This window comes from Condylostylus longicornis, unplaced genomic scaffold (assembly GCF_029603195.1).
Source record: "Condylostylus longicornis isolate FDR11 unplaced genomic scaffold, ASM2960319v2 ptg000030l, whole genome shotgun sequence".
In the NCBI taxonomy this organism is placed as follows: domain Eukaryota; kingdom Metazoa; phylum Arthropoda; class Insecta; order Diptera; family Dolichopodidae; genus Condylostylus; species Condylostylus longicornis.
In genome coordinates this window covers 3,253,013-3,325,101 of record NW_026577999.1, presented here as the reverse complement: position 1 = coordinate 3,325,101, position 72,089 = coordinate 3,253,013, and positions in this window count along the sequence as shown.

Sequence of the window (72,089 nt, the reverse complement as noted above, 5' to 3'; positions counted from 1 at the left end):
TTTGTAGTTATAGCTCTTTTATATTGTAGAAGTAATTGCTAATTATAGACGTAATATTGCCATGACAGGAACAAAATCAAAAACTGTGGGATTAAAATGGTGGGACAAATTTCCATTAATTTTTTTTTTTCAATTTTCTCTTTAATTTTTTTTTTTGCATGACGACGACAATTTTAGGTCACTGTACAAATTGCATGAAATTTTGTATGTTTGTAAAATATGAAAAATTCATAATTTGCGCTTTTTAATCACCCGGCAGGATGAAAAAAGTAGTCAGAAATTGGAAAGCTTCAACCGCTTTTTTTTTCATATTTGGACTATGCAAAATAATTTTGCATCATGGCAAAAAAATTAAAATCGAAAAAAAAAAAAAATTAAATTTTTAAGTTTTTTGCAATTTGTGAACAAAAAACGTGTAAGAAAAATGGCAAAGAAAAAAAATATGAAAAGGAAATTGAATTTTTTTTTAATAATATAGTGGTGGGGGGATTTAAAAGAATCTATGTTTTGATTACTGATTCAACGTTTCTGTCCTAAAAAATTCAGCTATTTTTTCAGGTAATTGTTATGGTTTGAAAACTACATATGTGACTTTAAATGTCCTTAAATGAAATTTACAAGCTCCCAATAAACAAGCACCTACATTTTCTGCGAAAATTTTAAAGAAAAACCTCACAGCGGGGTAGGAGATCCTTGAAGCAGAGAAACATTTTCACTTAAGAAATTTATTGAATTCAATCCTAAAATTTTGAAAATTTTATTTTTCGTAGGAGAAAGAGCTGCTTTCCGAAACAGGAAGGAGCCAGGATCATCTCGTGACTGACAAAGGATTCAGGGTTGTTTATGAATAATATAGGCAGGAGATATATGAAAAGATTATCTCATACGGACCTCATACGGCAAAAAAAAATTACGGAGTATAAATTTTTGTACATTTTGAATCACTAAACGTCTCTTGCAGTATTATGATTACTTTGCACGAAGATAGATATTTTAATACAGCTGCAGCTGCATGAAGTATATAGAACATGTATCCGTAAAAGAAGGAGTATGCTTGGTAAATATGCACTTGCGACGATAGAGCATCGACCAATCATATTTGACTAATTGCTTGAGTTTATTATAATGAGAAAGGCAAAAAGCTTTGTAGGAGTAGCTTTGCACCCAGATGAGAATACAGAATATTCTAAAATCCCTATTTTAGAGCCATAACCAATAATTCTGATGAATATTTTAAAGATTTCTTCGCTGATGCTAGGAAACGTTCTGAATATATAAAAGAAATTTATGTGTACAAACAATTGAGTAACTGGTACAAAATCAAAGTGAATATATATCTGTACTTCCTTTGCTTTTTCTACAATTAACAAAAATATTTGCTATTCAATATTGCAGGAAAAAATAGCACTAAAAGGTGATGAATTTTACTCGTGGTAAAGCTTTGAATTTTACTCGTGGAAACCGCTTTGAATTACATAATTTGTATATAAATGAAACACACAAAGATTGTTCCTAGAATTTAATTTTCCTGAAATCGAAATACTAACCTTTTTTTGCTACCTTTAAACAAATTGAAATACAATATTTCTTGTAGTAGATAATTTTCAAGTGAAGGTGTTTTTAATTTTTTGTTGTTAAAAATCGACTGATATTGGGTGAAAAGAGCAAAAATTTCGATAAACCAATACTCTCCTTGAATAATTTTTCTCCAATTACCCAATTTTCTGGAAAAAAATAAAATGAAATCTTTCTAATTTAAAAGTTATATAAAAAAAAATTGTATTTAAAAATTCATTTAATGTTCTTGTTAACCAATGTAGGAGTTTTTTTCTTATAACGCAAAAAAAGAACAAATTAAAAATTATTAGAAATTTTCCGACCGCACTAAATATCAAAAGGGAGATGATGTGACGATAAAAAATTTCGCATAACAAGTTTTTTTACAGTTCGACTGTCAATTTTCTCCATGAAAGAGAAGCATAAATGTTACTTTTAAAGTATGCGTATCTGCCCGCCTGCGTGTCTATTTGCCTGTTATTCTGCTTGCTTACGCCTGTATGTCAAGTTCGGCTGCACCGACATCCACAAAAACTTGTATTTAAGATTCTAATATTATTTTCGAAATGGGGCGGTTGGGTTTTATGAATTTCTGGGGTTTGTTAAGTCTCAGGTGCAGAATTATTTTGAAAAACTTTCTATATGGTGTTGAAAATTGACAAATATGATACCTAAAATTATTTTAATATGCTATGGAGACGAAATCAATTCAAAAAAAAATTATGCAATTCAATTGTAGTACAAACTTAAAAGCTATGCGCTGATATGCACAATTTCGCCTATTAAAATTTTATAAACTAAATTGCATATATTTTTTGTACTATTAAACAATATTTTAATGTTATTTATCTATACATGTGTATGTGTCTTGCGATGAAAATTCAAGTAATATAGAAAGATAAATTATAAGCAACTTGTTTTACATCTGTTGCTATAAAAAACCGTTATTATTTTCTCTGCGGTTTAAGCACTATTTCATTTTTGTTTTGTTTTCTGTTTATGGTTTTCAAATGAAATTTCAATCAACGAGGCCACCAGTTTCACAAATACAACCAAAAATAATTTCTTTAATTTTATTTTTATCGTTTTTTATGTTTTTCTAAGATTTATTACTCTATTTTATTTTTATGCTCTCCTCTTCTCATTTTGTTTATTAAAAAATCTCTTTCATATATGTATGTATGTATGTAGAAAAAGTGGTGAAAGCAAAAATAAATGAAAGAAAATGTTAAAAAAAAAACTTTAAGAAACAGCAGAGACCAACAGCTCTCCACGACAGACCATTCTTCTCATTTTAATTTTTATTCAATATTGGCTTGGCATACTGGCATATTTTTTTTTCTCCACATTTTCTTCAATTGTGTGTATTGTTTTCCCATTCACTAACATAATTTTTTCTCAATTCTCCTTTTAGTTTTATTATTCTTGCATTCTCAATAATAACGTAAAATTTTTATCTCAGTTTTTACTGCTTTCTGTAACATATGCTACTATGCTACTGTTGCCTTTTTTTTTTGTGTCGGTAACAAAAATTATTTTTTGTTAACCCATTTAATTTTTATTGCATGAAATTTTTGCAGCACTATTTGATTTTTTGTTTGTTTCTGCAATTTGAGATGAAACTAGAGTAAAGCATTAAAACCATAGAAATCAGAATAAATTTGATGTATTAACAAAAAAAAAAGAAAAGAATTTTCTTTTTTGAAGAACTAAAATAATATTGTGTGCAAGTATGTACAGAAAGTAAGTCAGAAATTAAAAAAATTAGTTCGAGATCAGAAAAAAAATTAAAATTTTCAATATAGTTATGTCTTTGGAGTACAATTATAATAATATGCTAGTAGTTCGAGTGTAGTCGCATCTGTTTTTAAAAATTTTATTGATTTTTCCTGCAATAACATGAACCAGAATTTTTACATTATGTATTTTTCGAAATTTATAACATAATATCTTAGTTGATTTTATTTTCTCTGTATGCAAATATTGAAACAGAGCATATGTTAGGTTACTAATAGGCAGAACTGCGCCTCTCATGCAATCACCCAGCCCTAGCCTAATAATGGTCCATCAGCAAGTATTTCATATCGTCTGTTAATTTGTCGTCCCAGAATCCACAAAAGACAACGCAATACTGAGTTCACTTCTGCTTAATACCAACAAAAAGCACGGATTTTTGTTTTGTTCCTCTTCGGCCATATAGTCTTTATTATTCCGCAAGTATCTGATTACCATCCTAAAACAAGGAAGCCATTAAAATCCATTCAGTACGAAAAGACAAATTTGCGACAAATTTCTAAACTGTGGGGCATCACCCAACACCTTTAACCTAGTCTTGTTAGAGTGCTAGCTATTGTTCGCCATTCAAGATAGAACTAATTGTCCCATTCATAGCATATTTTGCCGCTCCGATTGGGTATCGGGCTCTGCCGATTTTGTGTAAAATAATAAGTTTTTTTTTAAATTGAAAAAGTTTCTTTATTTGATCGAATTCAATAAACCTAAACCTAATCATTTTTGTAAAAGAAACTGAATTCAACTGATACACTATGAATTTTCTTCATATTGAGCATAGCTCATACTTTTAAAGAAGAAAATGGTTAATAAAGCAGAGATTTATTTTAAAAATTATATGTATGATTCAATTAAAATTATTAAATTATATTACTTGGATCAATTTTATGATTATTAAGAAATTAGATTGAAAAATTACGAAATTAATGACTACAATTATGCATTACCTATATATTTATAAAAAAATTTAATGTAGTTGCTATACAAACAATTCGAAAAAACCTATAATTTCACTTTTTTCTGAAAAAAATTTTTTTTTTTTTTTTGAAAATCTAGTCTGAAAATTTTCTTCACCAAAAAATTTCTTCACCATTATACCCACTTATATTATTGAATACATACAATGTTTGTATGAGTGAAAACGTACGGAAAAAATTTTGTTACAAAAAAAATTTCTTCTATAATTATGTATGTATAAAATTTTCCTGTACCGTACAGGTTAATAACTTTTATTTTAGAAGAAAAATTTTTTTCAAGGAAAACAAAAAATAAAAAAAATCTGATGTGGTCAGCACATAACCGACCGCAATGTGTATTGTCTAGTTAAGTCAAAGTGTTACAGAATATTATAAAAATGTCTGTTAAATACTTCTTTCCAATTTTTAGGACATTAGTAAGCTTATAGTTAACATACCTAGAAAAATGTAAATTTGGCTCTTAGTAGAGTTTCGCTTTGTGCTATCCGAATTCCCTGAAATGCTCGCCAGTTAGTTTCGGTAGCAACCAGAACTCAAATATCAAATTTCAAGAAACTCCATTAATTCGTTCCGTAGATATGGTGAAAAATGTAAAATCGGCCCGCAGATCAGTTTTCGAGCCCTGATCTTTCCAAAAAATGTACATGTTCATTGTTTTAATACGAGGAACTCAAATATTAAATTTCAATGAAATCGGTTGATTAATTCTCTTTATATACACAAAAATGTATATTTGGCCCGTAGTAAACGTCCAGTTGCCGATGCCTGATTTGTTCCAAAAGTCAGGAGGTTTCATCGCCGGTAGAGCAAAACTTATATATGAAATTTCAAGTAAATCGGTTGAATATGTTCTTCAATATGCTCAAAAATGTAAAACAGGCCCGCTAAAAAGTGCAGTTCCCGAGGCCTGATATATACCAAAAGTTGATCGATCCGTGCCATGGTGGAAATAAACTTACATATAAAATTTCATCAAAATCGGTTCAGCCGAACTTGAGATACACGCGTGCACACACAGACCGACAGACTTACAGACCGACAGACCGACAGACCGACAGACCGACAGGTTGCTAAAAATAGTTTATTTACACTTCCCTACTATGGAGAAGTACGTTCCCACCGAAAACTCGATATGCAAAATTTGTTGCCATCACATAACCTACCTATTGTTTACACAATACGGTCGGTAAAAAGCAATCATTCCAACACCATACCGAATCTGTACCAATATTACCAATATTGAATACTTTTATTCATAAAAGTGTAAAAAAAGAAAACAAAAACAGAAAAACAGTTTTCAACTAAATTTATACAAACATTACTTAAATTTTAATTTAATTTAAGAAAAAAAAAAAAAAAACAACAAAACAAAAAAAATAAACTCATCATAAAAAATTTTAAAGGACTTTTCAAACTATTAGGTGAAAAATAATGAACTAATTGAGTTTTTCGTTCGAAACCAACTTTTTAATAAAACACCATTAATATTGTTAAAGTAAACACATACACTCATACACATACATACGTAATAAATAAAATAGAAAGTATAAAAATAAAAAAAAACAACAAAAATCAATCATTTTTGCCCTTCAAAAGTTACAAACAATTATAATGTATTAAAAACTTTGACCTTTTTTTTTTGTACCTTTCCCTTGTACAAGAAACAAAAAAGTTTTCATTAAAACAATTTCCAAGGATTCATTCAATTCTTTTGTTCTCTTTTATGTAATTTAAAAACAAGAAGAAGAAAAAGAACAAAAACAAAAATAAAAAGTAAAGGTAAAAATTTTTTTTTCTGACCTACAACACAAAAATATTGAAGATTTTCAAAAGGTATGAAAGGTATATCGTAAGGTATGAATTACGACATTTATTATGACTTTTATTTCCTTTTTTATTTTTGGCAATTTTTTGTGTTCCTTTTCTTGTTTTTTTAAAGAAAATGTACACGCGTTATTAAAAAAGTTTTTATTTTTTCTTCTGTTCTTATTCTTTTTTCCTTTTAATTTTTGTTTTATAATAAGAGATAAAAGTAAAACAAAGAGCACACACATTGCTATAAAAAATATGTAAGAGCAGCATGAATTTTCTACTTTTATCTTACATTTTTTTTGGAAATCTTTTTTTTTTGGGAAATTTTGGTCATCACTTTTCCACTATTTTTATATAAATAAATATTAGATAATGTTTGTGTGTGTGTACTAACGGGCATGTCATAAAAATTTTTAAATTTTACGCCCTCAATATAAACGGTTTTCTCTCTCTTTTGATTTTTTTTTTTCAAATGAATTTATTTTTAAAAGTTGAATTACGATGAAAATTCTGAAAACTGAAATTTTCAACAAATGGAGAAAAAAAACAAAGAAAAAGCAAGTGGAAAATTTTTCTATTTATTTATTAGTTTTTTTTTTCTTTCTCATTTCTTTTTAGAATTTTACATTTTTCCGAAGATAATTTCCCGTCATTTTGAAATTTTTTTTTTTTTAAATCATCAGTAAATCTTTTTTACTTTTTTAGCATACATAAGAAAATTGAAGCACATTTTAAATTGAAGTAGAGTTCAAAAATGAGGTTTTTAGCAAAAAAAAATGATAACCATGACGGGTGATGATTATCGTAAAGGAAAATAATTTTTGAAAAAAAAAAAAATACAAACAAACATTTCTTAAATTCTAATGCTCTTCAAGAGTTCTTCTTCCTTTTCTGTGTTCTCCATATACAAATGTATTTTTCCTTTTTTAACTTTTAAAATATTAAGGATAAAAAATAAAAAATGAAAATTATTCTGAAATTTTTATGGAATATTAAGTAAAGTATAGAGCTACATTTGTTCAATAAAACAACTATATATAGATAAATGAATTACGTATGTATGTGTGTGTGTGTTTAGTGTGCATAAAAACACATTTCTGAAGAAAATTTTTACATAAAATTTACTTTGAATAATAAAAATAAAACCAAAGAGCTATATGTTACGAGTAAGTATTTAAAAATTCATTCATTCATAATCAACTCATAATTTATTTATAAAATTCTCACTGCATTTGGGTTTTATCACAATTTTCTCAATAATTTATTAATAGAGCATATTTTCATTTCATTCCTAAAATAAATCCTATTGAGCATCATTATTGCTTAAAAATTATTCTAAATTTTTGAATTTTTTAATTTTAATGTTTAAAAGAAACTTAATGTTAAAATTTATTTTGAGAATCCTGCGATTTTATCCATGCAAGAATCCTTCTTTCGGGCACCTTTAATTCATTTGGAGCAATTTTAACTACATTTCAACAAGATTTTAGCAAAATATTTTATAAGTTATATAAGAATTTTCGAAATTATTAGGAGCTGTGATTTTTACCTAAAAAATTTTAATTGGATGCAAAAAGACAATTTAAGGATTTATTTTAGTAATTCAAGTTTTCACTAATTTTATTATTTATAATATTAGCAAAAAAAAAAAATTATTCTGTTTTAAATATTTTATTTACATATTCGAAATATAAAATTTTAAATACCATCCCTACACAAAAAAAAAAATAAATTTCAAAGGAAACATAAATTCTTACAATCATACATAATGCATAATCTATCCACCTACCCATAATATCCTATTGTTAGTCAGTATATCTCGCCCATTCTAAGAAATTTTCTTCATTTCCATTCTTTTCGTTTCCTTTATATTTTTTTTTGTATTTGACAATAAATAATCGATTCCTAATGGTACTAGATACACTCTGATCCGATTAAAAACGGTTAAAAAATTTCCAGTTGTTTCTGTTTTTTGTTTTTTATCTTCTTTTCATTGCTTTCGGTTGTGTTCAGACTTTTCAAAGAAAACATAAGAAAAAGAAAAATAATAAAAAAATCATGTGATAAGAAAATTCTGACAAAAAATTCATAGTAAAGAGTTTTATGGAAGGAAGGAGGTTCATATCTAATAAAAAATTAAAATGAAAAGAAAGAAAAATATTCAAGGAAAACTCCTATTTTAGCATAAAAAAAGAGAGTAGCAGAAAAGAAAGTAAAAAAAAATTGTTTTATATGGGCGGTTATTCAAGGAGGCATAAGGGAAGAAAAAGAAAAGTCAAAAAGTAAAACAAAAAAAAATATATATATATACATGTATATATATATAATAAGAAAAAAAATCAGTAGTTATAACGCAGATTTTAAAGGATCAATCGGATTTATAATTTCCAACAATAAAAATAGTTAAGATTAAATTAATAATTAGAGCATAATAAATAGCTTACAGAAGAAAATGAAATATTAAAGAATTAAGAGAATTTATCAGACTACTTGAAGAGAAAATTTTAATTAAAATGTAGAGAAAGTAACAAATCAAGGCAGGAATCAAAAACAAATAATTCTACTTTTGTATTTCCAAATTTTTCATGAATTTTCCAAGAAAATCCTATATTAAATTTGATTCTAAGACAACAATATTTTTCAATAATAAAGCAGATCTGAAATTAAGATGAATTTCAATAAAAATATTTTAGGATAGAAGGTGAAAATCAAGAAAATAAGTGAATCACTATTTTGTATTGATTTTCTCAAGCATTTTGGATTAATTTTCTCAAGCGTTTAGGAAAATTATACAAAACCAAATAATTTCAATTTGATTTTCACATAATTAAAAGATGTGATGAAAAATCATTTTTCACAATGCTCTTTGCTGGTTAATAGAAAGAATTAACACTCCCTTTATTCCAATTTCTAATATTGTAAACGAATTCGTTTTTAAATCATATTTCATCTAAAACTCGAATTTTGTGTTACTTGGGGGGGAAATAAAATAAAGCTTCATTTTATATTTTAACAAAAAATTCAACCAGAAAATTTATAAGTGTATAGAATATTAAATACGAACTTATATAGGAGAAAAAAAAAAACAAACCATGAAAAAACTGAGAAAAACAAAAACATAATAAAATCGAAATGAAAAAACACTTTATGGGAGGAATATTTAACCGTTAATGTTCTTTCAATTCTTATAATATTTTAGGATTTTAATTCTATAAAAAAAAAATAATAACAACAACAAAAAAAAATTCAACCAAGCAAGGATAAATATACAAGCAACATAAGAACAAGAAAAAAGAAAAACCAACAAAAAAAAAAATTTTAGAAAAAATTTCCCAACCAACCCACCCAAGAGGGATGATGTGTGCAAATGATACACCATAAAACATTATTATTGATTTATCTTTTCATTACTCCTTAATGTGAAATATCCTTAAAGCAAATTTGTTAATATATATTTGTGTGTTTTATGTACATATATTATGAATTGAATATAAAAAATATGCACCTATATGAGTATACATAAAAAATTATAATATTTGTGTATATGAGTGTATGTCAAATATTTAAATCCCAAAATTTCTTATACACATACAATATTAAAATTATGTTTGGTATGCATTTCTCATATAAAAATAGATTTCGTTTTTTTTCCACTTAATAGTCGCAGAAATCTCAATTGCTTGAATTTGTTAAATTTTTTTGTATAATGTACATAATGTGTATGTTTTAACTATATATACACTCTTATATTATCATAAGATCTACATACAATATTTAAATAACTATTAAAATACTTCATTCACAATCTATATATATATATATATACTCGTATATACTATACTTATATATATGAGGAAAATAATGATAATAATGTGTAAGTACCTATATATATTATATATAATATGAATGGGATTTAAAATATTAGTGCCATTGCTTGCAGGAATAAAAATATAAATTCCCAATGGTTGGGGGGATGCTATATATACTTACGATATTATTGGCATAATATATACAACTTTTTAAAGTGAAATCAATTGAAAAAATTTTCAATCTTAAAAAAATATTATATTAGCATGGTATATATTATGGTATTTGAATATCAGGTAGTTAGTTTGTATTATTTACCTAATAACATTCGAAAAAAAAAATAAATATCTTAGTTGCGGAAAATTATAACTTAAAAAATGAACAAAATAAAAATGAGCAGGATTAAAAAATAAATATTGTCATATATATACGATATCAGCAGGCATGTGTAATTCAATAAATTGAATATGCCAAAAGCGATTTTAGTTCTTATATATTTTCTGTATAAAATGCAGAGCCGTATATATCATATATACGGCATATATGCATTTGCATAATATGTATAATAAAAATTATGTAGGTACATCCTGTACAATACAGATATTTTCTTTAATATAAGGTTGATTGAGAATAAATTGGTTTTTCTGTCATATCTACATACATATACATATATAACATACTTAAATATTTTATTCTAATATATATTTTGTATTGCTTATAATTTTTTATATAATTTTATAATTCATCTGTATAGTGATGGATTAAGTTAAAGGTCAAATTTTATTGATTATATACAAGAATTTTGCGAGAAAAACCAATAAATACAGAAAAAAAAATCAACAAAACTAAGTTGATATTTTAAGGAAACGATAATAAGAATCGCTACATAGAATGTTAAGTATTTTAAGATTTATGTGCGGTTAATATAGTCAAAATACGAGTATATATATATAAAAAAATATAGAAACAACAAATTGGAAAATTTATGGAAAATTTTTGTTTTTTCTCTCTATAAAATAAATTAAATTCTACTTATATATTAATTATTATGGAGCTATATTTGTATGTATTTATGTATGTATTAAAAGATTTTGAGACATTCAAGGTCTTTATTATTTCATATGAAAATTAGAATTCACATAAAGTGTATATTTTTTTTGGAAATATACACTTATATTATATTTTGTAAGGAATACGAGTCTTGAATTTAAAAAAATTTAATTTGTAATGAATACTAAACATTCTTGCGATAAAATAGTTAGTTCCACAATTTAGTTTAATTTTAAGATTTAATTTTTTATAATAAATTAAATATAAGTAGGTTTTAATTAGAGTGATTATAAATACGTATATACGAGCTTTTATACGCTTGTTCTTATACCTACTATAATATGCACAATTTTCTGCATAAGTAAAAATATTTTGTTTCATGGCAAGTACGCTTGAATTCAAGGACATATGAATGAATTAATGTATTAATAACATATATGTATTTCTGTTGCAGCCACAAAATTTCCAGCTGAATATTGCTTTGCTGAAACTTACGTCATCTATTACATTAATTATTTTGATCTAAAGCAAAGCGGCCACAATCCGGTTGTAATTGAATTCACATATCAAATTCATTACAATATTTGAACTAAACATTTGATTTGGATAAAATTTAATTATTCTTGATTGAAAAAAAAATTATTTACATTTTAGATTTTAAGATTTTTTAGAAGTTTCACATGCTCTATTAGTCAATCAAATTAATTTTAATTAATAATAAAAAAAAATTTTGTTTACATACATACGTATGCACTTACATAATTATTTATTATTTATTGAATTATTTTTCTATATACATACTATATTTTTGTATTTTATTTTGATAATGAGATTATGTGATTTTATTTCAAAAAAATAATAATATAATTATGATTTAAAATAAAATTGAACTAAACCAGTGCAAAAAAAAAGTTACACCCCTTGAACAAGTAAAAATCTGCTTTTATGAACGATAACGTATTGTTCAAATTACGTTCATTCATATATGCCAAAATATTTCATATATGTATGTACATATTTTACATACATATACCAAAATATTTCATATACATATCTTATATATATATGTATATCAAAATATTGCATATATTTAGGATGAACAAAATAAAAAATTGGAAGATGTATTAGCTAACAGTAAATTTCACCGCCCATTCAGTCGGTTTCATATTTGACTACACTGTAATGCGGATTTTAAAAAATATTTATGGATTCGATAAAATAAATAGTCAAATTTTTAGAATTTTGTAGGGCCATAGTTTGTAAAATTTTGAGCGAGGAGGGAGATAAGTACAATTTGTCTTCTAGATAAGTAAGTTTTTAGTAAAGATCCGTTTGTAATTTAATAATATTTCAGCCATCATTTCTTAAAGAGAGATAATTTCTCTCATATTTCAAAGAGAGAAGTTCAGAAAATAGGCACTCGGATAGATGGTAGAATGAACGGGCAAAGGGAAAGAGTGAAGCTAATAAGTTTTTTTCAAATTCTTTTAGAAAAGTGCTAAAAAATTGTATATAGAAATATACAATTTAGAGTAGGTAAAATATAATAAAGATGTAATATCACCTAGTTAAAAACTTATCGCACAGCTTGATATGGTCACATGTGTGTAATTTTGTGCATTATATATATTAGATTATTGCATACATATAAAGTATGTAAAATACCTATATACAATATTTTACTATGCAAAAATATATTTAAAAATTAAAATATAAAATTATGTATAATTAAATAAGGAATATCAAGTCAAGTGATTATAATTGATTTATAAAACTATTTATGGTTATAATATTTTAAGAAATTTAATAAGTAATTTTAAAATACTTTTTTAATAATTTGAAAAAGAAAATTGCATTAAAATTAATTTTTAATAAATTTAGGTATTTACATAATAATGAAGAAATAGCGTACTTTGTGTGAAAAAACCGAATTTATTTTGACTTCGTGTTTCTGAAAGTATCTTTGAATTATTTTTTGGCCGGTGTAGCTAAAGAGTTAACCTCGGTTAGCGATCCCTCCAAGACACTGCTGATAGTTGGAAAGTGAAGTCTGAAACCAGGATAGCAAGGTTATCTCTATATTCAATTGACACACCTCACATCGAGTTTCACCAGGATCTCATTCCTGACCCGCCGTGGAAAGAAAACCCGCCTTGATGCGTCTCTACTGATGTGTCCGGTCACCCTGTTGCCAGCCAGTTCAGAAAAAATAATACTAAACCTCGATACTATCCAGCGAACCACCGCCATGTCAGATCAAATTAAAATTATTGAATATGCAGCCTCTATCTTGTCCCGCAGCCTCATTTTCAAAAGACACACTTCCGAACTGTAAATTCTCTAGCCGTTTGCAGCATTGCTGGAACTATGGCATTCATTCCAGACGCAGCCCAGACAATTTTCTCCCCAGTGGTAAGAGATTCTAAACCTTCCCACTTTTCGAGTACTCCACGGGCCAACCCAAGTGGGTAGCTGCTGGAACCGATTCGACATCGCCTGGAAGTACGGAAGTCCACGCTCCATCGAAAAGAATTATTACAGTGTTCCTTAGATAGTAATCTGCTATGTCTGGCAGAATCCCTGCCGTCAAATATTCCTTTGTCATAATGTGTCTTTTATCTAAAATGTAGCATCTAGGCTTACCTGTCTTTCGTTTTACCAGCTTGTAGAACAAATTGTATTTCCGGGTGCTAAACTCTTTGACCTTGTTTCAGTGCATTTTCATGTCGTCCCATTTATCACCTCATAGCCACTGACTATCTCAAATTCGTCAAAGCTCAGAACAATCTTATCTTTGGTTATTATCAGATGTTCCGCTGCCATTTCCAATATTGGAAATATACCTTTACCTTACACCAGAATACCTTTACCTTACACCAGAGCTCTACCGACACTTGAACAACGAATGACTTTCTGCCACCGACCCAAACTGAAGGTGATCACGCACCACCACACTCAACTTCTTTTTCTGAGCCTGGTGTGTGGTCGTTCGTGCTGTGTATTCCTGTAATTTCATAAATTCGCTTTTTTTCTCACCCAATTTAAAAATTTAATTTTCAAGCAGCTATCACTATTTTTTTTTACAATTCTTTTCACAATTAAAATTAAAAAATGCCTTTGCAATACTGAAATTCAATTCACAATTAAAATATTTTAATTGAAATATAAATACCTAGAATAATTTTTTTTCTGCATTAAAAAACACAAATAGGTTAACATGAATTATTTTAATTTTATTTTTCGTTTTAATTGGAATATGACGAACATGAGACAACGGCCGTCGATGATAACAAAGATAGTAATTAAAATGAAAATTTTGACATTCAATTATTTAAACATTTCACTAAACTGTAAATCAAAAATTATTAACCACGCACACCATATTTCAATTTTTTTTTTTTTTTTTTTGTGTAACCATAAAAGCATTCATGCATTCAAATTTAAATGTCCAAATTAATAAAATATACAAAATGCCATACATACATTGTGTACTATATAATATGAAATTGAAATTTTGTATAACATTATTAAATATAAATAATTGATAAATGTGTGTTATCAAATTACTTTTAAAGAATTTTAATCAAAGTGTTTTGTTGTTTATATAAAAGCATAGTTTATTTTTTTTTTTTTCATTTAATATGAAATTTATGTCAAAATTTTAACATAATTAGTATAATAATATCATTGTTCAGTTTATAATTAAATATTGTAATAACAATTTCAACATAAATTATATATACATACATAATAATTTATAACAAATTTGTTTATATACAAAAATAATTATCTGCATAAAATGTTGCATAATATATGACACGTACTAAGCTGTGTTCATAGAATTTCAAATATTTTCATTAATATATGTGCATTATAATACTTAAATAAATATAATTTAGTGTTATAATATTGTTTAAGTGAAAATTTATTTGTACTCACGTGACTATACACACATAAATAATAATAATATACAAGAGCCTTAATATCAACAATATAAAATGTCAAACAATTTTCTATCAAAATTTAAAGAGAATTTTAATGTAGCGAATTTACTCAAATTATATCTAAAGTGTTATATAATAAATTTTTTTAAAATTGAAATTGATGAGCTTGAAAATTGGCATATTTCAAATGGTATTAGTATAGACATTATTTTGATATTAGTTAAATATTTAATAGGAACAAAGAATGGGTATTTGAACTGGTAAATTTAAAGTATAATTTTCCACGCACTTCTTGTTTTTTATGCAATTTAGTTAAATTTTATTTAATTCTCCAACTAACTATGGAAGAGATTTAAAAATTTTGCATTTAAATGAAGAATGGTTTTTTTTCGAACGAAAAGATGAAATATTTTTAAAAAAATTGCTGAAAAGCTAGATTGAATATCGTGAAAATAAAATGTTAAAACTGGAAGATGGCGCAGTTTCATAACAATAAATTCAAAAACTTTATCTAGTATGCAATTAATGTAAGTTGACCCATTAGGGTTTTCAATAATATTTTTGAAGTTTACAATATACTGTGGCATTCTCTTGAACTAGATAGGCCATGTATGTATCGCAATTTCCTATACGCAGTGATAAATATAATTTCTCTTAAAAATTTTAATCAAAAATCACAGGATGGCGGGAATTATATTCTAATCGGAACATCGGGCATTCCTATTCACAGGGTCTTCATTTTTTTTCTTGAGTTTTGATCCGGATATAAAATATCACAAATTAATTGAAAAAAAAAAAAGTGTCAAGGGAATTAGAAAATTATTTTATTTTGGGGAAAAAAAATTCATTTTGTGCGAATTTACAAAAAATTTCACTTACAAAATTTCATTAGATTTTTTTTTTATATATATAAAAAAAAGTTGTTTAGTTTTCATCGTAATTAAATTGGTGAGTCCTTTTTTTTGATGATGTTTGTTACCTTTTTCGTATTTATACGTAAACCTTCATTATTATTGAATTCTTATTTAGGTTCAATTTTGATTTTATTATTTATTTACCAACCTCGAATTTATATTCGTTTTTCTCCTCTATTTTGCTTTTATGTTAATTAGTTTTAATTGAGCTCAATATTCTTTGATATTGTACCTTGTGTGTGTGTGTTTTTTTTTTAATTTTAGAAACACGAAACATTTGTGACTGAAAAAAAAAAACAAGAAAAATGATAAAATAATTTTTTTTTTTACAAAAGGATTTGATTTTGATCAAAGCCGTTCCATACCTATAAAATTTGCTTTAAAAATTAAATTTTTCTTTTTCTATTCTAAAAATCAAATTAAGCAGTTCTTGGTATATTTTTCATTATGGTAATTTCGGTATATAAATTGTCAAAATACTGTTGCCTTTACGTTGACGTTGTGTCTGTGGAATTCTACAAAAAGAAAATTTTTGCAGGTATTTTGTTTTCTTTTGCGTTCAAATATTTTGTTTTGTTCTTTTTTCTTATTTTAATTTTTCTTTTCTCAATTTATTATTAAAATGAGAATAAAAATAATTACGATTTACCGAAAAAAACGACGACACGAAGAAAATGAAATAGAGTAGAGAGAAGCAAAATGAGAATTGGATAATTGAATTATTATGTTAATTATCAAAATGGCAATATCTAATTGAAATTTATTATTCTATATTTATTTTTTTTGGAATTTTGATACTAAGTGTATAGGTGCTAAAATATTTTTTTCTCCCTTGGCAAAGTAATTGAGTCTTGCCAAATATTTTTAATGATATTGAGCTCTGAAAATGTTATAATATACACGGTATTATAAAATACAATCGGTTTTGTATCGGAAATTTATGGAATCAGCAGAAAACACAATGAATTTTTCATACATCTATTTTATAAAAATTCTATAGTTCACCCTTTTCATTAGTTTACTTGATAGTTATACTTAAAACTATATTTTAAGCTGATTTAATTTAAAGCCGAAATACATTATGATATTAGATATAATATGAAAAATTCAGTTCCAAATTAATATACAGATTAATTTCCTGAATTCTGTAATTAATTACACAGAAATACGCAGAGTTTACACAATAAATGCATTTTATCTACTTCAAATTTGAATGTTATCACTTCCAATTAAATATATTTTTAACAAATTCAATCACTAATACCCTAGTATATTCTGGTAATTCTGATCAAATTACGTACATTTAAGAAAAAAAAAAAAAACAAGGAGAAAGAAAAACATCTTTTACGGAAAACGGAAATAATACTTATTTTTGGGATGGAAAATTTTATATTAGCATAGGAAGTAGGGTATAACAAAAAAAAAAACAACCATGATATTATTAACATTATGATAACAATATTATTGAAATGTAAATAATTAGAGTAGGAAATAAGTATTTAAATATTCTTTAATTGAAAATTGATTCTATATAAACATAATATACATATACTCGTATTATATAATGTAAACGTATACAAGGTAAATGTGTAATACATAGGGCGTACTTATAACATTTTGTTGCTTATGTTCGTAAATAAAATGTTCGTACTCGTATAATTATAACATGTACTAAATTTTTGAATTAAGAATAACTTTTCTATTAGGTATCATTAATATATTTATTAAATTAATATTGAATTTTGTATTATTAACAAAATTGCTATGTACATAAGCTCATTCGTTTGGAGAAACAAGTACAGAATCCTTTTGAGTATATATAGAGTAATATGATGAAAATCTTAAAAAATTATTAAAAAATTTGAAATGAAAATTAATAAAGAATAGAAAGTCTCTGCTATCAGTTAATTATTGACAATAACTGTGATAGCCTATAGTTTCCGGTCATACACACATTTTTCAAATAAATTTTCTGTTTTCAATTATGTTTTCATAGCGTGTTCCATTTCAACAGTTTTGAAAGTTGTTTCTTCGTTTAACGTTTTTCTTTTTTATTATATTTTTCTTTTTTTTTTCTTAAATAGTTTTTATTAATAGGAAATTTATACAAAAAACAGATTTTTTTTTTATTTGCCTTCTCTTTCTTATCTGACCCAGATATCTTTTAAATACATACTATACGTGTATATAATAATATGTTTAATTTTTTCTCCAATTTTTTGTGTTTGTGTGAATTTTTATTTTTTCTTGTATAATATTTTATGCCCTCAATATTTTTGAGTATATGAGTGTTACAGAAGTTTTTCTTTATAACAGCACTTCTTATTTTGAATATAAATGTTTTAAGGCATGAAAATATGAAAATCATATTCTTTTTTCCTATTGTACGATATGAGAACGGTATGTATACGTATACATGTAAGTAACATACATATAAAATTTATAATAAAAAGTATCAGTTACAATAACTTCTCCCCGATCCTTTTTTTTTTGTTGCTGTTGGTAATTTTGTTTTTGGAATTTTTCTTTAGACGTAAATTACAAAGTGTAACGCAAACATTTTGAATAATAAGAAATGATGAAATTTTCATCCGCATTTATTACAGTGGTTTTTCTTATTTTTGTTATTTTATTAAAATTATGAGATTATTTAGGAATGAATAGTTTAGTGGAATAACAAAAATATTGAAAAATCAAAATATTAATTTTGTTTTGCTTTTTTCTTTTTTTATAGTTAACTTTTGTATACTCATTCGGTTAAATATTAAGATAGATATAAAAAATTATGTATGATAATTATTTTCATTGTTTATTTGATTTTGGAAAAATATTTTTGATAACTTTATTATAACCAAGAATAGAGTTGCCATAATATTTCTATTAAAAAAAGAAATTGTTTAAAAAGTTAATGTTAATCTACTTCGAAGGACTGCTGTTAACGAATTCTAATATTAAGTAATCCAATTACAATTTGCAGTGTGTGTTAATAGGTCTATTATCGCCAGACGTAGTAATTCCGAAGAAAGTTTTTTAGAATACAGGCGAAAAAACCATTTGGTTTGTCGATACCCTACTTGTATTCAACCAGTGTTTTTGCAGTCTTATTTTGATGTCGAATATAGTCAATACAGAAAATAATGAAAGTCCCACAAATATAGTAACATGAAGATGAATAAGCGTCATAAAAAAATCACCAGTGCTATCGTGGGAGTTCACACGATATTTAAGAAGATTGTTGCAACAAAACTTTTGCAACTCTTTGAAAGTCGTAAATCAATGGATGGTATAGAAGGTGTTTTCAATAACACTGCATGTGGTATTGAAAACACCTTCTATATTCAGAGATAAAAAAAACACCCACCTCCTTAACTTCGGGTCTTTTCACGTTTATCACCAATTTTTTTCAGGCATCAGTCATTTATCGACTCGGTTGGTAAAAAGTATTACGCAAATCGCTCGAATGCTCGAATGATGTTTGATAACAGTAGTGTTGTGTTATTGAAGCCTTTCTGCAGCGGGATCGGACAAATTCAATCCAAGTTAATATACTTGAACCCGATATAATTTTAAATATTAAAAGGAATAAAATTAATTAATTTTCCAATAAATTGATAACAATATTCACTTTCGATTATAGTGGTGTTTTGATGATGATGTTGGAGGGTTGTGTTAACATCAAAAATGGCTATTCACATCTCACAACTGTTCATGTAGTATTTTTTGCATTTCATTTACATGAAGAGTGTTAAGTTAGAAAACAAAACTAAAATCACCTTAAGCCATAGAAGAAAATATTTATACCAAAGTTGACAAAAAAAATCAGAACTTTCAACTAGTAGTTCGATAGAACTATTCACATATATTTCCTATCCACAAACAATTCATTTATAATTTGACTGAACTTTTTATTCTATTTGCCTGTCTATATACAAAACATATTTTTAAGTGAGTGGTTTTCTAAATCAAAATCAAAATCAGAAAAATAACATTTTTATTTGCGATCTCGCGGTTACAATCTAGATGTCCTATACATTATTTTCTTTGAAATTTTATATACGAAACTTTTGAAACTTTTTAAATAGTGTAGCCTTAGATGTACAAAATTATATGAGAATAAAGAGAGAACATGTTAAAGGATGTGTAAAAATGTTGGTAATAAAATTTTTTTCTATTTATTATAGATTATACAATATCGTGGCTCTATATTTTGCACAGATTTTCATAGTATCAAAAACCTTATAGAGAAAAGATTGAGATAAAATTTTTTTTTTGAAAAAGGGAAATTCCCTTTATTTATATCGGAAATTTGAAAATTCTTTTAAAATGACATGAATTTTGTGTTCATCGTTTTTTATTTGAAACCGAAATAATGTGAAAATAGAATTGTAAGAAAATATGGAAGCGGAAAAAATATTGTAATATTTAACAGGATACTAAACTGACATTAAAAGTAAACTTTTTAAGAACACTTTACATAACGTTATGCATAGGAATGTGTACATATTATATGCATATAATGCTTTGAAGGTATGTGTGTATAGGAATGTACTGTAAATGAAGGAACGCTTAGATAAAATAAAAATATGATGTGACGAGCCAAGATGAAATTGCTATAGATCTCTGCTATTTGTGGAAACAAACTTATGAATTGAATTGCCGTGTAAATTACATGCTATAAAAAAATAAACACATAATTTGAAAAATAGAATTAATAAATTTTTTTTTCAAGGATATTAAAATCCTGATAACAAAACAAAGTGGGGTTATTAGCAAATACTAAAGTGACGATAATAAAAAAAGGACAAGATTTCGCTTTTAAGTCTTTCGAATAGTTTTTGTCTTTCGAATTATGCCCAATAATAAATTTGTCTGAATAAGGGCAATATTTAAACTTGTTAATTTTATATTTTTATGATATTTGTACAAACATAACGCATATTAAGATTTTATTACTATATACAAAAGTATGTTAATCTCAACTTTTAAATTTAATAACCCACTTGTGAATTAAACCTTAATATATGTATAAAAATAACATTTGTATATCCTGGAAATTTAAAATTTTTATACAATGTTAAAATTTTAAATTTAGTCATTAATTTTGTTATAGTGCTATTGTCTGTAAGGCAATAAAATAATAAAATTTTGTTATAGGCACTGTAAGGCAGGTAAAATGGTTTAGTTTGTTCCAAATCCATTTATTCATACAATACAATTAAAATAGCACAAATTCTTTTCATTTCAAGAAAGGGCCAATGCGTAATGTTGGCGATCATATACTTTTCTTTTAAGTACAGTAGAGGCGTTTGATTCCTATAGTCATATCCAGCACTTTCGATATCCGAACCAATATCCCATAATTTGTTCTATTTATCCAAACGAGAAGTTTGCGTTGACCTATTTAATAATTTACGAGACTCTTGATTAACAGTTTTCTAATCTTGTATACTATTTAGTTTTTTATTGAAAATCATGTCCTTTGTATTTTAAAGTTGAAGCATTTTACTTTTTGAATGCGAAATTCAACAGTTTTGTATGTAATATCGAACATTATCTATATAGGTATGTGCAATACTCAAATTAATACAATTTCTCTAAGTGCAATTTCTATTTTGTGCACCACCCGTGTAATTTATATGTAATTGTATTAAATGTTTTTAAATAATTTATTGAATTTTTCTATTCGAATACTACCAATATACAAGAATTGTAAATATATAAATTTTTGCAGAAGTTTCGCGCATTGTTTTGCTCCACAAAATTAGTTTGTTTATTAAGAACGTTTTACGAAATGTTATTTTATACTCACATATAAACATAGATAAATTTTAACGTTTGGTCAGTGCATATATTAACATGTATACATAATAAAATTTAATGTAAAAGTAAATTTGAAAATTTTCGAAAAATATGGTTATACTTTTATGTTGTTAGCATGTGAAATTTCCTTTAATTAAGCTTATATGGGCACAAATTGTGTATATTGTATGAAAAAACTCATATATCATTAAAAATTATTTAGAAAGTGGTATAGTTGGTTTTCAGCATACCTTTCTAATTAAGTAATTTTCTAAAAAGGACACTACATATTAACAAAAGTTTTATGTTTAAATTATAAGAGCCTTTTTTGAATAGTGTTTTTAACTCTTTTTTTTTCAACCACTAACAATTTTATGTGTTTATACTGCTTTGGAATATACCTAATAGTAATACATAATAAATGTATACATAATCATTATTATAATTATTAATAATAGCTATAATATAATAATAAAATTTGTTAAGTTTGTGAAAATGTTTTAAAATTTAGATTGAAAATATAATTTAAAAAATATTTGTATACGGGTCAGTTACGGGTCACTTTACGTTCAAAACATTATAATAAACTTTTAAAATAATGTGATTATCAAAGTAGTATGACTACTTCCATGTTATACAATAAAATAAAGTTTATTCATACTGTCAAAAAATAAAATTTTAAAGGATATCATTTTTATTGTTAAGGTGCATTTGAACAATATTGTTAAAGATTTCTTGCTTGGGTTAATACACATTATATTTTGAAAAATGCTTTTCGTTAGTTTGAGGTTTGGTTGACGCGGCTACCGTAAGGTACGAAGAATCCCCGCCTCTTCCTGGATATGAGCAAAGGAGATGGGCTACTATCCCCACCTCTTCCTCCTCGGCAAATCTTTCCAAAATAGGACAAATTCAAAATGTTCCGCTATCACGTTGAGAAGTGACTTGCAGTCTCGGACCGTTCTAGACGTAGATGATTTTGATTATACAACACCCTTATCTCTGCCTGGCTGTCTCTATGAATCAGTCCACTTAAGGCATGGAGGTGTCTCGTAGTTCGTAAATATCTGATATAGCGCAGAAAAATTCCTCAATCCGAGACAACTTTTCCGGCACATACTTCGGCGGCAGTCGGGACATTTCCTTCTCCGATGTTCTACCCCTGAGCTGCAGTCTGGACTGTTCCTTTTCCGAGACTCTACCCCTGACCTGCTGGGAAATGTGTAGTCATCAGCAGATCCAAAGATTCTATAGTAAAATTTCTCCAAACAAGGTGGCTTGGTACGATTAGCTCGCTTGCCAAGATCCTCACGAGTTTCAAGTCCGCTGTATGCTGTATGAGGTACACCGAAGCTATAGGCCTCAGAAAATCGCTTAGTCAGTCTCGTGGGTTATTGACTCTGAGAAATGAATCAGTTATTTTACGTTTTCTAAAGGGTTGTGTGGTATTGTACTCGGCAAGTAATTCGAAAAGTATGCATCGATGGTCAGAAAAATAATGCTCTTGCGAAACTTTCAATTCGTGACTATATCAACGACAAAATAAGAAGCATGATTTATGTCTATAATTTCTTGTGGATTTTTAGTAATAAAGGTGGGCCCTATTTGCATAAAATAAGGTTAGTACTCAAGAAAAATTCCACAAGTGACTTACTTCTTGTATTTGGGTCTGAGATTGTGTTTGATACGCGTTCGCCTCGCTTCCAATGATGATGTAGAGTGCCTTAAAAAAGTCCTTTAAAAATTGAATTTTTGGTAACGGAGTTTCACATTTTAGTCTAAAATGTAATTAGTTCCGATTTCACCATTGTTTGCCATACAAACTATTTTTTTCCGATGAAATAAAATTTTGTCGAGCGCTCGTCGGTACTGTAAAAAATTTTAAAAACACTCCAAGACCACTTTTTATTTCTATAAAAAAAATCCTATTGTCATCCAATTCTAAATTTTTTTACAAATTTTGAAAGGAATACCTAACTCTTACTATTTATGAAGCTTGTTTTTTTTTAATTTGTGCATAATTTTCTGAACTAATTTTGTTCAGAAGTACTAATAATTACATTTTAAATAATTTCGTAAAAATAATTAAATTTTTCGTGTAAAAATTATTCATACTGTTGTTCTTTCCATACACTCTAATTATAATATACTTTTTTATAAGTACTATACGTATTTAGTAGAATATTTCTTTCTAATTAACTGGTTAGAGAAGATGAAAATTTGAATAAAATTATTTAATTTTATATACCTAGTTATAGAAATGCAAAACCAAAACATAGATTTTATATTCTTAATTTTAATTAATGAAATTGTCATTGCAAGATAAAAAAATTAGTATTGTGTTGCGGTATTATTGTCTCAGTTCAACACGATACAATTCAATAAATTTTGAATTTTGTACATTTTATAAATTTCAATTTAATTTGCATACGATGCGGCGAATAGAAAAAAACCTATTGCACACTAGTTTATAGCTGATAATGTGTAATGAGCTTCTGCAACATTGTTCGAATTCATGATATTTCTTGTATTTGGATGTAGATATTATTTTACACAAAGACTTACAAAAGAATTTAAAGCTTCTTGGTAAAGATTTGCATTGCAATTTTTGATGAAAAAGCTGCAAAATTTAAAAAATTTTAATAGTTTTGCTTTGAAGGTTGTGTTGCCTTAACACGAATATAATTTTGTTCAAAGTTAAAAATTTGAGTGTGTGTACCCTTCATTCACAGTTTCAGTTGGAATGATCACGAGTCAAGTTGCATATTGTAACACAGTTAACTAAGGTATGAGGTCTCTCTAGAGGGTTGTTCCCTTAGAACCCCGCATAACCGCAAAACTCGCATACATCTTCACTTCCCAGGCCAAGCCTTCTAAGGTGAGCCATAAGGCGGCGATGCCCCGTCAAGACCCCGGTGACAATTTTCACCTGATTCCTGCCGAGTCCCATTATTTTTCTAAAGCGCCCCTGGTCATAGTTTCCCAGAAGGTCCTTAGCCTGCCGAAGTCCTGGAAGACACCTCCAGCGCTCCGAACGCCGTCTCTCGATTTCCTTCCTTAATTCTCCTCAAAAAGTATGTGTAGGCCCGATTCCGCAGAAGGTCTCTGGCCTAAGAAGAGGTGCCTCGCCATCCTTCTCGCCAACGCGTCAGCCGCCTCGTTTCTTTCTACGCCAACAGCACGGTGTGACACGGTTGCACTTACCCAATTTGTTAAGCTTCTCAAGACAGCCCCATACTACCTCAGAGGGTACTGAGAAAGAGCTTTGATAACAGCCTGACTATCCCACACGATTAATATTTCTTGTCCGCTGTATCGTCTCTCAAGGTTGAACTGCACACACATTTCAATGTCATGCACCGCCGCTTGAAAGACTCTGGGATACATCCCCATGAGTTCGGAGAATTTGGTTCTTGGCCCAAAGACGCCCGCACATGTCCCCTCACAGGTCTTTGATCCATGAGATTTGCTTTAGGGAGACCTCAATTATACAGGTCGTTTTCATTTGGGTCGACAAGGATAATTTTGATCAATTTAATCTTATTTGGCTGGGACATTGTATCAATCAGAATCATAGACGGAAATTGTCCTCCCCTTTTTATCCATAAAATTAGGAGGGATATGTCTCGCATATTTGTCTATTTTTAAAATTCCTCGTCGTTCTGGTCACTAAATGTTTTGTATTTTTTTGTTTAACTTTTCTTTTATTTACTTGTTTAATTTTTCTTAAAATGTATGATACCGTCACTGTACTAATTGCCGTGTATATAAGAATATTTTTTAAATTAATCTCTTATTTGTGTTTTCCTTCCCCTTATATTTTTAGTTGCAAATAAGAAAAACCAATTTGCAAAATTTAAAATAAATTCAATGCCTCAACATCTTTATAGTTAAATATGCATCTATTATCCATTATGTAAATAGGTTGGCAAGCGTAATATGAATATTATTTTAATTTTATATTATAAGGATAATAATATGTATGTAAATTTAAAACTCTTCAACATAATAATATGTGCAATCTCTTCTATTATATTTAAAAATTAAGCTGATGTTAACATAACTAGCAAACATTTTAACAAGATTAATTTTAGGAAAATCATTTAACTAATTTGGTTTTATATAAAATTTGGATATGTATAAAGATATTGCAACAAAATACGTATAAGTGGTTGTGCGTATATTAACACTATAATTTATTGATTCTTTGAAAATTCTAAATTTAGTTTTATTAAGAAACCACAAGAATAGTGGTATCCACATGTACACATATGTATACAATGAAAATGTGAACATTGCGTGCCCTAATTATTTTAGCATACACATACATGCATATTATATGAAATGATTTTAAAATGTTTTATATAAAAATGTATGACTGCATAAATTAAATTCTAACATTGAAGATGATTTTTTGAATTAAAAATTTTTAATTTATATCATTTTTCATTAATATTGTTGCAATTATGAAATTTTCAATTAAATTTGGTCTCTGCTTAAAATTTTTGATTCAAATAATTAAAATAAATGCTAAATGATTAATATACATAAATTATAATTGGAGAATAATTGTGGTCTAATGACAGATGAGTCTTTGATTAATTGGGTTTGATTTGTTATTGAGTTTTTGATTATACTTTATTGAAATAATTTAGTACAGTAATAAAAATAAATTAGTATTAAAAAATAATTCAGTATTTTTATTTATTAATGTTTGAAAAAAAGGAAATTTTGACTTTAATAAATATGTGGGAATTACATGATTTACATTTTGGGTAGCTTTGCGAACGTACATGCTCAAGACTTAACACCATCAGGTTGTAAACACATGAGTGGAAGATCTGTACGGGGACGAGTGCAGGAGTGTTTGGACCAAGAACCAAATTTTTCAAACCTATAGGAACATTTTCAGGTGTGTTTCAGACTGAGTTGCACGTCATTTGAAAGTGTTTGGCGATTCAGCCTTCAAAGAGGGTATCGAGGACAGGAAAAGATAATTATGTCGGCTGGACTACAATCGGAGCTCTGAATTCATTTTCAATATCCTCCGTGCCAGTATTGAGCTGTCTTGATAAACTTAATGAATCAGGTATGTGAACCAGGGTTGTTCTGTGCTGGACGACAGGTCGCGTAGACGTAGAATGAAATTGGGCAGCTGACGCGTTGACAAGGAGAGGGCTAACACATCTCTATTTGGATCCGTATGCAAAATCGGACCACATACTGCCCCTTGGGAAATAATGACGGAATCAGAGAGAAGTCGGTCAGAGTGCAAGAGAGGTATTTCAAGGTTACTCCAGTTACAATGTTTTCAAAATCGTTACAAAATGGTAAAATAAATCGAATCTTCACATTAATTGCAAACACTTCTGCTCACATTTTACACTATATCTAAAATTATATGAAAATTTCCTACAAAACTAAATTTAATACAAAATTCTTTTAGTAATTATGTATGTTTGCATGAATACTGTAATAAAACTATTGCGATCACAAAACTTTAAACATTAACATAATATACATACATTATTTCGTTGTGGAAATTTGTGATAATGTAAAAATATTAAAATAAATTACACATATACACAGTGTAACTTACCTAATCCAATTTTCCCTTTTCAAAGCGTGTACAACCTACAATTTCTGTACAAATAAAAAAATTATACCAAATTGTTTTCATTTGTGTGTATCAGTTGTGTTTTCGTTTTAATGTTCTTTATAATTGAGTAATTTTTTTTAATAGATTCGAGAATTTTGCCTACATATTATAACTTCAGAAAATAACCTACTATCATTAATGCCTACTTTATATTATTATATATGAAAGAAGCATGTGATATTTTTTTTCTTTTTTGAAATAAATAAAAAATGATACCAAAGTTTTCAGTTACAAATTACAATCATTCGGGAGTAATCAATCGAAATCCCGGGAACATAAAGGATTACCGATAAATTGAATTATTATGGATTTTTATTGTTTTCATTCATACTTTTATCTACACATATAGAATGTTTGCATATCATATAGTTAAAAATATCTACGTCTAGATAATGGATATTCATTACTTTCGATATTAATGTTGAACAATACATCTAGACGCATTTATACACAATTTTTTTTTTTTTTGTGTTTATTTTTATTGTATTATCAGATAAAGAATAAAATTAATATCAGATTGCAACCATTCAACTAACCAAACAAGAGTAAATAATGTTTCAATATGCTTACACTACATATACACATAAAATATAAATTCTTTCCTTTTAATTCAATAATGGAGAGAACCAATAATCCAGATTGCATAAGTATGTGGTTTTTTGTGAATTTATTTCTGAACACTTTTATATATTTTATGTTTATACGTGCGTTTGTTACATATTTGTGTAGGAATGAAATAAAAATGTTACCGTAGCAAAAATTTTCTATGTTTTTCAATATAATAAATTTAGTATGTGACTGGGTTGCATTGTCGGATAACATTATACGCAAATAAATACAAAATAAATTTTAAATACATTTCCTTAAAGTACAGTTCGATTTTTTATTGCGGTAGGTCAACTTCTAACATAAATTTTTTTCTTCTATTTTATAGAATGTGTTGCGGAAGGATAAGGTTTAAATTTTGTTTTATTGGTTTTCAAAGAGAAGAGAAGAGAGGTATTTATATTAGTAAAACTCAACAATACGACTAGTTTTCATGTTATTTTAGTTTAAATAGTGCGCATTTTGTGTCCAATCTGGTACGAATCCGCAAGCTATTAAAATTGTTGAGATTCTATAGGATATATTTCAATAAATCTGTATTAATGTGGAAAATTTTATGGAGCGTATCATAAGAAGGCTCACTCTACGAGTGAATGTTTTGTACTTTCCAAAACGTATTAAATACTCCCCATATCATCCGACATCATTCATGAATTCAAATAATTCTCTACCAAACTGATACTTCCCTTTATTAATTCTTCTTCCATATTATGATTACGCACTTGCGACGAACGAATCAAATTAAAAAACAAGAAAAACACCCTAATGACTCCTGCCCTGTATCAAAAATTAACAACAAAATTTTTCCATTTGATGTAGTAAATTTATTCCAATTTCTGTACCTACGCAATACTGATTGCATAATAGTAAAAATACATTTCAGATTTCGCGTATACAAAATAATATTCAAAAACCAATAACAAATGCTTTCTATTCAACTAGGTGGCTCAATACTATTTCCAATATTAGAATAGAAATATATGTATATATATATGATATATATGAGGAAGAAAATTGAAGATAATAAAAGGGAATAATATGGTATATAATGTTTTAAATATGTAAAAAAAAAAAATTACAAGAGACAAACGGAACCTAAGAATCAGATGACGTCAAAGACTATTAAGGAAAATAAAAGTAAAAATTTACGCTAGGGTTATATTTCAAATTATATATTATATATCTGTATGTATGTTTGTGTGATGGTATACAAAAATTCAATATGAATTTTAAATAAAATTGATTTTCGATTCTCACCTCTTCTTTTCTGTTCTTTAACTATATATTATGGAAGTTGAATAAAATTTCAATGAGTCTGAATTGAAATGTAAAAAATTTATGTGCATACATTTGGAAAAAAAGCAACAAAACCAAATACACTGAAGTATTTATGCATTTTATGGAATTTGATACAATACAAACATAAAATGTAAGAAAGGAAATTAAATTTTATAAGATTTTCTTTAAGTTTAAAACAAAAAAAATATTCAAAATGCTTTAGAAGAATATTAAGTGGTTTTAGATTTTAAAATATTTAATGAGGTTTTTTCTCTTACAGTTTCTTAATTATGATTTAAATGAGATTAAATTTTATTGAAATAATTTTATTGTTGACAATAGTGTTGGAATTTTAATCGGAATAAATTGTTTCTATATTAAGTTGATGAATTTTTGTTAAAAATTATACAAAATTCTTAAAAATTTATTAGGCTGTAAGTGAAGAATTATTAACGAAACGTAACAAATTTATTAAGTAATCAACTTTATTATACAAGAATATTTCTCTATATACAAAAATTTTTGCTACATTACTGCAAATATATTCAGTTTTTCATTACTAAAACTTTTCCAGGACTAATATTTTTTTCGCTATTGTACTGTTTTATGTTCTAAATAGAATATTTTACACGATGAACTAGTTCTCACTGAATTAAATTATTTTTTACAGCAATTTTTGTAATACATTGTATATTTATTTTCTCTATATATATATGAATATATTATTATATATATATATGCAGAAATGAACAATATTATGTATAAATATTATTATAAAATTTTTAATATTCTTAATTGTAAATAATATAATTTACTTGTATTATTTATTCTTCTCTTATTCATAATGAAAATATTTCCATAACTTGAAATACTGTTGTCATAATAATTTTTTTTTTTTGCCCAAGTAACATTTTGAACATAATAATGGAGCACAAATAGAAATTATTGTATCAGAAATTGAATTTAGAGATTTTTTTTGGAGAGTTAAATTGTATAGGATGCCCCTGAAAGTATGCAATATTTTAGTTTTCTCTATTTAACTTAGATTATTTACATAGCAAATGATTATTTGAGATTATGTGATGGCTTAAAATTTGCAACGTTGAGTCTTCGGAGGCAATATATTTCTCCGTGATAAAGAGGCATAAGTAAAATGCATTAAGAAAGATGTCCCATCACAGAAACTGGGCTTTTAATCCTGAAGATTTAAAATTTTTTGTTCATCTATAGAGAAATAGTCACACAGTATGCTTGTAATAATGTCTCAACTCTTGTTATTAAAAAAATAAATCAGTAAATTTTTTTTCAATAAATCAGAGAATAATAGAGTCTGAAATAGAATTTGTGGTAAGGGTCTAGATTTTACATTTTTACTATGTATATCTAAGGAATTAATTAAGTGAATTTGTTGTCAACAAAATTAAACTGAAAAAATTTGCAAGAATTAATTAATTTAAGTATGACATTGGCTCATGCATTATGTCTTGTATATCTTGTTTGACTTGTCTTTCTTACAACAAAGTTGACAAAAAACTTTACTAAAATTTTCATGTAAAATCCAAATCTGAGTAATAGATTTTAATATAAATGTTTAAATAGATTCAATTTATACTGATGAATGTTTTTAATTTTGTTTTCTTTTTAGGTCAGTACCAGAATTTTAAATATGCGATACATTTGGAGATCTTCTAATGAAAAAAATTTCCTACCGTCACATTATATTCACATTAAAAGGTATTGTACGCTATAATATAATTTCATTTTTCATATTTTATGTTTATTAGAATGCAAGAATATAAATCTGAATTCTTAATATTGCAAAAAGAGTCTGAATTTCTAGTGGATTCGATTATAAAAACTCGCGAAATTATATTGTAGAATTTAAAAAGGAAATAAGTAATAATATATTGTGAATTTTTACAATAAATTCACAATGAAAATTCAATTTTCATTTAAAAAAGTGTTGATGCGATTAAATTGGTGTTCATTGTAAATGGCAATACAAAGTAATCTTATGCCATATAAAAGCACACAAGAAAAATCATTTGTGTTACTAGATTATTTTATATAGTAATCTTAACTATTATATAGATCAAATAAAAAAATTCTCCACTATTATATTCCAAAAGAAATAAAAAATAAAAAAAAACTTAATAAATTGTGCTAAAAGTTTTCATTACAAAAAATTTATTTCCTGTGTGCCTTCTTTTCTTTTTTCGCAAATTGATATACGATTATGGCAAAAAGGAATTTTGGAAATAAAAAAAAAAAACAAAAAAAACTTTTATTTTTAACTAATTCGTAACTTTCTTTTCACTATAACACAAAAAATTATTCACTAATTCCCAAATATTTTAACTTTTAATTCTCTAATGCTTACTGGGTTTACCGGGGGTAATTTTGTAAAAGGCACCAAAGAAAGAAAAAAAACACATTTTAATTTGAATAGGAAAAAAAGTTCAAAAACTAATTTATATTTTGTACAAAAGAGCTACTCTAGGTGTTTTTTATTAAAAGAATTTTAGTTTTATGTTTATAATCTACATAATATACATATATGCATCTGTACATAATATATATATGTATGAAGAAGAAAAAAAAAATTTTTTTTTTTTTTGCACGAAAGGAGAAAACCTTTAAACACAACAATTTTTTGGCACTGAAATATGAAAATCTGCTCCAATTCGCTTACATTTTTTTTTTGCTCTTTTGAGTTTTTCTTCTTATTTTTTTAACTTTAAAGTTATTTTATACAAAAGAAAAAAAAACCTTTATAAGTAAAAAAGAAAACTAAACTTTTATTGCTCGTTAATCACAGGTGAGGCAGATATAAAACTTAAAGAAGGAAGAAGTGGAAGAGTGAAGGGTGGGGGGAGAGGGGGGGATAGAACTAAAATGAAAGAAAAACATGAAAGATTTTTTCTTATGCAACTTTTCTGTTCTTTTCGTTTTTTGAAGTACACGAAAAATGTAAAAAGAAAAAAAAAACAAATCAACTTTATCCTTTGTACTGTTAAGTGAGTAACACACAAGATATATAGGAAAAAAAACAAGACTTTTTCAGTGGTAGCAATAAGTAAAAGAAAATCAAAGAAATCTACTTATACACGTTATTAAATGGTGCCAGTCTGCTTTTCTCTGATATTTTTTAAAAGCTTTTTAGAAAGAAAAAAGCAAAGTTCTAGTTATTTTGTAAAAGAAAATTTTTATTTTTGAAATTGAGATGATTTTTTCTTTTCTGTTTTCTTTTCTCTAGATTTTTAAACTATATTCCTCACTTCCATTTGAAAATATTATAGAATTTTATAAATTTTTTAACAAATAAGAATTAAAAATTTTTAAAAATTTTTAAATGATTTAGATTACCAGAAAGATTTTAAGGTTTAATTCTTTTCAAATTAAATTAGTAAATTTTTAATGTCCTTAAACGATTTTGTGAAAAAGAGAAAATAAACACTTAACTTGTGATCATTATTGCATGACAATACAAGAGAAAATAGTAGAAAGGGTAATGTGAATTCAGATGACTTTAGTGGTAGTATTTATTTAAATGGTTCCTTGTGATTTGCCTGATCTATTCCTGTACCTTACAATTTCGTCCCTATAATTTAAATTATTCAGATTCACTTTTGAAATTTGAAGTTAGCGCGAATGTTCGCTTTTAAAATTTAAATAATTGAACAATTGAACAAACCCGAATGTGTCTAATTAGTGTCTAAAATTATGAATTTTAATTTCAATTTTAAGGACCCGCAACAATTTCAAAGCTACGAGTAATATATTCAAATAATTTTTGAAAATTTATTATTTGGTACAATTGAATTTCTTTAAAAGAAGCATCCACGAATAATATTAAAGTCAACTCTTAAATACTTTATGCTTTAATTTTAATACTTTTTTGTTCAAATATGTTTTTTTTCCTTTTCTTTATCACATATAAACTTACCATGTATTATATTGATTTAAAAAAAAAAAGCAAAAAAAAAATATATTATATAAAAACCGGTAAATTCTTTAAAGAAGGCTTAAGCAGGTGAAGTTAAAATAAGAAAGCCTCTTAAGAAACACATATGAAATAATTCCTGTCGAAACATATTTAAATAATGATATGAGCAATAAACAGAAAAAAAAAGGAACAAAATTAAAGCCTTCAGAATAACATTTTCAATATTAAGATGAAATATCGTAAGATATTTAAATGGCAGCAGGAGGTTTAAAATATTAAAGCAAAAATATTAAAGTCAAAATTATTATTGATTATTAAATTTTTGGGTATAATGATGGTCATTATGATTTTATTAAAAAATAAGTATTTAAAGTTTGGTTTGGTTAAGGCTGTTTGTATTCGAAATATCAGTTGCGACCTTTCATATAATTGTTTTTTAAATGGCTTCCATAATAATTTCAGTATTTCATCTCTCCTTTTCTTTAACAACTCACTTTAATTACTAAATTTTAACAATTGCTTTGGTTAGCATATCGGTATTTCAACTGTATTACGAAATTATTATGACTCGATTTACAATTGTAAGCATTCTGAAGTATCAACCAAAAAATTTTTGAATAAAACTATTCGATTATTTTTCAGAATTTCTCCCTGGTTACGAATTTATAATTCAAAAATATTTTTTAAGTGGCCATACCAGTATCAGACCGACCATACCATTATTTTTATTTTGTTATACAAATTATATTATACAAATTGCATAAATTAGATTTTGTATCTCAATAACGCGTCATATTTTAATTGAAGTCTCCTTTGCGACTTTTGTGATAGATATTTTGTAGATTTATAGCTCAGCACACTCTAGTTTCTGAACCATTTATATTTAACTTAACCATTATAAACCAAAAATTTTTTTATTAACATATTTCCAAAAAATTATAATTTATGCTTATGTATGAACAAAAAATACCAAAAAGTTTAAAGGAATAAGTAAAGAATATGGAAGTAAATAAGATAAAAAGTATCGCGTGAATAAAATATAAAAAATTTGTATAACAGCCATATTATACGTATATAGGTTTCATACATATAGACAAATGTTATATTTTGTATGAATCAAAATTGGTAGAGATATTCACAATATTATATAAACTGTTATATACTTAATAAATATAACTGTTATATAGTATAACAAAATAATATAGCCGAAAACAAAAAAAAATGTTTATAGAGAAATAAAAGTTTTGCTTTTTGAAACAAAATTAACTAAAATATAAAAAAAAAAAAAGAAAAAAAGTAATAAGCCTTAAACTTTGTTTAATTCTCGCACATAGTTTTAGTGTGAATAAAAGTCCAAAAAAAAAAATCCGTAAAATATTATGGAATTTAACTTAACTAACACAGTAGCTATAAAATATAATTATAATATTACTGTTATTTATCATATAGTTTTTCTTTACCGGTCGTAATTCATTCCTTTTTGGAGAATAAGGAGAAGAAGAAGGAAAACTATACTTTGGATGTGCATGAATTTAATTATACTTAAGAAATTTTTCATAATTCTTTCGGCACATGCACAAAAATAATTTTAAATTATTTTTTTTTTTTTCTTATCACGTGTAAGATAACAGAAACTAAAATTAATTTGCACCAATTGCTAGATAGTAGTTACCAAATTTTGTTTTTCTCCTTTATTTTTTCTTAACATGGAATAATAAAACATTCGTTTTTTGTTTTGCATAACTGTAGGAGTTATTTATGAATTTAATTTAAATGTGTGAAAATAAATTGTACTCGAAACAGGACAAAACTATTCTATAATAAAGAAAATTGTTTTACAGGTAGGAATGGCGGTTGAGGAGATGGCCCCTAAGTTTATGCAATATTTTTTTATAAAAGTATAAAAATTTTGCAAATTATGAAAGTTTTTAAATATATCTTTTTTGAATTCTGGAACACATGAAATCAGAATATAATAATGATTTAAAAAAAAAATTATTTTTGCGCTATTTAAGGTGTGTTTGGTCGCAATAGGTGTTCATATTTTAATAGTGCAGTAGTAAATGGGACTGCTAAGCAAATTTTAGTTCATTTAGTGATTGAGTAATTCCTATACTTTTAAAAAAAAAGAGTTACAACTCATTAAGCAACAATCTTAAAAAGAAATTATTGGGACGTTATGACATGATTTCACAATTAAAATTAATTTGCAAGTAGAAAGCGGAACAAGAACATATAAAATTCACAATTAATTCAAGATCACAAATTCTGTTGACGTTAGTATGATATACACTAGCACAATACGCAGTTGAAGCTCTTACATAAATTTTTTATTTTAGACCAATAATGTTAAAGGGCTCACCTTTCTGGAATATTGATATTATTCGTGTATGAGCTCTCTTTTTATAGGGTTTTTTTTTTCCTCCTCCATGGGATCTTTTGTGATTTCCATCGCCATCTACATTAGCTCTACATCTAGGCCCTTGACAAACCACAGTATGACAGCCACATCATGTTGTGAGATCCTCCCCGGGATCTCAAAGCCCCCCTCCCACCGAAGCATCTCAGTTGCAGGCGAGCAACCACCTCGCAATCATACAATAAGCGCTCCATGGTTTCGTTCTGTTCCAGGCATAAACGGCAGACTTCGTCTCCCACGCTGTCCATCCATTGTGTGTTGTAAACCTATAATCACAAATAAATTTAAAATAATATTAAGGAAACAAACATATCTACATTTTGAAGGTATAATGAAGCAAAAAAAAAAACGCTAAAAGCAACTTTTAAAAGTAACGAAAAGCGGAAGTTTAATTTTTTCTTTTTCCTTGAATAAAAATATTATTAGGTGGTATTGTTAAACTTATTTTAAAAGAAAATATGTACATACAAAAAAAAAAATTTAAAGAAAAAACAAAAATAACAGAAAAAAGCAACAAACATAATCAAATATTGCGTACACATTTACTGTTACACCAATAACAGTGCGGTATCATTTTGTAATGTTAAAAATAAATTCGTATAATTTTTTTTTTTTTTTTCAAATTTTTATGTTATGTTAGAGAGAGAGAAAATTTTTCCTTTTATGTACAGAAAAATTTTATTTTAAAAAGTAACTTTTCTAATTTTTGCTTTTTCTTTGTATTTTTTTTTTGTTTTTATTTTTTTACTTTTCTAAAACAAACTTTTTGAAATATACAGAATGTTATTTTTTACTTGTTAAAACTTTTCTATATGTTTTGTATATAAAGTACTGGAAAACTTATAACAAATTTTTTTTTGTTTTTTTCTTGTTTTTTTGATTGAATCCAAAATATAAAGTTGGAACCAATTCAATCTATGTTTATTAATTTAATTATTGTCTAATTACTAAATTAAACGTGCGGTATAGTGAAATTTCCAAATAAACAATTAAATAATTAATAATATTCCCTAATTCGGAGTTTAAGGACTCAATAATGAAAATTTTAATAGAAAATTCAAAATAATTAAATAAAAATTAGGAACTTTTCAGATCAAGTTAGCTGCTGTTTATAAAAATTTTGTACAAAAAATATTTTTAAAAAATTTACAGAATTTTCTTTACAACATTCGGAACATATGTCAGTTTTGGGATGAGCTTTAGTTAATCACCAGTTTAGTGCGTTAAATTTTACATTTTAAGTATACATATATAATAATAATTAAGGAAAATTACTAAAAACAACTGGATTCAATTAAAATTTAAGAGATTTCATGTAACTATTTCAAAATCTTACTTTAATGGAAGCTTATAAACGGCTTTATGTTATTAACCTTTGTGTTGACATTAAAGTTGATAAATTTATTTTGTGTACCCAATATTCCCGGTTAGTGTTCTTTAAGAAAGTCTATGGAAGCTAGAATGATAATCTACAAGTAAAAAAGAAAAAACTGAAATAAAAATGATAATTACCATATTGTGTTGAAATTTGCTATATCCATTCCTATATGGCGGTATGAGTTTATTTGGTATTTCTGTTTGCAATTTTAATTTTGTTATCCAGCATACTTTCTATTACATTTCTGGGAGGAAAATTTTTAATGATTTTACAGTCGGTCTGAAACAGTGTTCTGTTTTCATTTTGTTATTAGGATTTGATTCGGAATGAATTACAGAAAACAGCCAAAGCTGCAACATCTAAGTTATTGAAAAAGAAGGTCCAAGCGCTATCGATTTGTCGACCTTTTGTACATATATTCACACAGAATTTTGTACAAATTATCTTTGTATGGTTGTAGTTTAAAATCATTTACGGCTTTTTATGATTAAAATTAAAAAGCATGTCCTGGTAAATAATAGAATTACATTTTTATTTCTTTTTGAAACATTCGACCACACTATAGCATCTTTACTAAAAGCGAGTATTTTATAGACTTGATCTCTTTTAAGAACATTTCATAAAACCACCTGCTATAATTATATTCACTCTTACCCAAAAAAAAAAAATAAAAGCGTTTAAAACAATAATTCCGGTCTAAGGTAAGACGAGAAGGTACCTCTAGGTTATATTTTAAAAATTCACAAATTTCATTTAGATATTCTATATAAAGAATAACTTAATTTACAGTATCAGTGTGAAGTTGATTGTTGACGCACGTGTATTTATTTGAGTACAGAAGAGTTAGTTTTATTTCAATTTTTATTTTTTATTACAATTTATTTTTTAAACATCTGCTTCCAATCATATTTCTTGTTGAATTTTATATGAAATGTATGAAATGCATACTGCTTACCTGAGTATGTGTGGTCTTGCTTTGTGTTTTACCTGAATATGAATGCAAAATTAGTGGTATCTATTGAAACTGAATAGCTTAGAATAAAAGAAGTACATATTTAAATTTTTAAGAATTAAAATTTTTTTTTTTAAATATTTATAAATATTTAGGAAGCTACTTAAAATTTCAGATTATTTGAATCTCTAAAAGATATTAATATTGAGTACTAAAATTGAAAAGCATGTCCGGGTAATTGTATGCCAACACGAGGATTAATTTAAAAAAATTAAATAATATATTTATAATTATTATTAAAATAATAATTGAGATTGAAGCAGTGTTTTGTAATATTCGCACCGAACCCAAAAATTTATTTTCTTTAATAATTTTCTAATATAGCTAGTAATATTTGCGTAGCTCTCAAGAACTACAACTCTCTCTATATGTAAACATTTAATAATATGGGAAATATTCTATTTTGAATTATTCTTTTAATTGAAATTACGAAATTTTAAGAAATTTTTTATAATTTACAATCATTTTAAGAATTAAGTTAATCAACTGACCTTAAACTTTGAATAGCAATTCCGCAACATTTTTATTTATTTTACAAAAAAAAAAAAAAAAATATTTATAAAAAATTCTAAAAAAAAAATTATTTTTCATATTAAAATTTTAATTTATTTTATATTTTTTTCTTTAAGGAAAATATTTTAATTCACTTAGTCAACCAAAAGAATAAAAAAAAATAAAAAAAAAAAATCTATATGTAATATAGTGTCCTTGCATAACAATCTGTATTTTGAATGCCTTTCAAGAATAACATAAAATAAAAAAAAAATTTTGTTTTTTTTAATGCTTCAATTTCATTTTAATTTCATCATGGTACGTACATGCGTCCTTGGTACGTGGCACATTGACATTACATTATTACAAAATGTAAAATATTTTTTTTTTTTTTTTGTATATATATATTTTATTCATATGTAAATGTAAAATATTTTTTTGTGTAATTTTCTTTTCAGAATCAAAAATTATTTCAATTCTTATTTGTTATATAATATAGATACTCGTAGAACACTTAAGTATTTTGTACTATAGTAGTTTTCCTTTGCTTTCATCATTTTCATTCCATTTCATTTGCTTTCAGTTTGAATTTTTTTTATTTTGTTTTTTTCTGTTTTTATTATCATGGTTTTTAAGATAAGAAAATATTAGAATATCTCAATTTCTTTTCTGATACCTTCAAAATATTTTTGGTTCTTTATTTTAATTTTTAATTTTTTTTATTTTTTGGGGATCTTTTTTCCCCTTTTTGAATCAAAGAATTGAATGAATATTATTTTTGTTTTGTTTTTATTATATTTTGAATATTTTAAAATGATGCCAAGGATAATGTGCGACTACATATTAAAAGAACACAAAAAAAAAAAATAGACTCAATTGATTCAGTCATTGATGAGGTACTCGTACATATATAAAGTTGATTTATATAGTTGGAGTTCTATTCTGTTAATTGAGTTACATATATAGCTCTTGTATATAAATTTTGCTATACAATAATGTGATGGTTTTCATATTATATTAATTTATGTAATGTTAAGAGACCGAGAATTGAAAATTACCCTACTGAATCTTAAATTACATTATGTGCTAAGAGGCTGTAAGAGGGCTGTTAGATGTGTTTATATAAAACTTAAAAGTCATGTAAAACACAAAATTATTGTGAAAATATTTGCAGTTGTTGAATGAAAATTAAATTCTACAGGAATAAAAATTCATCAATAAATTTTAAAAATTAGAAATTTGATAATTTGCTGAATTCCATACAAGATGATAAATGTTTGTAATTAATTATTGTTCCAAATTATTTCTCTGTTCTCATACACTTTACAGGCTCATGAACTGAAACTCTCCCGATGTATAACAAACAGAATAAGAGAATTGTAATACCTTTGTGAATCGCTCAATTCTATTTAGTGTGTATATAGAGAAAAAACAAAATATCAGTCATGATGTTATAGATATTCACAGTACCTAATCAAATTTCAGATTTGTAAAAGTATAAAAGTTGGATTAAAATAATAAAAAAAAAAACCATGAAGCATGGAATTTCCTTTTATTTTATTTTATTTTTTTGCTTATACTTTATTTTTAGATTCTCTTTTATTTTGCAAGTTTTCAAATAATTTATAACTTATAACACGTACAGTGAACTTTTCTCAAAAAAAAAAAAAAGGATGTATGAATTGATTATATACTCTTTGCTTACTTTAAGATATCCTTGTGAATTAAATTTGAATTTTGAATATTATAAGCTTATAATTTATCATTTTTCATTCTATAATATAGAATATTCTATGTCGCATCAATACGAATTTTTTCTTCCTTTTTTTTTGGATATAAATGCGTTTTAATGTTTTCGTGTCTGTGTGTGCAAAAAAAAAAAAATTATACAGAATTCAAAAAGCAATTTTAATAATATTTATAAATGTATATATAAAAGTAAATATATATATATATTTATGTATGTATAGAAAAATTTAAAATGTCCTTGAATCTTTTATCAGTTTGTTTTGAGTTTTTTTGAAAGAAAATTGCTTTTTTATATTCTGCGTACATTTTTGTAATCAATTTAATGGTCCAACACAAGGCAAAAAAAAACAAAAAAAATGGAGATATTTAAAAACAGTTAAGGCAAGTTTTGATAGTCTCTTTTTTGAGAGATTATTGATTAAAACTTCTACTCGTATACCATTTTAATGAGCGCAGAAACAAAAAAAAATTTCAGCATTGGATTTAATGTCATTTTTAAATTATTGTGTCATCAAAAATTTTTGTTCAAAAATTCAGTTAAATGTTTTATAAATTGTATAATTTATGGACATAGATTATAGATTTCCTAAAGGATATTGCATAGGCCAAATGACAATATTCTACCTTATGGCCACACTTCAACCATTTGTAATCTTTTGTAACTGTTGTTGCTTTTCAAAGCCACTTGTGCAGTTTTATCGCATCAAAGACGTTGGAAGTACAGTCAATAAAATTAAAGTATAACCTAGAAAACACGGATGATCAACATTATTTAAAAATTTCACTTTAAACTGTCCAATACTTACAAAATCTGGTCAGACTAATCGGTCAATCATTTTAACATCATATTAACAATTATGATGTCCCTTATATCCAACTAAAGCATTTATTCGAATCAAACATCCTTGAAGTGTAGAAAGTATTATAACCCGTCCATTATAACACTTAAAAGTTCATCTTTAACAAATAAAAGAACAAAATAAAATTCTGAAATTTAAATAATTTAAACATGTCCTGAAATTCTTCCTTAAATACTTAAAATATCACTGTCATAATTGCAATTTTGTAGTCACGTCATGGTTTCCTTTTAAAACAAACTCATTGATGTAAAATTTCTGTTGTATAATAAATGTTGCATAATTATAGGAAGAAATGTATTATACATAGACATACATTAAAATTTTTTTTTTAAAAATAACCTCCCGCATTAATATCATAATTTATATCATTTTTTAATGAAAGCAATACACATGCAATGGCTTATAGATTATATGAAACATATCCATAGGAATTTCACTACATAATCGCAGTTAACACGATTATTAAGTATATATATGTGAGTGCTAACTATATGCTTGAAGAACGAAATTTGGAATGACATACTCAGTTCCCACAATGATTTCGTATTCAAATTTTAATATGAAATGAATACCATATTATGATGAAAAATCATATGATGATATATTGGATATGATAGCACAACTTATGTGATAGCATCTGCCTAAAAAAAAAAATTTAAAAATAGTAAAAAACAAAAAAAGTTAAAATTTATAACATATTACATGTCTTGTATATAAAATACACAATATTTCTACATGAGATGATAATAATAAAATCCAAAAAAAAAAAATCATTTTTATATAGTTGTTTATACACGAATGTAGATTGTATATAATTTAAATTTAAATATGTGTATAAACACAATTCGTAAACATATTATTTTATGCAAAATATTCACTCACATATCATCAAAAAAAATTTTTTTTTGTTTTCCTTTTAAAGGTCATTACGTATTCGCACGCACATATTTAAAAAATAAATAACTGATGAAATCACAATGGTTTCACTTTATTTTTTTCGACATAACAAAGAGAACCAAACAAAAGAGAAGAAAACAAAAATTTACAAGGCCACCATAAAAGAAGGAAGTGACAAAATAAAAGCGTAAATGATTTTTCATAATACACATACATATACATACAGAACAGTCATATTTAAAGGAACTGTTCACCTTCCAATTTAACACAGTTTGGTGTCTTATAAAATGTCAACATTTTCCTTAATATTTAAGCCAAACATTCAAAAATCTGTATAAACTAATAATATGTGTGATTTGGGGCACATAGTCGGGCGCCACTTTATTTATTTAATATAAAAATATGAGTGGTGGCTGAAAATATTCATTAATAAAATCTTTTATCACCCAAAATAAACATTGCTCAGTAAAATAATCAAAAATTTGAGTAAAATTTAAAAATCTTCAAATGAGGTCTTGAGTATTTCAAGCCGAATTTTGACACGCAGAATATTTGACAATCTTCATTAGCAATTAAAATCTGTTAAAATGAAAAAAATAAATTTACTGGGTTTCAGGAAATTTGAAGGATTGGTCCACAATTTTTAAAGCTAAAATATAGGAATAAAAACAGTTAATCTAAAAGTCAAGTATGGCAAAATGATTCCTTAGACATAAGCACGAGATTAAGTGATAATTTATAATTTAAATCAAGAACAATTCCTAGAAATCATATTTTATTTAATTTCAATTTATTTCTTCGTGTTTGATTTCTCTTGTATTCATGAAAAATCATTGTAAATATTTTATACGCAATTAGAATAACAATGGATGATTAAACAAAAACAAAAAAAAAAAAAAACGAAAAGGAAATCTATTAATATACTGTTAAGGATTTGATTTATGGTAATTGCAAAATTTTGTTTTCTTTGATTACGTTTTCAGAAAATTGATTTAATTTAGATTTTTTAAGTTGCATTCACATCAAAAGTTTAGGACCTTAAATTATCAGCCGGATGATGTACACGCACAAGTGACTTCTTCTTTTTCATCTTTATTTATAAAAATCTTTCATTGTTGGTTTGCAATACAAAATTTTCTTTTACCATTTAATATCCTTTTTCTTATTATTATTTTACCTGTTTACATACTTTCAATATGGAATGAAAAAGGATAATCAGAAAAATTTAAGAAGTCGTCAAATAGGCTCACATTTTGCTATGGCTCCTATTTACATCAAAATTAGCTTCTATATCTGCGAATAATATAAATAAAAGAACATTTTCAAAAAGGAATACGATGCGAAAAGTGTTACAAGAGTTGTGAAGGGTACTGAAATTAAGATGAATTAAAAAACAAAAAAAAAAGAGATATGGGTATAGAATTCGGAAGAGGAAAAGAATTATATAAGTAAATATAAATAAAATAATAATGAAATCTACGTTGTTTTAGAATATTTAATGAGGGCGTAAGTTACAGAGAACAGGAAAAAAAAAATTGATTTTTGTTCGTCTAAATTTTCTTGTTTTCCTCCATTTCCTTCTTTTAGTTTTTCACTACTTTTTTTTCGTTTCTTTCTTAATTTTGTAATTTTATTTATTTATTCCTTCCGATAATCACAAATAATATAACTACTTAGTTGTATACAATTATAATTTAGTTGCTGTTTAGTTGTATGTGTATAAATAAATAATAAGAGGAATAAAATTAGCCAGGAGAAATTGCGTAGTGGATTGAAATGGGTTTGATTTATACGTTAGCCTGATTTTCTTATTGAACAACTTTCACTTTTCCACAATCATAAGAATATCGTGAAAATAATTGGTTGTTATTCTATCAAAATTTTTTTCCTTAGGGAGAACTCTTCCTTGTCGTGGTAAGAGAGCTCAGAAAATCGATGAGATTGATAAACATGAAAGCGATATCGGTGAAGGCAATCATTTAGCAGTATCTGGCATATAGATAAAGTTGAGAGGGAGATCCATAATTAAGGTAGAGTTCACTTTGGAGTGCATGAGGGAAACTTACTTCCAACCTCAAGTTATACTTCATTCCGGCTGAGTTGCCTCCTATGGAAACCGAGTAAATGATGCGACCTAATGTGAAGGTGGTGTCAGCTATCGTGCCGATATCTGAAAGGTTTGTGGTTTTTTTTGTCACAAATGAGCTTCTTCCCATGTCTAGACAAGGTCCGTTGTATAAGTTCCCATATAAAGTACACAATATTCTTAATTATTTTTGTTTTGAAAGCCGCCCGTATTTTCTATAACAATATAAAATTATAATCATCAAGTATTTTAATTTTTTTTATTTTCCGGCAAATTGTATGCAGATTTTATATCTTAAAACGTTTTTCAACACTTTTCACAAAATTTATCACGCTAGTATAGTAAGATTAATTTTCCAATCAAAACCGTAAGCTGCCTCTAATAATAATTTATAACTTCAATATGAGAGTGACATGCAATTTGAGGCAAAAAAAAAATCAACAATATTATTTAATTATTCATTATTCTGCTCCATTTTGCCGTTCATACCCCGATATTTAAAGAGCGAGCTATTACAAACATAGGGTTCATTTCAAGTTTTCTTTAATCTACTTAATACTCAAAGTTTCAATATTTATATTGAATGTGAAAGGACAAATAATTGAATGAAAACAGTGGGATAAGTTTTGTTAATTACAATTCAATAGTTTTCCTCTACATATTCTGTATAAATATTATAGAATATATAAAGATATAAGCTTATTAATAACATAATACAGTTATTTGAATTTATAACTTTCGGGATATCAATAAATTTATGCAATTTTGAAAAAAAAATTTAGGAAGTAATAACAAAAATTTAAATAAAACAACTTTTGCACGACACTCGTGAAAGTTTTAGAGCAAAAATTTATTGCAAAACAACAGTATTTTATTAGAAAATTTTGAAAATTTGGAAAAAGTAAAATAAATTTGGCATATGAATAATTCGAATAGTTATGAAAATAAAATATATTCACATTATATAGTTGTTATAACTAAAATAATATTATAAAAATTTTGTATATCATATTAAAAGTATAGTTATACAGGAAAATGTTGTGACAGAAAAGGAAGCTCATAAACCAATTTTAAAATTATTTTCCAACAATTTCTAAATAAATTTCCATTACAAAATTGAATATTATGGCCATTTTATCAATATGCATGTAAGTGTGTTACATTCCATGAAATTATATCTGTAATATAAAATTAAATATTCAGTTCACTTAATTAAACTTTAAAGTTAATGTAATGGAATTGATGACTCAAATAATTGTTTATAATTCTGATATTATAGTTTTAATTTAGAAATTGTGTATTGAAAAATATTTTGCAAAAGGGCAAATATAAATGTGAAAAAAATTATTATTTTTAAATATTTTAAAATCTATTTTTAGCTAAACCATTGTTAAACTCAAAATTGGCTCGAGCAGTGCTGGAAATTTTTCCTATTGTCAAATGATTTCTAAAATTAATACCATAAACCAACGAAATATTCCAATTTTCAGAACAAAAAAGTCTAAAGTAAAAAATAAGCAATTAGCAGTGTCAGTTTAGATATTAACATAACCGGCAGATATCACACTCGTGTTGAACATCGCTGTCTAGGCGCTAAGGTAATTGGGGTATACCTCAGTATCAAGTTTGTATCCCTTTGTGTAAAAATGAACGGGTCTGTCCTTGGCACCATCTTAATTTAGCCAGATACGCCCCGGCGGAATCGATGTCCCAAGGTTTTTCGAGAACGAGAGCAGATGAGGAAGAGAATCATTTGTCTAAATCACATCTTCCAAGTTCAAAGAACGGAAATCCGATGTTTCAAAGGGTCGCAAGACCCATTTAGACATGGCTCCAATTCTAACCGTAATGCGGCTTTCGCAGACATCTGCCGGCTCGGTATTTCTAATAGCGGCAGATGCAAGAGAATTTAAATAGTCTGATTAGGGATGGAGCGTAACACCCCACCAATTCACACTATTGCCATTCTTTGAACTTTACTTATCAATCTGAAGTACACAGCTTTGCGGAGCATTAGCCACCACACTAGAGCACCTTACATTATGACCGGCACCACCATCACGGCGTATATCCAAATAAACTATCACTTTTCAATGGCGTTTTAACCTGAGTAAACTGCATTAGTTGCTATCCTTACTCTTTCCATAATGTTGGGCTTCCAGTTTAGTTTTGAATCAAGAATTAGATCCAACAACATAGTCTCATTACTAAAGGATAAGCGGATTCCGTCGAGTTTCAGTGGAATTTTTCATGGTATCTTGTATCTCCTATTAAAAATAAGTAGCTTCATCTTTTGTGGGTTGTTAGTCAATCCAGTAAGAGACGAGGTTTAGTGACGCTGCATCAGTCGTTTTAAAACTTCAAGAGTCTTCTCAGATACAACAACCGTCAAGTCGACAGCTTCAGCAACCACCTTATAACCCTCCTCCTTCAGGCATACTGGTATAATTACTAGGTTCCAGAGAAAAAGAGAAAGTACACCCCTTATGAGGTACTTTATAAAAGTATTATTTAAATAATCCTAGGTGTAAAAAGGTTGTATAGGTACATCTCTTGTAAAATTTAAAATTGTACATTAAAAATTTTGCTCATATAATTAGATAAAACAAAGTATAATACTTTTGAATTATTTTACATTAACATTGTGTAATAATAATAATTTTGTATGTGAATGTATTCATTGTGAATCATCATAAATACAATTTTTAACTTTTTACTAAAATAACATTCTAATATTATTTTACAAATGAAAATTTTATAAAACAATACAAAAGTAGAAAAAATAATAAAACATTCATAATAAATTATTTTAATTATCTAATAATTTAGAGCTTTTGTATATATACATTTTTATAACAATGTTAATAATTATAGTTAAAATTGTTAATTAAATGGATATATGTATATATATATATAGCTAACTAGCTATACATATAACAGAGTTAAATATTTAAAATATAAGTAAGAAACTTTATTTTTATACTACATAAATTTAAAAAATAAATATTTACATAACAAAAGAAAAAAAAATTTGATGTACTATTTGTACTATTATTATAATAGTATGTCTATATAAATATACACATATATACATATATACCATTAATGTATTATGAACTTTTGTATCCATGTACCTAACCATATATAAAGATTTATAATTTATGTAAAATTAAATTATTTAAATGTTATACATTACTCTCTTTGTTAAATAAACATACTATATTATAAAACTTTTATACATTATTATAATATTATACGATTCCATAATATACAAATAAAAGAGGATTATAAAAGACATACTTACATAATATTATAAAACAAAAATATTACACATATTATTATGTATATATGGAATAGAAGTAGATTTTTTTGAATTAGAGGGAAGAATAATAATAATATGGGATGTTAAGCAACCTTGTACTTAAATTCTAACCTTAAAAATTATGATGAAAAAAAAAATATATAAGAGAAAAAAGTGAAAATCTGAAATAATGTATGAAACGTATTAGTTATAATATTTTATAATATAACAACATGAATATAATACATATAACATAATATACAAATATATATTAAGTAGAAAAATCCACATTCTTGTATACACATAACTTTTTAACCTTAAACTATTTTATACCTCACTTTCAAAATATAAATCCTATCATAAATTCATTGAAAATTTATGTATAGAGTATATTTACAAATACTTTATATAAGTATATATATTGTGTATATTAGATTATATATATATAAGATGTATGTGCATAAATATTAAATTTATTCTATTCATAGTATTTATATATCTTACATGACTTACACAATGTGTTCCCTGTATACGATATACAGTTTAAAAAATTTTTAACTTGTAGAAATTGTTTTCTTATTAGTTACACTTTACTTATATTAGTCCGTTTATCCGTTTGTAAAACTTTTACATGCTTATTTAATATAAAAACATTTTGTATACCAAAATGGATCTTTTCGAGAACTCTTGTCTCTATAAAAGAATTTTCTTTTGCTAGAACGAAAGTTATGGTTTTGTCAATTTGAAAAGTTACCACTTTTTTGGCGGCGTCCACTGGTATCGCAGCCACAAATATTTTCGGAATCCCGCTCTTCTGAAACAAGCACCAAATTGCATTATGGCCATTTCCATGTTTATTCATTCGAAATAATTCAAAGATTAAATATTTTAAATGGAATTCAAGTTTCGGTTTTCCTGACTGTAACTTCAAGTGTCTTCTGTTAAAGTTTTGTTTCAACAATTAGAGCGTCTACCAAAATATGACTTCTTGTTCTGAAAAATGACGTCCTAATTCAAACGAGTCGACTTGGATTTTATTTTACTATGACATTTTGGTAAATAGTAATAAACTACTCTCTGTCGATTTTACAAAAAGTCATGTTAACGTAAAATGTAATTTTTGGTAGCCGCCCTTAGATAACACTCCCTGTATAAATCTACATAAAATTTAAAAATTTATGAAAAGTGTTTTTTTTTTTTTTATTTCATTTTTCTAAACATTGAAATAGAATAAAAAAAACCTATAAAAAACTATTCCCCTTTTATAATATTTTTTTTTTCTCCAACTTTCAACAGTGTCCTAGTTCTAAATCTCTTATTTTCGTGTACATATATATTGCATATAGTATTTAATAAAACAAAACAAAATTCAATTCGTGAGTGTACCTAGTTTTTGTTCATTCCTATAAAGCTGTGGTTGAAGTTACCTTAACATACATCATGAACGTACATAGATATGTACATATATATTATATTGAAGCAATTTTTAATGATAAATTTTCCATCTTATATGCATTCTTCTGCACAAAATACATACATATATGAATGTAGGTACTTGTATGATAAGTGTATATGCATATAGAATGGAAACATATTGGTGAATATACTCTCAGATAGAAGTATAAAAATGTATTTTAAATTTACATATTTGTATATTATATTATAAGTATATTATGTACTCGTACCTATATACACATGCATACTTATGTATACATTATTTCAGTAGAATATTATAAAATTTTTCCATTAGCGTTATATTTTATTTCCTATCGTTTTGAAGTTTTTCTTTTATTTTTTGTGTTTATTATTCTTCTAAATTCTACGTATGTATTTATATATATATATATATATATATATATTTATGTATATATGTATATTTTACTAATAGAATGTAGGAAAATCAAGAAATTTTCTACTTTGTTTATTACCATGCATTCTTTATTTTGATCATTATTATGATGGTATTGTTTATATACTCGTATATACTATATTTTGTACATACATATATAGTGCTGTTGACTAAAGGAGCTTAAAATTTTTCAACAATGTATGGTTTTTAATATAAGTACCTTAAATATAATATGAAGAATTCTTCCCATTTAAAAGGAGAGTATTATCTTATATATAGGTATATTTTTGTTTTAAGCAAGATGGGCTGAATTTTTTTATTTTTTAAATATTGTGGTTATGTTATCCTATATATATGTATATATATATATTTGTTGGATTAAATAAATGGAAAATTGTAGTGAGTAATCATTTTATTTGAAAAGTATGATCTATAAGAAGTAGAACTATCTAAACAATAATTTCAATTTTTGGTCAAAATTTGTAAAAAACATGTTTTACGATATTCCATAACTTTCAAATCGATTTTGGATTCAGATCAATTGATATTGGTGAGAAGTGGATTTGATATGTATTGATATATATGTATATGTATGTAGAGATTTCTAAATTTTATTTAATATTTTATATAGGAAATTTTTGACTTATGTTAAAGAGCATTACTTACATTTCCAGTATTTAATAATTCATGCTTTTACACAAAATTATTGTATGATTTCAAGTTGATTTTCTGTTTTTGTTGAAACTAATTTTACAAATTCAAAGATTATATGATACTTCTGCAGCTTAGTTGATAGAGCATTCGCCATTTAGAAAGTGATAGTTCGCTGGGTCGAGACCGTTTTGAGGCGAAAATTGTTTTATATAATTTGTCTGCCTTGACTCGTTCTTTAGTCAGTTCGGCTAAGGTATACTTTTTATTTGCAGTTTTATGGAAAATGTTAGCGAAGTATATTTTATACTTCGCTAACATTTTCCATAAAACTGCAAATGTATGTGAAAATGAAAACATGCATGTGTATGTGAAAAGGTAACATTCAAAATTTTTAAATTTTTAAATTTTTTTTAAAATAAAATTGATTTTTTTGTTCTAAAATTTCGACAATTATTTTATTTTTAGAAAATCTCAAAACTTTTCCATTCAAGAAATTCAATGAGAGTTAAACAAACAAACATGTGTAGATCTCACTACAGTCGTCTCCTGCAATTTTTACTTTATATAATTCCACTTTATTTTAATTATATCTAGATATAAAACATTTAATAGACATTTTTAACAAGGGTTGCTTTAAAAATAGCGTTTGATTAATACGAATTTGTTTACGTTTTTTTTTAAAAATAAACACTTCATACACGAAAGTATAAAATCGCACTTCTGAAATTCTGATATACAAACATAATACCGGAGCAAAATTGTATGTTTGTATATGAATAATACATGTATGAATGTATGTTGTGTATATGTGAATTTTAAGTCTTGTTCTGTATAATAAAACGATAAAAAATATAGAATTTAATTCTTCTTAAAAACTTTTTATGTTTATTGTTTTTGTGTTTTTTCTTTTTTTTTTTCTCATAATATTTTGTAATCCCAGTAATGCTATTTTTTTTAATCATTAAAAAGCTTTCATTAAAAATTTTTCTGCCTTTAAAAATGTTTTCGTTTTTTTCTTTGTTTTTTTTTTTTTTTTTCCTTTTTAATGCTTTTTCTGCTTTATAAATACGTGAATACAGACATTTACTTCATCTTTTTTTATCGACTGCATTGCATACAATAAGGGGGGTCATGTGATAACACTAAATTTCGTATGTCGAGTTTTTAGTGGGAACGCACTTTAGTAAGGATAAAGAGACTACCAAAAAGATGCCGGTCTGTTGGTTTATCTCTCTATCAGTTTGTTTGCGCGTCTGTCTGCCGGTCTGTGTGTACGCGTGTTTTTCAATTTCGTCCGGCTGAACCGATTTCGATGATGTATTAGACCCCGGGAACTGGATCTTTTCGGGTTCCGATTTTGCATTTTGCATATAAAGAAAAATTATCAAAAAATTTGTGAACCTATAAATTTTTTGGAAAGATCAGGGCTCGAAAACTGATCTGCCGATTTTACATTTTTCACCATATCTACGGAACGAATTGATGGAATTTCTTGAAATTTGAAATTTGAGTTCTTGGTGACACAAGAAGTTACTGACGAACTTTTCGTATAATTTGGAAGACACAAAACGAAACTTTTCTTAGAGTCAAATTTACATTTTTCTAGGTACGTTTACTAAAAACTTACTAACGCCCTAAAAATTGGAAAGAACTGTTTAAAAGCCATTTTTCATAATCTTCTTTTTCTTTCATAATCTTCATCTTTCACTAAACTAGACAGTATATATTGTGGTCGGTTATGTGCTGATCACATCATATATTTTTTTGTTTTTAATAGAAAATTTTTATGCTTGTTTATAATTATGTAGTTAACAATGTTTTTAAATATTTATGAAAATATTTATGTAAAATATACATATTGCGTGTGTATAAGTGTGTATTTTGTAAATTTACATTATTACTTAAGAATAATATGTCTTTATTATTAGATAAACTGATAATTCAATAGAACTTTTTAATGTAAATGTCCTACTAAATCTACTACTGAATATACAATATACAGTTTATGATTGTATATGAGTCGCAAAAATAATCAATACAAATAGAACATTTTGTCATTATATTAATAATTTTTAGTTTAAAAAGTGAATAATTTTGTCACCGTTAAGGTGAAAAATTTATTCAGTGAGCATTGTTTTTTTGTTATATATAATAATAGTTTTTGCAGTATAACAAGACGGACAATCAACATATTTTTAAAAAATGTAGAGTTTGTTGAATTAAAGTTTGGAGAGTTACAGTGTTAAAAAATTAAAAGCTTGCAGTTACATGAAATTAAATTTTTCTCTATCTATTAAATTTCTGATAGCGTGAACCATAATGTATGGTCTCGTTTTGGCAGTGTTTTACATTACGATATGGTTTTAGTTTTAGAAAAATAACTTCTCCATATAGTTTATTAATTTTAATAATTTTAGTAAAAAATTGATTGAGGTTTTGAGGAAAAACAACTGAAAAAAACAATTCGATTGCAAAGGCCTACTACAAATTTATTCAAAAAAATAGTTAACGTTTAAAAAAACTCTCCCGTGATAGAAGAAACAAGTCACAATAATTTTTGCGCATGTGAAAATCAACAGAAATATATTGATCAGTTTCGAAAGAAATTTAGCATTTCCTGTTGGTTTATTAAAATCCCCCATCCTTTCTGCTTCGCAACTGAAATAACCTTTAAGTAGAAATATTAATAAAGAAAATTCAGAAAGAATTTCTACTAAAATATCAAAAATCGAAAAGAGATTCAATTTATAAAATTTTACAACTGATTTTTATTCATTTTAAAATTAATTTTGAACGTGTTTTCAATTTTTATTAGTAAGCTATAAGACGCATATACTTATTTATATATATACATGTAGATACTAAATCGCCATCATGAAGTTGATGAACCGTTCACATATTATTTAACTCTCTTTTATTATTATTTTTGATGTTTCTATATTCTTCTGCCTATACTTTGTCTTTATACTTGCTATCTTCTTAAAAAAGAGAAATTTTAGTTGAGTAATATTTAAATTATAAAACATAAACAACAATAAAATTACAATAGTATCATGGCACATAATAAAGGGGGTAACCCATATTATGTATTCTCTATATCTATTCCTATGTTATAATAGATATATATATATATACACAATAGTATGAATAATAATAATTTCATTACGCATATCACGTTCTTTACCAGAAAGCTGATGAAGCAACTCCCACTCACCATTATTATTACCCTTCATATTTGGTAATATTTAAGGCTGTTAAATTTATTAATATTCATTACTCTGTAGTATCCTTGATGGTTGATGAAATGAAATATTTAAAAGGAAAATTAAAAGAAATAAAAATTGTATATTTTTCTTCCTTTTCTTTTAAATTTAAAATAAGAAAAAATAAAGTTGGGTCAAACCAATGGTTTGTATTGTAGCACTTTTCCCTTCAGCAAGTGAAAATTCTGTTTTTAAATACAGTCTATGTATACCTATCAAACTATTAAAATTATTTTCATTCATATACAAAACTATTTCTAGAATTGCATATATTTAGGATGACGCATATATGCAGTGTTTGAAATAAAGCAAAAATTAATATAAAAAGGGGTTAACATAATGCTCGATTTTAAGGTTTAATTATGTGAGTTAAGAAAAATAATTATATTTTTTAATTTCATGGAATTTACCGTTAGCTTTTTATGTTTATAGAAATTTGAAAAAGCTTGCGGTTTCGGAAATATAAGGTGTCAAAAATTCAAATTTTACAAATTTCAAGAGGCCATAACTTGAGAGGGGAAGGAGATGGAAAAAAATTTTCTTCTAACGAAATGAACTATTTGTTAATGTCTAAAAGCCCATAAAATTTCAAGCTTCTACAGGCTGGAGTCTAGAAAATAAACGACATCAAAAATTTGGAAAAAAAGGACTTTAGATAACGGTAAATTTGAGCGGCCATTTTGTTTTTCTAAAGTTAACCTTTAGTATACCCCGCTAGGGGAAGTAAGCCACTGCCTTTCTGCGTTTGCAAAATTTCAAAAATGTTTATGGTTTCATTGCAACAAATAGTTAAAATGGGCCATTTTTAGGGTTTTGGGGGGGTATAACTTCTAAAGGGGGGGAGATAGGTAAAAATTTTGTTCCACGAAAATAAGTTTCTAGTAAAAATCTATGTACGTACAAAATTTCAGCTTTCTATCTTCAAGGGTGTAGAAGTTTTGTAAACAAGAAAAGTGTCCACGGACGGACGGACAAACGGACGGACGGACGGACGGACGGACGGACAGAGTGAAACTAATAAGCATTTTTTTTTCAAAAATTTTTTGGAAAAGTGCTAAAAAGGAACCGAAAAATGAAAACAAGGATATTAAATTAAGGAATCAAGTTTTAAAGATAAACATGTACTATTTATGTCTATTTATATGTACAACGGAATATTATTATAGTTACTGACGGGAAATTAAATAACAAATTTTTTAACATTTAAGTATTGTAGACATTATTAGGTTCATTGTCAGAATTCGAATTTTTCACTTCAATTTCAAAGACACCTAAAATGTAGGTATAAAAAGCTGGTTAGTAGTCATAATTTGCAACAAGTCTACAAATAAACCATTTATTTTTTTGTGCTCAATAAGCTGCTGCATGTTATGATGGAAATGCATTATTCTCCGTCTTTGAAGTTGTACTAAAGAAGCCAGCCAATTCTTGAAATTTAGGGATTTCAACACGCGTAAAGCAGTTTAAATAGCGGGTATAAATTGTGTTACGTAATTTAATTAAACGTTTAATTTGAAAAATTCATACCTACAACAATATTCGCATTTACCGTAAATCACACTACAGCTGAAAATAATATTGAAGTATTTGCTAATGCATAAAATTTAAAGGACCCCAAATCCAAAACTAAATGTAATCGGGAAAACTTTCGTCATACCGTCACCTATGCTTTTTTGCTTATAAGTCAAAAATCATCTAATCTTGTAGAATATATACGATGGTAATAAATGAAATGGCAGAAGGGTTCTTTTCATCTTCAGCGTTTCTGTGTTTTTTTTTTATTTTTCATTTATCTTTTTTTTTTTAGTTTTTATTTTTTTAAATTAAGTGAAAATGCGAAAAATATGTAAATTGAATTAAAATGATGACTTCATAGTATACATACATACATTAAAATGTTTATTAACACACAAGTATCCCAGGATCTCATCACATCATATTCTTCTTTTATTAAACATTCAAAATTGTAATTATATTTAGTTGTACATTCATTTGTAAATTTTTTTATGTGTGTGTATGTGTAGGTTATAGGTATATCTATTGATGTATAGTGTGATCCAATAGGGTATAATTCTTTGATAACAATATGATTCTTTGGAGATTCATTCATTTCTTCACGGCTATTCAAATTTATTTTCATTTTTATGAGAGAGAAAATATAATAATAAAAATAATTTCACTTATAATGTAGGTCTTGTCAATTGACTTTCTTATATATGTACATAATATTATTATTATTATGTATGTACATATTGTGTGTACATAAAGTTATAAGTATGAGCTATATTTGTTAGAGGAGCAACAACGGTTGTAATAATAAAAGCTTAAGGGAAAGTGTTTATTTTAAAATATTCTTAAAATCATTAAGAACCAAAAATATTCTTGAATTTAATTTTAAATATTTTGTAGCATAATTTTATTTATAAATGAATTTGTTTGGTATTTTGAAAGTGAATTTAATTGTTTAATAACGCTTAGAAATATCAGAATATAAAAACAGTTAAAAGTTTTGCGTCAGAGGAATAAGACAAGGAAAAATGTTCCGCCTCGAAAGCCTTGAATATGCAGACCATGTTACCCTGCTGGCCCAATCATATAGTAGATGGTAGTGGCCGAGCAGGACATAACTAAACAAATTAGATTGGAAAATTTGAAATGAGGTCCTAATAATCATGTGCACGATCTTCTGGTCTCTAAATGACCTGTTAATATTAACCAACGAAGAACACAATCTAAATTCAGAAATAAGAAGAAAAAAGGGTCGTTAGACTAAGAAGACCAATAGCGGTGAATGCGTAATCGTCCGACAGGCACTCGAATGGAACCGACATGGAAAGCGTAGTGTGGAAGGACCTCAACGTGGATCTCGTAAATTTTCAAGAGCAAAAAATTTATGTTAAAAATTTTTTTATATTAAAATGAATATAATATTTGAAGATTACATGTTGCTTGTGCACTATTCTTGTAGATTCTCGGTTTTGTTGTGTATATAGATGTACTTCAAGTATGTATTACTGGAACTATTTAAATCCCGATGTAAGTTTCTTATTCACAAAAATGTTATTACACTAAAACGAATTTATTAAGTTATTTTTAATATACAAGATGTTTTTTTTATGTAATTCTTATTTCATTGTCCTGGAATATTAAGCGTTTTCACGGCTTATAACATCTTTTATTTATAAAAATATTTTCGTGTTTGTAGACTCCACTAATCTCTTTCGCGAATCGCGAAATGTAATACATGTTGTACCCAAAATTTGAAAAGCCTACACTAAACACAGGTATTTTTCAAATTAAATAATTTTTACGTGCAAGACACAAATGAGCATTTTTTGTAAGATAAATTAAGGTAGGGAGTCATTTAAATTATACATACGATATAGTCTTGTAGGATGGTTTTAAAATAAAACAAAATGCTTATAATTTTTATTTTTTTTTTGTATTTTCAAATAAAAAAAGAAACTAATTCTTGGGTTTCCTATTTAATCGGATAGAAAACCACATTAAAACTATGATGGTTTTATAAATTTAACATGCATACATTCTTTTTTTCATTTGGAATTAAAAGAAGAAAAGGAAAACATCTTCTAGTTGACAGATTATAGTAAAAAATATACGAACCACAAACTTTTTTGAAATTTATTCAAATAAAAGAAAAAAAGGAAAAACTTTTCCTTTCTTCTCTTTTGGTTGAATGATTTCTTTCATATTTTTTTCAATTTTAGTGGTCTACCATAGTTTTAAGAATCTTTTATTTTATATATAAGTATGTATAATATGTTTTTTTTTTATTTTGGTATACATACTAGTATTTCTCGTGTACGAGAAATATTTTATTTAATATACCATTTATTTGTATACCATTTTATTAAATATACGAGTATGAATTATTCAAATTATTTCTTTTTATATTTCATTTAAGAGGCTTTCGAAAGCATTCAAAATCTTACCAGAATTAAAACAATTTCAGTACCTGCCTGTACTCCAAATTCTATTAATGTTGCATTTATGCCTATAAAATTTAAAATAATGTTATATAATTGGGAAACTATTAAAAGTATTAATTGTGTGCTTCAGTTCGCATTGCACATATATTAAAATATTTCTGTATTCAATATCCGTGCATAGTTTTCAGTCTGTTTCTCATTCGAAGACCAGAAAGTCAGTTATAGTATAAATTCCTTTCAATTCTAGCAATAATATAAAACCAATATTGAGTTGGTTTTCTATTTCATTTACCCTATGTGACAATGGAGTCAAGTGAGTTATAATTTGGACATTTTATACAATAGAACATTAATTCACTGTAGTTAGTTCAAAACCTTTTAAGGAAGCAGCTATTAATAACCAACTTATATTTTATAATAATTCATATGGTGCAGAGAATTTTAAGTAGAACAAGCTATAGTTTAACACGACATACAACACAAATATACAACATAACGCGTATGTATTATTTTGTGTATTGCTTGTGTATATATTGTAATTTTTTTGAAAAAATTGTAGATTTTTAGGAAAAAATTATTAAACAATGAAAATTTTAATTTTCAAAATAGAATTCATCATGACAATTATTATTCTTCTGTCTCTCAGTAATATTTCACTTACATATTTTACTTAAGGAGAGAAAAAATATTGCCAAATAATGGAACTTAAAGATTTGAAAATTCATACGCGTATATGCAAATTTTTATGATTCTCAGTTTTCAGTTTTTCTTTCTCTTTCATTTAAAATTAAAATGTGTCAAAATATCACTCAAAAAAAAGTTTTTTTTTATGTTTTGTTTTTGGTGTGTTCCCCAAAAATATTACAACGGTAGACATCTTAATTACAGAAAGTCATGAATTTTAAATAGTATTAACCCTTCGCTGCGGTAGCTTTATTTTTTCTTTTGTGTTATTTTTTCTTATTTTCTCTTTCTCCATGTGTACGTTACAGTATAACATTATATACCTATATATAGTTATATTATCACTTATTTCTTTTCGCTTTGTGTGTCTCGAAGCAAAAAAGATCTTTTAAATGAACAAAGTTAATATAGATAGAAATAGTTACAATATTATGATAACGGAAAAGCAATAAGGGTACAGTGGAGTTAAAAAAGTTAAAATCTGATAAACTTGTACAATTTTTATTTTTTTTCGTTTTGTAATATTTGAATGTCATTTGGTTGACGTTTTTAAAACCCGAAAAACAGAAAAGTTTGTTCGAGAATTTGGTAAAATGTTGAAAAATAAATGGGTAAAAATGATACTAAATGTATTTTAGGTTTTTAAGGTTTTGTAAAGATGTCAACAGGTGAAAATGATAAAATTAAAACTTATTAAAATTACTTTTCATTTACTCCTGTTTCTATTTTGTTTACCATTTTTAGATAAAGCGTTTCTTATTTAAATTAATATGCAAAATTATAATGTAGTTGAAATATGAAAATAATTAAAATGTTTAAAATAAAATGGTGTGCTATGTTGTGGAAATAGATATGAGTATGACGAACCAAGCGGGTGTTGATAATATTAAAATATCTTTAAGAATTTAATGTAGGCGTTATTAATATTAAAAGTTTTTAAGGTAATTAACTCCAATTTTAAAATTTCCAGACTATGCGAAATTTAAATATGTATAGGTTGTTAATTGTGCGCTATTAAAACTGGGTGTATATGGAAAATAGAATTTAAAGCTGATCGAATTTCAATAATATTAAGTAGGATTAAGTGTATAACTCAAGTATGTTAAGTATAAGAGAAAAATATTGTATAACTGTAAACGCCTGGAGATTTATTCTTATTTAAAATACAAACACATATTTTTCTTTCAATAGCATGTTAAGTAGCAAACTGATGGTCGAAACACAAACTAGGCCTATTTGAATCTTAATACATAAATTTTTCTTGCTCTACCAGTTTTTAAAATCTACGTTACAAAAAAAAAAATTTTAAATATCTCGTTGTACAGTAACATAAAGAGTACACTTTCGTTGTGTAGGCAGCGTGTATGCAAAAATTCAGTACTCTCGTCGTGTATGCAAAAATTCAGTACTCTCGTCGTGTAGGCAAAAATTCAGTAATTTTTGTGCGTGTATTATAATGAAATCTTAAGTGTTGGAACGTATTTAATATCACGATTTGTTTCTGGCTCTAAATGTGAGACGGAAGCTTTTCAATAAAATAATCTTAATATTATACAATAATTTTAAAATGGACGAGAAAAATCTAGCAAAATGTATGAATTATAATTCCGGAATACGATATATTTTAAAAATACCCGAGATCATTCAAATTCTTTTGAATAAATTTTCAAAATTTCTACAAAAATATTCCTGCAATTATTGAATTTTTCAATTTAGACAGACAAAAGTATTGTAATTGCAATGATATTTTTTACAGTAGAATAATCACTATATGTACAAAAAAATCGTGTTGTAATTATATTATATCTCATCAGTAAATTCTAGGAATAAAAAACAAAAAATAATATGAAAAATTCTTTAATTAAAATTGACTAGGTTTATGATGCAGAAGAATATTTATTAGTAAAATTTCCATTCAATTTAAAATTTATAGTACAAATTACTAACGATTTTACTCATTTATGTACATATTTGCATACATATGTAAAATAGAAAAAAAAATCTAAAATAGTTGCAATTATTTGTCACTTTACTTATATATGGAAAATTAGTTTTTTATGAATAAAAAGAGGAAAAAAAAAATTGGGTTTTGTATAACAGTACAAAAGGATATCATAGCATTAAATTCGATTTATTTTCAGTTTTATTTTTTGATGCGTTTTCATTATTTCAATTTCAATTCAATTGGAAATTAATGAAGAAAAGGAAATTGTGAAAATAATAAAATAAAAATCACTCATTGCCGACATATAGTTTTGATTAGCAATAAATTACCATCATAATATAGTATTAAAGAACAGTAAGTCCCCATATGATAAAAAAAATTACACTATTACTATTATTTAATTACTATTGTAGATGGTGTAATCCTGCAAAACTAAAAATAAAATGGAATTCAAAAAAAGTTTGTATAATCATGGCTTATAAACTGTTCTCATTGCTACATTGTGAGCCCTTGTACAAGCACATTGGATTTATAACAGCCATCTTGCTTAATATTGCTGACAATTGATTTTATTCACTAATTTTTTGTACACAATATTGCTACTCTTATTACTCTGTCTCAGATTATACGTTGATTTTCTCATAACAAGGTCTAATTTCAAATTAATATTACAACATGTATAAAAAACCCGTTCTCGTATTGGTAAAATTTAAAATTATAAATGAAACAGTCAAGTTCAAGGTAATAAATCACAAAATAAATTTAGATAATTACAGTCCTATGAGTATGAAGCGTGAATGTTAGAAATTTTTTTTTATAATTTTAGAATTGTGACCTTTCGAAAATTCACATTTTTCAATTCGAGTAAGTATAATAATTTGTATAACAATTAATGTTTAAGTATAAAATTACCATAATTTTTTTGTCAGCTGCAATTGCAATTTAAACTTTGAGTACAAAAATATTGAAAAAGAGAAAATTCACTAATTTTAAACATTTTACCTCATGATTCAAAGAAAAAAATTTTTTTTTGCCCTAATTTTTTTTGATATTATGGCGTTTTTATTCGGAATTTTAAAAGCCTATTAAGATAAGTAGTCAGGTATAGAGAGAAAGATTTTTTTTTTCCTTTTAATTTTGATTTTGTAGGTTTTTCCATTTCCATTTTTTAATAATAATAATGAAAGACGGTGATAGTTATAAAATTGTACACACAAAGTTTTATAATTAAAAAAAAAAACTCAAAGGATTTTTAACTAGCTACGTGCAAATACAGTAGAGCTACAATGTTATATGTATACATATATATATATAATACATGTATGTATAACAATTATGAAATAAGAATGGTTGTTTAAAATTTATTATTATATTATTATGTTTGTTTACAAAGATAAATACATATTACGAAAATATTTACACTTCCTTATTATTTTGTGAACAAATAATAGTCTGGTATATATACATATATCCTTGTGTTATAAAACATTTTCAGGTAATATAACATTATAATATATTTCTATAAAATTACAAATATCGTAGAATATCGTATACCTTAATATAAATATTTTATTAATAAGTATAATATTAAACATTAAACAGATAGTTTATCCTTTAATATAAGGGTACTTATACGTCGAAAATATACGTGTTTACATTTATGTATATATTATATTCTTCCCGTCGCATATATTATTAAAAATTATTACCTATACCCTATTTTAATGATTATGTAATGTTGAAATTTTATCAGAATGTACACAATAACCACACAACATGTTAGAAATAATTGTACAATATCACATTATTTAGGTAAATTATGTAATCTCATTTGAAAACTTATCCATTTCGGCAATAAATTTCGATACCGGAATTTTGAAACTTTATAAAGGTCATTTAAGTTACTAGATATAGATTTTAAAATTATGTATAGATAAAATGAATTTGTATTGGAATATCGCCAATTTTGCCGAAAATTTTAAATGAATTTCGAAATTAAAAGTAGAGCTTACAAAGAAAAGCTGAAAGTAGCAACATTTGATGCTGAAGAAATTTTGTGAAAATCAAAAATTAATAGAAATTTTTTTTCAAAAATTTATACTGATAGCAAACCTAACGATCTGGTGTATACTGATACAGTCCAAGCTCTTAGAATTCGAATTGTAAACTCTTCAATTCAAATAATATAGAAATAATTTATATAGTTTAATAATTTTCACTTAGACTGTGTTATAAAATTTTGGTTATTTTACATATTGTATCATTCGTATAATGTACATACATTATGTTTATGCATGTAAGTATGTACCTAATCTACAATGAATATAAATATTATTAGGTATCTACATTATATTTTAAAATATTTTTGTTTATTTATATGAACTTCCATAAAAACCAAATATAATATTTATATTGAAGGACTTTTTCTTCCTGGAATTTATTCTTCTTTTTTGCTTTTATTTACAATACATAAATTAATAATACATAATATATAACAGAGAAGCATTACAAATATATTCTAAGAATATGCGTTATTTATAATGATTTTGTTATACCACATATATACTACATATTTTAATACATTAAAATTTTAAACATAATGTTTTGTACAGTATAGAATATGAGTATATAATATTATAGTTTAAAGGCTAAAATGTTGTAACTCAATACCAATATTTAGGTGTATAGCTACTTAAAGTAAAGACGTATGCCACGTATATTCATTGAAAATAAAAGCAATTTACTCACAATACTAAATTCATGCTAAATTCGAATGAAAAATTATTACCTGCATAATACATTTGTATATGAAAAGCTAAGGTTGTGACAAAATATTCTAGGAAGAAAATGAAATTTTAAATTTAATTTTTTATATAGTCGAGGACAAAAAGAATCTCATTGATCAAAATTAATTTGTTTTTTTTTTTTGTAAATCTGTTTGAAATTTAATAATTTTTTTTTTAATTTTATGCTCTATCAAACATAATATGGTTTAATTTTATCAATAATTTAACAAGAATATTCAAGGTCGTAACTCCATTGTTTATGCATTGTTACGATGAGTATTATGTAAGAAAAATTTGAAAACGATAAGATTTGTTACCATTATGTAACATTTGACATTTCATTCGTTTAAAACATTTGACGTCGAAAAACACGAAAATTTATTTCGGAAAAAGAAAACTACTCATTTCAATTTAGTCAAAAACTTGTATACATGGGTAAATAGTCTGTGGTCGGCAATTATAGATTGGAAGCATTGTCTAGTTAAGAGAAGATGTTGCACTAAATTTGACTGTTTAAATCAAATTTTAAGGACGTCTTTTTTTAGTAAACTATATTTTGTTAACATTCCTAGAAAAAATCGAGTTAATTTATCTTCTCAAAAATAGTCAAAAACGTGAAATTGGCCCGTAGACAAGATGCAGTTCCAGAAACTTGACATTATTGAAATTTTTCTGAAATTCATTTAAGCCGACAGATACGGAATTACACGGACAGACAGGCAGGCATCTCTCTAAAATTAGTTTAATTACGCTTTTCCACCATAGAGAAGTGCGTTTCCACTCAAAACTCTATATGCGAAATTTTGTGTCAACTTATGACTACTCTTATTATACGCAACACGGTTGGTAAGAAGATGTTCCAAGCCCACTTATAATAACATTTTATTGCATATATTTAGGAAGACGTTTTAAATTTGAGTGGCGACATCTCGAGACGAAAAGAGAAAAGTAGTAATTTAGTAGTAAAATCAAATATTTTTTTGTAACTATATCTGTTCCAATTAACTTATTCATAAAAATTTATTGTTTCTAGAATTTTAAGCTGTAATAGGTTTTGCATTTAAATCGCATAAAATTGATTTCAAAGACGTGATCCGATTTGAAATTTCGAGTTCACTATCGAGTGTGTGATTATATTTTTAAGCTTCACTAATTTTCAATATTTTCCGACTGAAAATTATTCCTGTTTATTGCTAAGTTATTTTTTTCGTCGATTCCTAAAGAATCAAAAAAATTGTACTTAGTTGATTTTAATTCTCCCCAACTCTATATAATATTGTGTGTGAACTGACATATGAATTCATATTATAAAAAAAAAAAAAATTTTTTTTTTTTTGTGTTCGTATGTATTTTTGTCATGAATGTACTTGTGTAAAGAAATGTTTTAATGTTCATTGCAATGACACAAATGACAGTCCTACACAAACTATTATTAATTCTTTTTTTTTTAACAAAAAAAGGAAGACAAATTCTCAAGGATGGAATCCTTTATTTTATTTTTTTTTTCGTTTTCCCCCTTTGTACATTTGATTGTTCTTCATCATCTTTTTTTTTTCGGTTTTGTTTTCTGTTTAATTTTCATACTAGCAAAACTAAAAAAAAAAAAAATTTATAACAATGTTTTATTCAAAACCAGAGGGTGGTTGAAATAATGATATTGAATCATCTTTCATTATCTACGAGGAAAAATACAAAACTTTGAAAATTGTCAACATAAAGAGCACTTTGAATTGCTGTGATTTGAAGAAAAATGGAATGATAATCTGAAATATTTTATGGTTATTTTATGTTGTGATATATATGTGATATATATGATATATATATATGGTATATATATGTTATATATGTGATATATGATATATATATATATAGGTAAGGATAAGTAGGTTATTCAAAATTGATATGTGATATTGTACGGGATAACTCACCATTTTATAAGTGAAAAAGCATTTTTGTATTCATCTTGTATTTCTATATTCATATGTGTTGTATTTTATAAGAGACTCATATTATAGAATTGTATTTAGAGAAACTTTAATTTATAAAAGCTTCAATTATCTTAATAACCTAGGTTTTTCTTTGAAATGATGATTTTCTCAGCAATAAACGAATTCCGTGTTCATATCAGAGGTATTCAATTATAATTAACTTAATTTTTTTTAATTGAAAATTATTTTAGTTTTCTTTTTCCAGGTAGTTTTGAAATTTAAATCTCCTTTGCGTATTCAGTTGAATTTAATTTGCTAACTAAAATTTTGAGCTAGGCACGATTTGTCCATGACGGGAGAAGATGATAATTCATATATTTATTTTATAGAATGGAACGCAACTTAAATGATATTTGGTATGGTCAAACTCGTTTTTCCTTGTAAAAATCAAAAAAAAATTTCAATTATTTGTTATACGAGTATTAGTATACTTCTCTTTATATGGTATAATAATTTATGAATATATAAGAATTCTTTCAATGTAAATTCTTCAATCCTATACACAAACATTCTTTCATAACATTTAGTTCAATTACGTTCATATATCTGAAATTTATTAGGCAATCTTCACATTCTTCTTATTTTCGATTTGTTTGATGATGATAGGTTAGTAGAGATTCTTTCCTATTCTCTTTTTAAATAATAAATTATTTTTGCTCAACTAGATGCGACATATGCTTATATTATAGAATATTTTGTAAAACTCAAGACTAAGAAAAAAAAAATGAGAAAAATAGGGAAATAAAATATAAGACAAGGAAGACGTAGTTATGCTTTATGTGCACTAAAAAAAAATTTTTATTTTTTCTTTTCTGTTGATAAGCAGAAAATTTGTTATTTTTTTTTCCGGTATTTGGATTTGAAGAACTTTATATACGTTTAGCATTATCAATGTTCGTATAACAATAACCTTTTATGATAAATACGAAAACATACACAAGCGTACATATACACAATATCAATATTGGTGATGATGATCATCATCATCATTATTATTATAATACATAACCAATATTATATATTATTATTATTATTTAATCCTTAAGAACTCCTTTTTCTTTTATTTCCCATTTTCATTATTTTGATTTGATTTTTCTGTTATTTTCTATATTTTGTTATTATTTTTATTATTTTTTTTTTTACAATATTTAGCATATTTACAGAAAAATTAAAAAAAAAATTCATTAATTATTGGTTTTATTAAGTTCGTCCGTACGTTCGTTCCTTTTGAAATAAAACAATGCAATTTTGTAGAAAAATCTTTGTTTTTGCTTATTTTTATAGACAAACCTATTCCTTCATAATAAGTTTTCATACTGTTCAAAAGTAACGAAAAAATTCCAAAATATACCATTCTGTTACCAGAAAATATTTCTAAAAAAATTATTTCTAACTTAACTGACTCAATTGTCGAATTCAATTATTAAATTATTAAAGATTATTTTAATGTTTTGTCCTATCCCTTAGGGGATGCAATAAGTTGACATACTAAAATACTAAGTTAGTGATTCACACAAAACATCATTTATTTTTACAATATTCTTAAATAATTTAAATTGTTTAAAGGAAATGTGCTATTTCACAAACTTTTGCTTTGATTCAAATTAATTTTTTCCTTTATTTTATTTCCTATTAAGAAAAATTTCTTGATATATACGGAAAGGATAAATGTACTTTAACATATGTAAAATATATTTATGTATTTGTAAATTATGCACATAGGGTAAATGTCTCAGAAGTAAGCTTAAGAAACATAATTCTTCATAAAATTCATTGCATTTTCCTATCACAAAATTTTAAATTTCTTAGAAAAATCACCGAATAAAATATCTTTGGATTTTAAGTAAAACTTAACACGAAATATAATTTTTATTAGTTTTTCGGACTGATAATATTAATTTTCTTCAAAATTCAAAAATATTATTACATTTTCAATAAAATAACTTTTATAAATTTGTATATCAGTGTCATTATTATTATATATCAGTGCATTTTTAAGTAATAGAAGCGTTCAAAATCTCGTTTGGGGTCGGCCTTCTTACAGGGCACTGCGACTTGGTTATCACTTGCAAAAATTGGGACAAAGTGGGGATCGTTTGTTTAGATTTTGCCATGATAAAAATGAGACAACTGAGTACATTTTAAACATAGTGGCACCCTCGGATTTGTAGGACATCATGCTTGGACGAATCTGTGATTGCATGAGTATTATAAGCCTAGACGGTGATTTATATTCTAATAATTAGAATAATAGGCGGTAATTATTTTATAATCGATAAAATTATCCATTTTTGTTAACAAAAATACATAAACCTGTTATTGTGCCAAATCATAATAATATTACCCTATTTGGAGATAAGATAATCTATATGACATAATAAATATTCCAATTTTTTTTTTTCATAAATTATTATCATTATAATACAATCGTATATATTGTATGTGTGTGTTTATATGTATATGTTCATATATATTAAATTATGATATTTCATAAATTATCTGAAATGACAAAAAATTAACATGAATGTAAAAGTACTATAATATTTATTTAAAATTGGAATTTTTGGATAGCTACATATATTCTACATACACAATATTTTACGTATTGTGCAGAATATAAGTGTCCTCATCATGTATACACATATGGTATACATATATATTTGACAACCTACACAGTAAATGAGTACATAGTAAAATGTAATAATATTGTCGTCAATATGGAACAAAAATTAATAAATATCTTAAATGTTTTATTGTCTCCGAAAAATTCCATTGTTTTGGAGAATGTCTCCTTTTCAAAATTACTTACAATTTTCTCTTCGCATTATTTTTCGCATTTTTTTTTCTCTCTGTGTATATGCGAGGAATTTGCTTTGTTTTGTGAGAAAAATCATTTCTAGTAAATGTGTATGTATAGATAACAGAGAAAATAAGTAAAATAAAAATAAATAAAAATAATAATAAAAAAAAGACGATTTCTGTTTTTGTTTTTTTTCTGCCTTTTTTTTCTCATTTTAAAGGATTTTTTCTTGTAAATTTTCTGACGTTAATCCTGTCTCAACAATGGTTGATTTTCTTTGTTCTCTTGGTTTTATTAAAATACATACTTATAAAAGTAGGTTTTGCTTGTCAACAAAATAATAAACAAAAAGTATTATTAAGAAAAACAAAAAAAACAAAATGCAAAAAAAAAAAAATTAATTACAATTATCATTTTTTTTATACTTACACAAAATAACGGTTCATTGTACTTATTTCATTAAAATTTATTGTTTTTAATTCCCGTTTATATTTGTTTATATTTACAGAATGAAAACTAAAAGATAATATGGGAGAAGAAAAACAAAATGGAGACTAGAAAATATTGTATTTGCTTTTTTTTTTCTTAGCATAATTGTTGGATATTTTTTTCGAATTAAAGGTCTCTGTTTAAGAATAAGAATATTTAAGGTTGTTTTATGAAGATAAATTGTGTTCTTCAAGGGGCTCTAAAGAAATTTTTAAAAGTTTTGCATTGAAAAGAATAAATTAAAAGGTACTCTTATTTCAACCAACAAAAAAAAATGAAAAAAACAATATTGAAAGCAAAACAATGTGATCTTATCTGAAAAAGTCCCAAATATCTAAGGTTATAAACCAAAACAAAAAAAAAAAAAACAAACTTGCTGAGTTGAGAAAATGCTGAGTTTGAGAAACATATTTTGTGGACCTTGTTTTGCAAAGTTGCAATACTAATTTCTTAAAAAAAATTAAAAAAGGGTCTAAAATAAGTACAAAATAGGCAAATAAAATTAAAACAATAAAAACTTTAAAATTTATGGAATTTTTCGCTATTCTAAGTGTTAGGTTTTGTGATTTGAATCACAAAAGGTTTTGTATTTAGAATAGGGGTTATTCAAATTTTCATACCTTTTTTAAAGCTTAATGAAAATGTTTTGTGTTTTATTCAAAGTATTTTTTTATATTATAATATGCTAACCCTGCAAATATTTGAAATAAAAAAATATTGAGAAAAATTTTCGAATCAAGAATATTAGAGACTGCCAAAAAAAGAGACGGACCAATAATGAACGGCAGCCGTTGACAGAAGGAGAAGATATTGTTAGATTTTCAAAATCACAGAAATTAAGATGGTCAGGACATATGTGGTCCGAGTGGACGATGAAAGGGCACAATTTAAAATTTTTAATAGTCGTCCTTATCTGAATCATGTGGGAGGTAAACCAATAACAAGATGGATTAACCATGTAGAAAATGATGCCAGAAAGCTGGAAGCCCAAAATTGAAAAACATCAGGGAACAAAAGTTAAAACTTGGAGGCAAATTGTGCAGAAGGCCAAAGCCTATCCCGGGTTGTGTAGTGCCAAATGATATGATTAGTTTTCTATATTATCTTATTAATATGATAATGCATTCAGAACCTCACTAAATTTCAAAGCTGCTACCAAATCTGATAATTTCGGGTTTTAAAATTCTAAAAATTTTTATTTTTTACGAAGGACGTTTATTGTACTGAAATTTAAGCAAAAAAACAATGATGAAAATCGTTAAACTGCTTTTAGCAACTCCTAACCTTTTTTTTTTAGATTGTTTTTATAGAGACTTGCTTAAGAATTTGTTGAAACCTTAAACTATATTTCGTAAATTCCCATTTTGCATATTTTATTAAATTTTCTAATTACTATCACACATTTCAGAACTTGTATGGTACCTATATTTTGATAGGGCAAAAAAAAATTTCTAATAGTTGATTTTTTTGTAGAGCAAAATTAATTTTAAATTTTTTTTTAATTCTGAATTGCGCATGCAATATAGCATATCCGAGGCTTCTAATAAAATACAGCGAATTTAAATTTTTATAACTTTAATTGTAGCAAAAATTTTTAAAATTTCTTATTTGATTTACTAAAAATAAATCAAGTCGAAAATTTTTAGTACCCTTTATAAATATCATTGGAATAGTTTTATTAAAAACTTTTAAAATATTTTTAAATAAAAACTTAATTTTAAAATTAATGTTTGTTTTCCTCTAAAAATTATTTCCGTTTCATAGTTTTGAAGATTTAATTGCCATAGCAGAAACTTTAGAAAGAGAAAAATATTGTTAATAAACAATTCTGTTAATAAACACACATGTATACTAAGATAAATTTTTCCAGCAATGTTATAACCTACATATTTCTTATACTGTTCAAATTACAAAATTTTCTTATGAAAGTTAACATAAATTCATTAAACTTTAACTATAAAAATTTTCTGAATCTTAGAACACTGTATTATTTTTTGGAGTAAAAAATTTAAAATCACAAAAGAAAATTTTCTGGCCAATTTCAAGAAAATTATATGTGCTTGCGATTTATACTATGTGCGAAGATTCCATACAAAACAGAATGCCATACAACGCTGTAGCATGCCTGTATATTCTGTAAATCTCTTCTATAGAAATATTGTACCATGGTATGTCGAAACCTGACACTGAAATTAAATTCCTCCAATCTGACTTTAAATTTATTAACTAAATTATTTATTGAATTTAAATTCTATTTAAAATTTTACAATTTATAACCAAAAAATTCCAAAATTATTAAAAACAAGAAATTGAATTTTATTGAATTTGAAAAAAAAAATTCTAAAGAAATTTTATGATAAAAAAATTTTTTTTTTATTTTAAATTGTAATTGAAATTGAGAGCAGTACAAAACTTTATTCCTTATAATTTTTAAATGTGTTTGTAAAAAGAAAATCCTTCGAATTTTCTTTAAATATTTTTTGTTTTTGTGCTCTTTGTTTTCCATTATTATTGTTATTGTTGTTGCTCTTTTATTAATAAATTTAATGTTGGCCATTATTTGTTTTTGTTTTGTTATTTTCATTGCTTTATTGAAGTTTATTACGAAAAATACAAAAATACAAAAAAAAAAAAAGAAAAACCGGGGAGGAAAACAACATTCATTGTAGAAATTGATTTAATTTAATATCCTTATAATTATAATGGCTTTTCATTTAAATCAAAAGAAGTTTTGAATTAACGATAATTGCGTAAATCTAAGATCTTTTTATATTGGAAATTTTTCTCAATTTTCTTTGTTTTTCATTTATTCTGCTTTTTTTTTTGTTTCTTCTGTATCCTGTTCATTTGTTTCATCTTCGAATCGAGAAGTACAATTTAATTAGCTTTATGAAATAATTATAAAATAATGTTACCCTCATACAATTACAAAAAAGAGAGAAAGGGAGCGGGCATTAAATTGATTTTGTTTTGTTTTTTTTTTTGGAAACAATTTTTAGGCAATTAGTAAAAATAATGAAACAAAAATCAATTTAATTGGAATTTTTTCGGGGTCTTTCAATTTTTATTTTTACTTCCTTTTAAAAAACATTATTAAGTTTTTTTCTTTTCGTTTTCTTTCATTGTATCTTAAGTATCCGATAATCATTTAATTTAATAGGAACAAATTGAAAAAGAATACGGCATTAATAAATCTTAAAGTATTGTGTAAAAATAAGAAAATTTTTCAAAAATTTTATTAAATATTTAATAATTATTTTGATATTTTGTATTGATTGCCTTATTGAATGGAACACAAAGGATAATTATTAAGTCGAAAATTCAGACAAAATTAATGTAGGCCATAAAGATGGTAATAAAAGAAATTTACAAATATTTTTAAGAGGAAACAGTTTGCATTAAGTTTTTCATAATAAAATTTAAGATTTCGGTTCAAATTTAATAAATGCTATATTTTTAATATGGCGAACTCAAAATATATTTATTAATTAAATAATAAAATTCTATTCATAATTTCCTTAGTGTGACAACATAATATGCCTAAATTTTCAGATTACCAGCTGTACAATTAATATATTAAGCCTTCTTTATTTTGAATTAAAAATATTCTGTTAAGTCCATTTCAACTTAATTGCAAAAAAAAAAGAAAAAAAAATCTAAGATATTTTTTTTTTTAGCGGTTATATGAATACGGATTTCCAATATATCAAATTAATGGATTTTGAAAAAAATCCAATAGTCATAATTCACATTTTTATTCTATAGAAGAAGAAGAATAATAGGGTTGACTTGTAAGCCATTCAATATTTTGAAATTTATGTCCAATAAAAAAATTTATATATTACATTTTTTTTGTTTTTAACTATTTTACATTACAAAGTCGATTCTATACTGTTAGAAATTATGAAAATTTAACCTCAGGTTCTCATAAACTAATAAATATGGAAAGGTATAAATTATTGCTATTTCCTTTGACGTAGATATTTTGACCTCGTATTTTAAAACTATCCTTCGGAATATAATGAATATTCTTATTCCATTTCTAGCAAATTCTAATGCATAATATTACAAACTAATGATTTATTATACAATTTATTAACCGGGTTTTGTTTCTTAAGAATTTGGAACAGGTTAGTTTTCATCGAAAAGGAATTGCAAAACGAAACACCTAAATGATTATTAATGGTTAATCATAACAATCGATAATACTACACAATTTAACGCAATATGTAATTAAAAACATGTGCACCAAGTAGTCAGCAAGTTGTTTACTATCAGGAGTCGAATAACAAATTGACGCCTAATTGGGTTTAAATTCCAAAATGTGGTAGGCATCTTCAAAAATAA